Source organism: Heloderma suspectum, chromosome 6, assembly GCF_057233095.1.
Source record: "Heloderma suspectum isolate Gila_16-S chromosome 6, 16-S_ref, whole genome shotgun sequence".
NCBI classification, from domain to species: Eukaryota; Metazoa; Chordata; class Lepidosauria; order Squamata; family Helodermatidae; genus Heloderma; species Heloderma suspectum.
Window position 1 is genome coordinate 102,921,287 of NC_139463.1, and position 51,474 is coordinate 102,972,760.

The window sequence follows — 51,474 nt, forward strand, 5'->3', positions numbered from 1 at the left end:
CCAGCTATGTACTATGACAATATCCTTAGGGAAATGTGATATCCTCGCCACTGCCAGAGCAAAGGTCTGCAAATGCGTAACACACGTGTATTTATTGTGCAGCCTCCCCCACTCCAAAACAAGCGTATGGAAAACTGTAGTGGTAGTGGCAGGGTGGACCTCATCGAGCAAGTGGCATTCAGTCATTCGCCTCGACAGGCCCCTGGCAAGCAAGTGAGCAGGAGCTGTGGCCAGGGGCAGCAGCTGTCTCCGCTTGCTCCGCTGCCTTCTCCTTTTGGCAGTGCCCAGACGGCCGGCCGCCATCTGACCAGAGGGGAGGGGGAGGGGCGGCACACGTAGGGTGGCCCTGTGTCCTCTTTTGCAGAGAACCATCCCCTCTTTGAAGAGCTGTCCTGTCCGATTCCAGTTCAAAGATAAAGAACCATAAGGAATATTGCCCATCCACAGCTGGCATGGAACAGGCAGGCACACAGGTCACCTGGTCACAGGCTTCCACACTAGGGTGAGAGGGACACTATTTCTGTTTAAATTATAATTCATTCTAAATTTCCATTGGTACATATAAATGAGCACATGCAAATCGGTGACTCCTTTTGTCCTCTTTTTGGGTGATGCTTTTCCTCTTTTTTTGGCGATTCATAAGTTGCCACCCTAACTAAGGGATTTTCTACACGAGGCATTTATCGCACACTTGTCATTCCCTACTCACGGCTGCTTACGGGGTCTTTAGATGACATCAGGACAGTTTCGCTTCTGTGTCTAACCAGCAGTGCATTTTTTCAGTTAGTTTTTTTTTTAAAGCAGGAAAAATGTAGCATTTAATTGTGAAAGCAAAAGAAATTGCAAATTGTGAAAGAGCGTTGTCAAGGAAATGGGGATCCTGCCGCGATCGGCCCCAACCTCCTTGCGAGGGAGGACCACCCAGGACCTGATCCCGGGGTCCCCTTCCCAAAAACAGGACTGGCCAAACCTGGCCTTTCAGTCCCCCAAAATACCCAGTAGTCACCCTCGTAAGCCAAGAGGCACTGAAATTAGCACTGAGGTTATACAGAGAGACCACACCAACTAAAGGTTTATTAAGATCAAAATAAAGGGGTAAAGGGAAGAATGGAAGTAGCAGGTTACAGAGGGTACAAAACAAAATCACGTAACTATAAACAGAGACCTTCACGAACGCACACCCAAGTAAAATAATAAATCTACCTGGCCTATCCTTACATACCTAGGTATGGATTTCCCTGGATAGCAACCAGCCGTCTGCGGATCCAGGACCACCAGGATGAAGGGAGACCCCATGCCTCAGCCTCAGCCCACTTTTAAAGCTCGGCCCTGGCAACCCAGGGCAGATTTTGCTTCATCCAGTCACCGGCTCAGCCCCTGGGTGGCCTGCCCTGGCCTCCGAGAGACTGGAACCCCCCACCAACTCCATCTGTTAGCACTTTCTAGTTAGCAGGGGCTGCGCCTGGCCTTGGGCAAAGGGCCGAGGAGCCTCTAGATTACAAACAATCCCAGGTGGTTACCTCTGATGTGACAGCCTGATCTTATGGCGGAAAGCGGCCATTATCCTTGACAAGTGTATTTTGCTATGCTGCTATACCACAGTGCCACCTCGAGGTTTTGTAGCAGAAAATGACATGATCGTTAGGTAGTGCTTGGATCTCAGTTCTGCGATGAAACTGAAAGTAAATACAGTGGATTAACAGCCTATTAGCAACCTCGTGTAGAAAAACTCTAAGGGAAAGGTGGACAGCAAGTTGTGGAGCCCCCTCAAACCCTGAAACCAGTCCTGAGATAGAAGGTTGTACAGATTATGGCCCATTGCTGACCTACAGCAGAACCCCATGCGTGCCTGCTCAGAAGTAAGCCCCACTTAGCCCCAAAACAGCATACAGTCAGGGCCAGAAATATTGGGACAAGGATAACTATTTTGGCAGTTGGCCTCTGTACACCACCACATTGAAGTTGAAAGGAAACACACCCAGATGGGAGCGAAGTCAGGACTTTCAGCTGTAATTCAAGGGGTTTGACAAAAGTGGGGCACTAACCATTCAGGAAGTACAGTCAGTGGCATGCACACATCCCCATCGTTGGTGGCTCATAAGTAATGGAACGAATGGCTGAGAAGCAGCTGCACGGCCAGGTGTGGCCTGTTTCCTGGGTACCCCATGACCAATCAAGCAGATAAGAGGCCTGCAGGTGGTTCTGAGTCTTACATTTGCATTTGGTAGCTGTTCCCTGGAACCCCCAGCATGAGGTCCAAAGAGGTGTCCATGCGAGTGAAGAAGGCCATCATTAGGCTGAGGAAACGAAATAAACCCATCAGAGAGATAGCAAAAACAGTGGGAGTGGCCAATATAACAGTTTGGAACATCCTGAAAAAGAAGGAATTAACTGGCAAGCTCAGCAACTGCAAAAGGCCTGGAAGACCATGGAAGACAACTAAAGTGGATGACTGCAGAATTCTGCTCACGGTGAAGGGGAACCCTTTCACAACATCTAGCCAGGTCAAGAATGCTCTTGAGGAGGTAGGCATGTCACTGTCAACATCTACAGTCAAGAGACGGCTTTATGAATGTAAATACAGAGGCTTCACAACAAGGTGCAAACCACTGGTAACGCTCAAGAACAGACAGGCCAGATTAGCCTTTGCCAGCAAACACCTAAAAAAGCCTGCCCAGTTCTGGAATAAGATTCTTTGGACTGATGAAACCAAGATTAACTTGTACCAGAATGATGGGAAGAGAAAGGTATGGAGAAGGAAAGGAACAGCTCATGATCCAAAGCATACCACATCATCTGTCAAACATGGTGGAGGCAGTGTTATAGCATGGGCATGTATGTCTGCCAATGGAACTGGGTCACTGGTGTTTATTGATGACCTGACTGCTGATAAAAGCAGAAGGATGAATTCTGAAGTGTATAGGGCTATACTTTCTGCTCAGATTCGGACGAATGCTGCCAAACTGATAGGACGCCGCTTCATATTGCGGATGGATAATGACCCAAAACATACAGCAAAAGCTACCCAAGAGTTTCTCCAGGCAAAGAAGTGGGATGTTCTGCAATGGCCAAGTCAGTCACCTGATCTCAACCCAATAGAGCATGCTTTTCACTTCCTGAAGACAAGACTGAAGGCAGAAAGACCCACAAACAAGCAGCAGCTGAAGGCAGCTGCAGTAAAGGCCTGGCAAAGCATCTTGAGGGAGGAAACTCAGCATTTGGTCATGTCCATGGGTTCCAGACTTCAGGCAGTCATTGACTGCAAAGGATTTTCATCCAGGTATTAAAGGCGATCCTTAAGTTTGAAATGATGTTGGTTTGTTCCATTACTTAGGAGCCACCAACGATGGGTGTGTGTGCATGCCACTGGCTGTCCTTCCTGAATGGTTAGTGCCCCACTTTTGTCACACCCCTTGAATTACAGCTGAAAGTCCTGACTTTGCTCCCATCTGGGTGTGTTTCCTTTCAACTTCAATGTGGTGGTGTATGGAGGCCAACTGCCAAAACAGTTATCCTTGTTCCAATATTTCTGGCCCTGACTGTATGTAGCACTGAAGCATTAGACAGGGGAGAGCTAAACTATGGCTGTAACACCCTTGCGTTGGATCGTGGCCAGTTGGGCAGACTGAGGATGGCTGAAGAGGAGAGTGGCCTAACTCAGGCACTTTTCTCTCATTCCAGCCTTCAGGTCCGTTATGGCCAGCAGTGGAGTGGCTACGTGGGCGGCTCATCTGGAGAACTGGAGGAAATCGTCCTGCAGCCAGGCGAGTCCATCATCCAAGTCGCTGGGGAGTATGACAACTTGCTCCGCAAACTCGTGTTCTTCACTGACCAGGGACGCCACTTTTCCTTTGGGAAGCTTCAACAATTCAACAATGTTCCGCTCTATCCAGATGCTGTCCTGGGTTACTTCAGCGGCCACACCGGCAATCTCGTTGACGCCCTCCGTTTCCACTGGAAAAACAATCCCAGTGCTGCCCTCAAGTGTGAACAGTGAGGGAGACCAGCTGCTCGATGAGATGGGGAGGGGAGCCACGGGGGCAGGGGTGGGCTGTCTTTCCCCCCATCGCTTTGGGCTTCCCCACCCCCTTGCTAATGGGCACGATGGTTCTTTTAGCCACTTCTGTATAGCCAAGAATTCTTCCCCAGGACAGACCATCTTTCGCGTCTTTCACCATTTCTGCTCTGTCCCCCACTGGTCTACCCCTTCTCCCCTCAGTCTCCCCTGAGCAATCTTCTTCAGAGCTTGCTCTCCTGCCACATGGTAAGCAATGTGGGCAAGAAGTTCCAATTAATAAAAAGCACGTCCAAAACAAAGAATCAAAGTATCTCCTTATTCATTGTCAATGTTGCAGAAATGTACCCCACTGTGAACAGAGGTCTGTCCATAACAATGGCCCCAGTTTGGACTTTGGTGTCTTAAGAATATCCGTTGCTTAACATTTCTTTCAGGGTCAGTTGCATGCCAGGATCTGGCGTTACAGCTAAACCATAAAATAGGTCCATGTACTTCAGGGGTGGGCATGCAGCCCCCCATGGCTGTTTTTGCAGGCCCCCGACCCCTGCAAAAAGAGCCATGGAGGGCTGTATCCCCACCAGTGATGTACTTGGTATGGTAAAGGCATGAATCCCTCTGCCTCCCCCTGCCCTCCCAAGTGGGGGAATGTTTATTCTGTGTTGGAATGTTGCTACAATTATTATGATATACAAATGAAATGAGAACTGCAACAAAATGTTACATTACAGGATTCCGAACATTCTGTTTCATTCCCCAAGCTACCCAGTTTTTCAGTTTTCTCCCCAACAGTCATTCAGTGGGGCTGTTTGGGAGGTTTCACACTCCCCCCCTCCGAGGGCTTTGTTTTGAAAAGATTTTTTTCATACTTCCCCCAAGCCTGGTGATGCTGTTTTGGCTACATAAAAATCAGTGCACAGAGAATTGAACAGATACAAGTGGGTTGCAGCATGGAGCACTCCCATTCATTGTCCCATCAGTCAGTCAAGTTCTCCTCCATGGTGCTCCATACTATTCCCCTTCCAACATATTTTTCTGTCCCCCCACCAACAGTTGGTCAGCATTCCGTGGCAGCTGAACTCACTCTGCCCTCAGTAGGCTGTTTGTTCCCTAAGAGGTTTTTTTTGTATGAATGCAAACCTCAGTTCTCCCCAAACCTGTTGATACCTCTCTCTTGTGCATGGGTGGTGCCATTTGGGCTACATAAGCAATGGCACGCACAGCCAGAACATTGGGAATAGAGGGAATGATGATAAAAAGAAGAAAATAATTACAAGTAGCCAATGTAAGGAGTAGAATATAAGCACAACAGACAAATAAATATTTGTAAGAGCTATTTTTTTGTTCACAATAACAATCTATTCACCTGATCTCTGACTGGCCTGCTCAGTTGCTGCGCTCATCTGGAGATACCCTCCTGCTGGTACCCATGTTTTTGGAGGTCCAGTCCACCACAAGTCAGATAAGGGCCTTTCGTGGCATAATGCTCACGCTCCGGAACTCCCGACCACTACAAATTCGGCAGGTGCCAAAACATACCTTTTCCAACAAGAATTCCCCCTGGTTAATGTAAGTGGTTCGTAAATATGGGTAAAAAATACCCGTTGTAGTAGCAGTAATGATAATAATAGCAACAACAACAACCTTGAATGTATTGTTAGAGTGATTGGGCTCCCTCCTTTCATCGGGAAAATTGCTAATCTTAATAGATCAGACGGACTGGTAGAGTTTCCATGGGAGCGAAATCTTAGGAAATAGCTCTATATATCTCTTGAATGTTTTGAATGCAGGAGACCCTCTGAGTTTGGAAGCTGATAACCACCATCCCTTTCAGCTAATGCACACATGGGCAGCCCACAACCTGTGGTCCAGATACACCCCTCGGAGGCCTTCAGTGCAGCCCACCACAGGTACCCAAGCGGTCGCTCCCCGAAGTCATTACCCTCTCGGCTAAATTTTTCCCGTTTTGCTGCAGCTGTGCTAGAGAGGATGGTGCACGTGGAGTGCCAAAGGTCAGTTGATGAAAACTATTGGAGAAGAAACCAAGAAGGCCAAGGAGTGAAGAAGTGCAGCTGAAGAGAAAGACAGCAGCAAGCGACAGCGTGGACGAGCCATGAGTGAAGAAGAAGAGAAAGAGGCAGATGGAGTCGCCCTCAGCCAGTGAGGAAGGGAGAACCCCCACAACAGAAAATGGCAACGGCAGACTAACAGAGCAATCTGACCAGTGTGGGTGGAGGGACCTGCCTCAGCCAAAGCCCTACTAGGCTCACACCACCAGGGGCGGAAGGGAAGGCAGAGTAGTGTCTTTCTCCCCTCCCTTTCAGTTTTTATCTTTTTTTCACAATTTCCGCTCGTTGGTTGCAATGGGTGGGAAATTATGTCCACCAGCTCCAGGGCTGGTGTCGTCCATTTGATTTCCCCCAGTTCCATGAGCGTGTTGGGGGAATTGGAAGGGGTATGGACGCTGCACCCCTGAACTTTCCCCAGATGTCTTCGACACACTCTCATAAAGCCAGATCTCCGAAGTCAGAGAGGCAAGGGCTACGGAGTTCCCCACAGTGGATGGGAGAGGAATTGCCCGGTTGCCTCTCCCCCTCCAAGGTCAGATATCTCTCTCTATCCTCAGAGGGAGAGATCTGAAACAGCCCATGATCCATAGGATGCTCTCCCAGGCCCCATTGGATTGCGGCCTCAAGGAACGGTGAAAGCAGCTATTTCTGGACTAACAGCATAAACACTGTGTGTTAACATTTATGGTGGTTTAGAGTTTTGAGTGATTTTCTATTTGCTGCTTGGCCACTGTGTGAACAGAATGCTGGATTATCTTTATTTACTACATTTCTATACAGCCCAACAGCCGAGGCTCCTTGGGCAGTTCACAACAATCAAAACCATAAAATACAACATGATAAAACATAATATAAAACTTTAAAGTTTAAAAGTAGCATGTCACACCAAAGTGAAACCCAGCAGCAGTTACAGCCCAGGGAAAGTCTGGGTGAAAAGGTGCGTTTTTAGGAGGCATTTGAAAGATGCCACATTTTCTGCCTCCTGAACTGCATGAGGGAGGGTTTTCCAGAGGGTGGGTGCTGCTACAGAGAAGGCCCGCCATCAGGGTTCTTCATGGCGACATTTCTTTTGTTTTGGAATGACTAGCAAGGATTAGATGGACCCTTGGTCTGATCCAGCATGGCTCTTCTTATGTTCTTTATTTGGTTTGCATGGTTACATCTGCTATTTAGCAAATGTTGCTGAAATCCAAGCATTAATTAAATATTGACACACACACACACACATCTGCCACCCAAGCGTTCATCAATCTGCCCCTCCGTGTCCTGTTCATAGAAGCCTCGTCCCTCCCCTTCTCATTTCTTCATCTTTCGGCATGTTCTTCCTTGAGGTTCTTGGTGTTCCTAAGAAAAGCTTATGCCACATCGTAACTGGTATAAAATCAGAGGCTTCCCTTCGGTTGTTGCATACGTGGGCACGGACCAACCTCACCACTGCTCTGGCTGCCACAAAGGAGGGACGTTTCTTCTTTCAAAACAGGCTGTGTCTGTGTGTGGGGCGGGAGGAGACTATTATCATCCAAAGTTGTGTATCTGTTTGAGGGGGTTCTTTCTGACTTTGGGATGGCTTCCAGTGGCCCCTGGGCAGTTTTATGAAGTTCTATTCTTGTAGGGTTTGGGGTGTCTCTTAAAAGCTGAGTGGTCATATATTCTAGGCAGGGGCGGGCAGAAGGTAGATCAAGATCTACTGGTAGATCTCTGGGTGATTTGAAGTAGATCTGCAAGGATTTCTGACTCCCAATTGTTTAACAATTAATGATGATTCTCTCTTCCTCTCCAAATTATACTGCTGAAATGAAGAAAATGTGTATGTGACCAGGAGTGGCTTTTTGTGTTAAAAGGACTGCAAACTCCTTCCCAGTTCTTGTATTCAGAACAAATTTGTGGGCTCAGGATTCTTGAATTCAAAGTTCCACATAAGTCAGGGATGGGATGGGATCTTTCTTTTGCCAGGTGGATCTCGGGGTTCTAGCAAAACACCAAGTGGATCCTGCAAGCCTGAAATCTGCCCACTCGTGTTTTAGGGAGCCCTAAGGAGGTTCCCCGATATCTTAAAGCAGGCTGTCTGTTATAGGGAGCTCGGAAGAGGTGGGAAGCAACTCTTCTGTGGCTGTGTAACAGTCTGACCCATTCAAAAATAATGATCCATGATCTCTGCCCAATCAAGAAATGATTTTAAAGTCCCTGTATCTTGATCTAGAAAGAGCCCAGATTCCCAAATTAGTTCCATCCAAAGCTGTGTATGAGTTTCATGGGCTTTCTCTGTGGCTTTGGGGTGGCTAGCATGCACTTTGGACCAGGACGGAGCCCCAGTTCAGATAATGGGGTTCATCACACAAGGCTGTTTATTTCGCAGTTTACCAGGGCTTCTGTTTCTGCATTCTAAGTGAGATAAAGATCAGCTCTTTACACAGACTGTTCTCCGCAGCCTCAGGGCAGAGAGCGAGCAGTGAATCAGTGGGGCTTCTGAGGGATTCAAGACTCTCTCTCTCTCTCTGTGTGTGTGTGTGTATGTGTGTGCAAAGCAGCATGCAGGTATGTGTGTGTGGCTTCGTTGCTGTCAGCCATTTACATGGGGGGCCGCCGTCGTCTTCTTCTTCTTCTTCTTCTTCTTCTTCTTCTTCTTCTTCTTCTTCTTCTTCTTCTTCTTCCTCCCCCCAGCCAGCTCCATTCTCGCTTTCAGCCTCTCCTAGACCAGCCAAGAAAACTCTCCTCCCAGTCCAGGTCAACAAGCAGACACTCTGGAGGAGGAGTGTGGTAGGAAGAGCAATTGTGATTTTCTTGCTCTTCTCAATGGCTTCTTCTTCACAGGCTGTGATTATAGCAGAACTGCACATTTACACACAGCCACTAAAGTGGATTTACATTTAAATAGTGGATAATCTCAGGGTTTTTTTTAGCAGGATAAAGGTGAAATATAGCTGGATGTGCCTGGAGGTTGACGGTGTCATGTAAATGACCGGTGATGAATCACGAGTGCACTATAAATGCCTCAAATGTTTTCAAAGCTGCATCTGGGACTTGAGATGTACACTACCGGCATGACCAGGATGGGACACAGTGTAATAATTGAAATAATAATAGTAATTATTACATTATTAAATTACATTAAATTAATTGGTTGAATTAAATCAGTCCATTTTTCTCAAAAACCTCTCTTTCAAGGACGTTCTGTTTCACCCTCCTTGCCTTATTCTGTTGAGGCATCACCTTCAACACAGGTAAATCCTGGCAACAAGTCATTGTTCCACAGGGCATGTGTTGTTGGGATCCAGGAGTAGGCCGCTGCACCCCAGCTCATCAATTCTTTGTTCTCTTTCTCTCTTTTTGTTCTCTAGATCTTGTTTGAGGAGGCTTTGAGCCACACTCTTCTTCATCCTCCTCCTCTCCTTCGTCTCGCGAGTACAGTGGGGAGGGAGGAGATTATTTCACACACTGTAGGAGCCAACTGGACGGACCTATAACCGCCGTGAGGATTTGGACTAATTGGAATTACGTTGTGGGGTGAGAGTATGAAGTCCCAGAGAGGGAGGGGAAATTCAATTTGTCGGCCCAGCATCGAAAAGGTTAAATAAACACCATTCGATGGATGGACTGGACGCAAAATGTGGTTTGCTGTTCCTCACTGTGTTCGTGACTGGATCCATAAAGTCAGTTTCCTTCAGAGGAGGAGGCAGCTCTGGAGACTTGCCATGCCTGGGTTAAAAAAAAAACTATTCATGTGCAAATTCAGGGAAAGAAATGGTCCAGCTCTATGGCCAAAGGGGCCCTGGCCTGCCCTGACTGGGACACCCTTGCCTTATTCCAGCCTCCAGGTCCGTTATGGCCAGCAGTGGAATATGTGGGCAGCCCGGACAGCAAACTGCAGGAAATCTCCCTGTTCCCAGGCAAGTCTATCATTGAGGTCACTGGGAATTACTACTACTTCATTCAGCCACTTCAGTTCATTACCAACCCGGGGTGTCAATTCCCCTTTGGACAGAAATGGGGCATCAGTTTCAACGCCGCTCCCCGCAATCCGGGCACCGTCTTGCACTACTTCAGCGGCCACTCTGATTATTACATCCAGGCCATCCATTTCCACTGGGCTGTCTCCCAACAAGCTGGGCTAGCTGAGGGTTGAAGAGAGCAAGGGATAAGCTGGCGTGTGTGTGTGTGTGTGGGGGGGACACAGTTCAGGTCACGTTTCATTCATCTCTTAGGGCTTCACCTACCACTCATTCGTCAGCCAGATGGCTCTTTCGAAGCTCTCAGAATCCAAGAATTGTTCTCCTAGAGCAGGGGTGGGCAACCTGTGCCCCTCCAGATGTTTTGGATTAGAACTCCCGTCAGCCGTAGCCAGCGTACCCAATGGTGAGGGATCATGGCAGTTGTATGCCAAAACATCTGGAGGGCCACAAGTTGCCCACCCCTGCTCTAGATGATTCCTCTTTCACCTGCTTAACCATTTCCAAAGTTTCTTTTTTCTTTCTTTCTTTCTTTCTTTCTTTCTTTCCTCCAGCCATCAACCCCTTTCTTTCTCCTTTCTTTCTTTCTTTCTTCCAGCCATCAACCCCTTCCTTCCTTCCTTCCTTCCTTCCTTCCTCCAGCCATCAACCCATTTCTTTCTTTTTTCTTTTTTTCTTTCTTTCTTTCTTTCTTTCTCTTTCTTTCTTTCTTTCTTTCCTCCAGCCATCGACCCCTTTCTTTCTTTCTTTCTTTCTTTTTTCTTTTCTTTTTTCTTTCTTTTTTCTTCTTTCTTTCCTCCAGCCATTGACCCCTTTCTTTCTTTCTTTCTTTCTTTCTTTCTTTCTTTTTTCTTTCTTTTTTTCTTTTTCTTCTTTCTTTCTTTCTTCCTTCCTTCCTTCCTTCCTTCTTTCTTTCCTCCAGCCATCGACCCCTTTCTTTCTTTCTTTCTTTCTTTCTTTCTTCCTTCTTTCTTCTTTCTTTCTCTTTCTTTCTTTCTTTCTTTCTTTCTTCTTTCTTTCCTCCAGCCATCTACCCCTTTCTTTTTTTCACAGTGGTGGTTTCACAGAAGGCACACATGGAGGTGGAGGGAAGTGTGCGTGTCATGGTGGGGTTGGGGAGCTGGGGACGGTGGAAGGTGAATATAAAAGCTTCTCGCTCTATTTCTTGCGGCCAAACATCACCATCCAGAGGCGACAGGCCTGAACTTCAACTTTTAAAAATAGCAGAACCTTTCATAGGCCTTACAAAAGAGGGGAAAGCTTTCAGGAGGTCTCTTTAGGAGCATGCATAAGCAGAGAACTTGTGTGAGCCGGAAGTTTCCAGAGTTGCCTTTCCCCACCCTTTGCTGTACCTACTTGTTCCGCAGGCCTAGAATAATCTTCCCTTTTCTACTAGAGTTGAATTTTCCTTCCCCAAACAGGCACCCTCCAGATATGCTGGAGCACAACTCCCATAATCCCCAGCTAGTATGGCTGATGGTCATGCTGGCTGGGAAAGATGGCAGCTCTAGTCCAACATATCTGGAGGGTGCCAGGTTGGGAAAGGGAGGATGCCTGGTGAGTTATTCTTCGTAATCCACCCTTCCTCCAAGGAACTGAAAGCAGTGTAGATGCCCCCCCCCACCCCCTTTTATCTTCCCAACAGCCTTGTCCGGTAGGCTAGGCTGAGAGATAGCACCTGGCCCAAGGTCACTCACTGAGCGTAAGGGCTGAGTGGGGATTTGAACCTGGATCACCCCAGGCCTCATCTGACACCCAAATCACTACACGGCCGCATTGGCTCTGGATTCCACAACAAGCCGTAATTCAGCAGCTGACCTCGGAGGGGTTTTGCAGCACTGAGAAGCAAAGACGGGGAAAACGTCATGCACTGAATTTCAGCTTGCCAGGCAATTGTTAAATGCTCCGAAGGCAGAGCCCTGCCAGAATAAAAAGTTGGTACCACTACCAGTTGGCAGTGATGGTGACCCAGCTTGTCCATCTGTCTTAAAATTAATTAAAAAATAAAATAAAATAAAGTGTTTTGTTTGGTTTCAAATAATGCATGCTTTTTATTGTTTTTGCTGTGGACATTTTTAACATGATTAAACTAGGTGTTTTTCTGAATCATGTCATCTCAGGATAGGGTTTCCTTCTGCAATGATTTGTCGGAGCTGGGAGTGGGATGCACTGCACTGCAGTGGTTTTGCTCCAGCAGGCAGTACTTGGGGAATATTGCTCGGTCCCATGGATTCTCCAGTACGGGGTTTTGCAGGGGTTGGTTTTGTCCCCCATGCTGTTCAACATCTACATGAGACCGTTGAGCGTGGTCAGCCAGACTTCTGGAGTGCGCTGTCATTAGTATGCTGATGACACACAGCTCTATTTCTCCTTTGCATCTTCTTCAGGTGAGGCTGTGGATGTGCTAAATCAGTGCCTGGCTGCAACTATGGGCTGGATGAGGGCTAATAAACTAAAACTAAATCCAGACCCGACTGAGATGCTGTTGGTGGGTGGTTCTGCTGACTGGATGGAGGGTGCTCAACCTGTTCTGGATGGGATTGCACTCCCCCTGAAGGAGCAGGTCCGTAGCTTGGGGGTCCTCCTGGCACCATCCTTGTCACTTGAGGCTCAGGTGGCCTCAGTGGCACGGAGTGCCTTCTACCAACTTCGGTTGGTGGCCCAGCTACGCCCCTATCTGGACAGGGATAACCTGGCTTCAGTTGTCCTATGCTCTGGTAATGCCCAAGTTAGATGACTGCAATGCGCTCTACATGGGGCTGCCTTTGAAGACAGTTCAGAAGCTGCAGCTTGTGCAAAATGCCACAGCCAGACTGCTAACAGGAACAAGAAGGTCCAAACATAAAACACCAATTCTGGCCTGTGTGCACCGGTTGCCTGTGTGTTTCCAATCCCAGTTCAAGGTGCTGGTTTTGACCAACAAAACCTTACATGGCTGGGGACCACAGTACCTGACAGAGCGCCTCTCCTGGCATGAACCAGCCCCTGTATTAAGTTTAGCATCCAAGGCTCGGAGGGCGGCAATAAAAGAGAGGCCTGCCTTGGTGGTGGTCCCCCAATTTGGAATGATCTCCCTGACAAGGCCTGCCTGGCACCAATATTGTTACGCTTTTGGTACCAGGTTAAAACTGCCCTCTTCTCTCAGGCATTTGGCAGCATATAATGGGTTTTTAATCAGATCCTCGATTGTCTTTGGCTGATGGTTTAAAAATCGTTTTTAGATATATGTTGCCTGTGTGTGTGCTATCTTTTTATATGTTTTTATGTAAATGGTTTTTTGTAGTTTATATAATGTAGTTTAATGGTTTTTAATTTTTGTGACCCACCCAGAGAGCTTCAGCTATAGGGCTGTATAGAAATATAAAAAATGAATGAATTAAAAAATATGTAGATTTATTCCAAGGAGTAGCCCTATGCATGCTGGCCCTGAATAATATATATGGGCCTTCTTCAGGGGTCAGTATTTCTAAACGTGCCTGCAGAGATCTCTGAAAAAGATGAATCCACTGGTGACTCCTTGGAATAAAGCTACATATTTTTTTCAACATCCTGTGACTTTGTCTCTTTATTCCATTGGGCATTTTGGATGTTCCCCTGTTTTGTTTGACCCTGAATCATGAAATCATCTGGCATGTATCCAGTATTTATACTAAAGGCACATATCCTTCACCTGAAAACACTATGGAAATATTTGTTCTGAGGCTGTGGAATGGACTCTACCACTTTAGACTACAGGTGGGAAATCACATTATTTAATGCTGGCTGGAACTGAAAACAAACCCTCCCTGGCTCCTGTAATTAGAAAACTAGAATTAATGAAAGCTGGGCTAGGTTTGAATGATTCTCCCTAACATGCTAGATATGCAGGGAGTTTTTATGCAAGGAAACATTCCAAAATGGCATTCCCATCCACAGTGGTACAGTCCATTCTACCACCTCTGGATTTTCCCACCTCATTACCCTTCCTAGGTTGGTCATATCAGAGCTGACACCTGTGGCTAGAACATTTGTGCTCTTCCTTGACCAGATAAATCTCCCCTCCTTGTTGCAGAACCCAGAGTCAGAGAGACCACGGAGTGAAGGAAAAAGAGATTCTTTATTTAACGCGCGGGCTTAAGGCTGGAATCATTTCCAAAGAGCCAGAAGCCCCGATTTACATTAGCACATTGGGTTTATAGACATTGTGACACATATGAAACGGCTCCTCCTCCCCCTCCCGCATGGGGTTGCAATCCTCAACATTTCTTCTCTTAGCACTATTGTTTATAATACAAGAACTGGGTTATAGGGTAGCCATGATAAGGAGAGAACAGAAGAGAACAGCAGAGAACAAGATATACAACTGTATGACCTTTGACAAGATAAGGAATTCTTGTGTCTCGTCAGCTTACAACAATATATTCAAGGGAGAAAGAGCTCAGCAAGAACATGAAGCATGAGACTGCATGAGGCTACTTAGTCTGACCCCCGATATGGCTGCTACACAGCACTAGCATGTTCAAAGTACTTAATGCATGCTAGCTCAATTATACCAGCAGCCCAGTATTATGGCAGCCCATGGGTAGGAAATGTGGTGTCCTCCAGATGTTTTGGACTATAACACCCACAACGTGGCCAATGGTCAGAGGTTCTGGGAGTTGTAGTACTAAACATTTGGAGGACACAAGGTTGCCAGCTTCTGTGGCAGACCATTGGAGATAGCCACTTGCCTAAAGCCACATGGTAAACTGATGGCTGAGGTAAGATTTGAACCTGGGACCACCCAGCTCATGTTTTTAACCACTGTGCCAGTTCTCCAGTCATGCTAGGCCAGTGTGCTGTACAACTCCAAGCATGCAGTTGACCCTTAAATCAATGTTAAAAAGTAGGTTGTAAAAGCTCTCATGACACTTAAACAACATCCCAGAATGGGGTCACTGGTATGGACTTCTGGTCACATCATAGCGATAATATCATCTTATAACTCAGCCATCCCAAACCTGGCCCTGTCCAGATGTTTTGGGCTTCAACTCCCATCAGCCCCAGCCAGCTTGGCTAATGGTCAGGAATGCTGGGAGTTGTAATCCAAAACAGCTGGAAGGCACCAGGTTGGGGGAAGACTATTCTAGGTTGGCAATGAACAAAGGGATACTTGATGCCTTGTTTGAAATTTGCTTTTTTTATTGGTTGACAAGGATTGCCAGCATGGCTCAAGGTGGCTGTTTGACAGGAGAAGAAGCTCTGAAGACATGGGGCACAGCTGAGGCAGATGTTAGTTGGCTTAATTGCGTTCCAAGAGAAAGATAGGAAATGGATGGTTGACTGGGTGTGGATGAGCAAAGCGGCCGGGGACACACCAGAGATGGTTACAGTGGTGAAAGGAGAACAATCCAGGGGAAGAATGATTGGAGATTGAGGTGGCTGAAAGGATTTTCTAGCCCATTAACAAGGAGGAGGTAAAGCCCGAAGAAACGGGCAAAAAGACACCCCGACCTTGCCCTGCGTCATCCCAACCCCACTGATCAGCTTATCTCTCACTGCTTTGCCCCCTCACTGTTTTTCCCACAGTTGGGACAATTACTGGGATAATAATCCCAGTGAAAGCCAATGGCATCGATGACGGAACCGGAGCGGCCGCTGAAGTAACGCAGGACGGTGCCCGGATAGAGGGGTGCCGCGTTGAAGCTGGTGCCCGTGTCCTTCCCGAAAGGGAAATAGCGCCCCTTGTCTGTGACAAGCACGAGTTTGCGGAGGTAGGTCTTGTATTTCCCAGAGGCTTGGATAAAGGACTCGCCTTGGTGTAGGAAGATCTCCTCCAGGTCGCCAGAACTGCCGCCCACATAGTTACTCCACTCCTTGCCGTAACGGACCTGGAGGCTGGAATGAGCGAAGGACATCATGAGAACGTAAGAAGAGCCAGGGAAACGGAAGCTGCATTTTTGTAATATAAATGGGCATTCTGGGCAGTGTAGGTTATTGCATTCGAATGACAAACTGATTCAAGCAAGAACCACTTTAAATCTCATGTGTGAAAACACCCACAGGCTTGAGTTGAACACACTCAAAGGACAGAGCAGGGCTGGGGCGGGGGGGATCTGCTTTGGGCTGCATTCCCCTGAGAGGCTAAACTTTTGCAGGCTACATGTTGGTGGTGAGAGGGGCCAGAGCCAAAAGGGGCCACTCTCTTTTCCTTCTGTTTCTGACACTCCATTCTTTCCCTCTCTCTGACACCCCCTTCTCTCTCTCTCTCTCTCTCTCTCACACACACACACACACACACACACACACACAAACACCTCCTTCTCACTTTCTCTATCCCTTTTCCTTCTCACCCAGCAGACTGCTGCGGAAGGGGCAGATTGCTCTTCCCAGAGGTCTGAACTGATTGCTCGCAGAGGGCTTTTGAAATTAGGGCTACCTGTGACGCTAGGGATGCAGGTTACACATCCCTGGTCTACAGAAGTGCTTTTCAGTTTCACCTGGTGCTAGTGCAAGAGAATGCCCAGTCTCCACCTCATTACTTTAAAATAAAGGAGAGATAAAGGAAACATAGAAAATGTCAGAACAAGACACTCAGCAGGGAGGAGGCAAGGACAGAGCTGCTCCCCTCATCCTCATTCATGGGGCAGACACTATGCAAAATGTGCTTGTTACAGTTACGCACTCCCATATTTGCATGCAACAAGCATGTTTGCACTAATTGCACTAGCTGGGGGAAAGCCACATTTTTCCACCCACAAAATATTGTGGTTCGAGTGCTGGGAAAATGTGCTATCCCAGCACAGAAAGCCAATTGCAGAGAAAGAGGTCAGGATCCCCTGTCCTAAAGGGAAACAAGCGTACTTCTCTTGCATAAAAAGTGATCGTTCTCTGGAAAGGAATGCCAGAGACCATTCGCTCCACCCCAACCAAAACTGGGGGAAATGAAACATTTTCCCAAGCTATATTCTCCCCCAACGAAGTCCCTGCCATCAATCAAATGTATTGGGTTATCACTTTTGAATTGGGACTTTCAGGACTATCTCAAGGAGGGTAAAATGCAGCTGGGACACACTTGTCTGGCTTAAGCCCTGAGTTTGTTGGGCTCTGGGATTGGCTGTTATTCTGCCCTGGGGACTAGTATTGGTTAGACTGGCTAACCAGCCTCACCATCCTTTCTTTGGGAAGGGACCCTTCCTTTCTCAGTCCTTAAATTCACATGTACTTGTGTGTGTGTGTTTGTTTGTTTGTTTTACAAAAGCATGATAAGCTTCCAGGGCTCTTGAAAATTGACTTGACGGAAGCTCTCCTAATTTTCCCCACAAACAGTGCAAAGGTTAACCTTATTTGAAGTTCATTCCTCCAATTGATCAGGGTCCCTGTTCCGCCGCCCCCCGCCAACGTGCAAAATAGTGGTGCAGCTGGGGTTGGACCTTGGGGCCAAAGTCCAGGGCCCTGCAGTGTAACTTCCCGGACAGCGGGCGGCGGTTGATGAGGGCATCACAAGCAAACCCTACTTTATGCCTGTAGTCATGATGGTGCTATGGCTTAAGTGAGTTTTAAATGCAAAACTGCACATGCTCGGGGTATTTTGTTTTTAAATTGGGATTAGCAAAAACATGGAACGGCAGTTGTGGGGGGAGAAGAGAAATGTTATCTGTGTGCTTCACAACTGAAGTAATACACATGGCCATCTAAAGCCCGCTCCCCCGCAATCAGATCATGAAGTCAAGGACTGAAATTACTTAGCTACACCTCTGCATACATGCCCCCAAGCCCCAAACCTCTTCCCTTTGCCTTCCAGGATGTCACACACTTACCCTACAATGTACCACTGGTTAACCCGCACCCTAATGGCAGTTATAGGTCCCTCCAGTTGGTTTCCAGAATGAGAGAAGCGTTTTCCTCCACCTCCACCATACTCGCCTGAATAGGAAGAAGCACGTGGCTGAACAGGCCCTGAAATAATTAATTATTTAATTAATATAGTTAATTAATGAGTTAATGAGCTATGGCACAACAGATCCCAACAACACGCTCCCCATGGAAGTCACCTCTCCCATCAGGATTTATTTACCTGCATTGATGGTGATGGTGCAACAGAGTAAAGCGAGGATGGTGAAACAAAACATCCTAGAAAGAGAGTTTTGCAGGACAGATCTGTTATTTTTCTTACTTTTATGATTAAATATTATTACATTATCATGTATTTATTAAGGTATTTCCAACAAAAATGGCAATTAAACATAAAAAACAAATCAACTAAAAGCACAGCAAGAAAAAGAAATAGACACATCCATCATTACATGGGCTTACACATTTGTGCAAAGTTGTGGCACCGCTTGAGAATCAGACCAGAGCATAATTTGTGCCATGTTCCCCAAGGCTTAGCCCCAGAACCTCTTCTTCAGTATCACCATCCAGCTGTGCAATATGTGAAGTAATAATAAAGAAGAGAGTGCCTCCTCTTTTACTCTCATTGTCATTGGTTCTCAGGCAGAGATTATGTTGGAGAGGAACCATTAACTCAGACACGGGCGATCCAGTAGGTGACCTTACAAGCAAGTTTATTTTCTGCTGCAGCAGACAGGACTTCTCAGAGGATGCACCTCTATATCAAAAGGAGAAGTGCCCCTGTGTCGCAGCACATAAGCTTTTATAGTCGGTGTAAAAACGAGCCTGGCACATGTGTAGCACTGCATATTAATTAGCTCTGATGCACACAACCTTTTTCTTTTGTGCACATGCCCCCTTCACCTTTGCACTCCTTACTCCTCCGTCCTGTACAAGTAACACTAGTGGTTTGGTCTTCTAACCACAATCAACTGTCGTGAACTTTTTTCTTGTAACACACTGAATACCTACAACAGACCTTTTGGTGAATGCTGACGGCTTTGGAGACAGAGGGCTGAACTTCACTGCAGAACTGAATTCTTGCAACATGTGGTTGAGATATGGAGAACTGTGGCACCACCATTCTATTGGCCTGAAAGCACTGGCAGGCAGGTTGATTCTGGTGGAGCCAGTGGACTTGCTCTCTCGGTCTGCTCAGAGGCACTCTGCTCTTCATTATTACTTCTTAGCTAAGGGTGTTTCTACATTAAGCACCCCCCCCTGCAAAAATCCACATCCTTTCCAGAGTTTCCTGCTTTCTGTTTCTTTGCGGGATTAGGAAGCGCTCCTTTACATGGCAGACACATGGTTTGAACTGAAGGAGTGCCTCCCTCCCTCCTTGGCATGTGTGGAAAGGGGCGGGGTGTGTGTGTGTGTGTGTGTGTGTGTGTGTGTCTGTCTTGTTTTTGTAGCTTAACTTCTGCTGTACTCTTTTCTCGCAGCCCCCAGGAATCTGCTGACTTACTTCTGAGTAGACATAAAATGTAAGATTGTGCCGGAAGTCTGCAACCCTTGGTACACTTACGTGGGAGCAAGCCCCACTGAACTTAATGGGGTGCCCTGAATCAACACAGGTCATTGCTTCTGAGCTTGGGGGGGTGAGGGATCAGATGTGTCTCCCTTTGTTGCAGGGAGACATTTTACCCTCTTCTCCCTCCAACTGAGAAATGTGCTCAAGCATTTACATGGCAGACATCTGGGAATCGAGGAAAGTCCTTCCTCAGCAAGACTTCAGCAGAGGCAGGAGTTGCAATTGGTGGGCAATTCTTGCCCTCACGCCTGTCAAATCTCCTGCACATCCTGCTCTCACCCTCAATGTCTTCGTCATCCTGACTGCGTGCGCCCCCAGCAACTGAAAACAAATGCCCACAGCAGGCAGACACAGCGCCTGCTGTGTCCCCCTATTGGAGAATTTCATGGGGAGGTCATGGCGCTCCTGTTCTGTGGGATGGAAAAAATACTACATTTATTGCGTTTGGGGAAAACACAGGATAGGCTGGGGGAAATTGCGGGAGACACCCTAGAGGGTAATGGCGTCATCTAAAGAGCCCACAAACTTCCGTGACAGCGCCATAGGATAAAAGGTCCGTGTGGTGAACCCCTAAGAGCGTTTCCAGACTAGGCTTTTACTGTGCAATCGCCCTGCCTCATTCACGGCATTTTACAGGGGTGGGGGGTCCAGACAAAGTTGTCTTCCATTAAGTTTATAGCATGTCTTTCCACCAAAAAAGACCTCCCATGTTTTTCTACCTCTTCGTCCATCTTTTTTCTTACAAAAAAAAAACACCATTAAAAGGCAGAAGAGCTGCACAATGTCTTTTGATTGGCAATGCTAGAAGCCCTCCATCCAGAAGCGCCTTAAGTTCCCCAGCTGAGGTGCAGCTCAGAGAATATTTTGCAGGGTTCAATGTCTGGAGAGTCCCGGCTCAGACCCAGACTGGGGACCTTATGAGCTAGGTTGAAAATTTCGACTCTCAGTCCAGAATTGGGGTCTTTAAAATAATTTTTGGATTAAGAGGAGGATCAAGGATTATGATTACTCCCTTACCAACCCATAGAACAAAGGCGTCCCACTACTTCAAATCTCCCTTTAGCGGATAGCTATCTTGAAGATATCTGAACCTCTCTACGACAGAAATCTCCATAGAAACAATCTCATAGGACAGCTGAGGGCTGTCTTTCCCAACCTGGTGCCCTCCAAATGTGTTGGACTATAATTCCCAGAATCTAGGAGTTGTAGTCCAACTTCTGGGAGTTGTAGTCCAACACATCTGGAGGGCACCAGATTGGAGAAGACTGCTTTAGGGTACCTCTAAAACTCAGAGCCCTCTAGACGCCACCCGAAGGCCCCATAAAAGAGATACCCTACTTAGGACAGGGACAGTTCTCCCCCTCACATCTAGGGCAGGGAGAAAAAGAACATGCGTTCCTTGTCGTTAGATTGTCGCGAGAGGTCCCACACTCACACTTACATTGCACCCTATACAGTCCTGGAGCAGGGGGGAGGATCTGCGGCCGTGTTGTGCAGACCAGCAGAAGGGGAACATCGCCTTTTATACCATCCATGGGATACTGCGTGGCGTCACCTTATCTTGGGAACCTGCCTGCTGGGCAAACACCCTTAATCTCTTATAAAACTCTTTGAATTGTCACTTTCCTGGGAGTCATCCAGACAAACAGACCCGCCCTTTGCTGACCCACGGCAGCCACCTGCTGCACTGGGGGCTGGCTTGGCTTTGGGCAGATCCTAGAATGACAGTGGCCACATGTCCTACTTTACAGAGGACAGTCCTCTGTTTGAAGGGCTGCTCAGCCCAGTGGTGTAATAGTGAATTTCGAAGAGCCATGATCATCGTGACAGTCCCCACAGAAGAGTCCAACAGGAGCAGATCTTTTTGGAAAGCCAATGGGTCTTAATTGACCATTCAAGACCAAGCCACCAAATTATGTCGCATCACAGCAGGGAACAAAGTATTGGCTGGGCTCACACAACATGCTAACCCAAACTCAGTGGCTGAGTGTGGATTGTTTGTTGAACCGTGGGTTAGCATGTTGTCCACACCCAGGACATTTTCCACAGTGTGGCTTGTTAATTACCTTGAACAACCAAACAACAAAGCATGGGTTCTCAAGGTGGCTTGTTCAAGAAAAATAAGCCACACTGCGTGGTTAACAAACCACCCTGCGGGAAATGTCCTGGGTTTGTATAATGTGCTAACCATGGTTCAACAAACAATCCACAGTTCACCCAGATACAACCACGGGGGCTGTTCACAGAAAATGCTAACCCACACTCAGTAGTTGAGTGTGGGTTGTTCTGAACCATGGGTTGTTTGTTGAGCCGTGGGTTAACATGTTGTCTGAACACAGCACATCTTCCGCAGGGTGGGTTAGTGTGTTGTCCGAATGCAGCCAGGGTGGCTTGTTAACAGTGTGGCTTGTTAATCACCCTGAACAACCCAACAAACTATGGTTTCTCGAGGTGGCTTGTTCAAGAAAATAAGCCCACTGCATGGTTAACAAGCCACCCTGGCTACATTCAGACAACACACTAACCCACTCTTAAAAAAAAAATCCATGGTTCAAAACAACCCACACTCAACTACTGAGTGTGGGTTAGTGTGTTGTGTGAACCCAGCCAAAGTTGTTGGGATAATTAATTCTCCCACCCCACTCCAGGTATTGTGAACATTACAGAGGCAACAGGGCATTCTGAAGGGGTTGGCAGATGACATCAGCATCCCTGCTAATAAAAAAAGGGCCAGGGCTGTGTCCCCATGAGCCCTGGCCCCACTACACCACTGGCCCAGTCCAGGTCTGGTTTAAAGAGCAAGAACCATAATGAGAAAGGAGGCCAGATGCCTTGAAGTCAGCCATCAACAGTTAGTACCTGGACAGCTGACCAAGCTGTCACCTGGTCACAGTCTTCCCAGCTGAACATAAGAACTTAAGAAGAGCCATGCTGGATCAGACCAAGGGTCTGTCTAGTCCAGCATTCTGTTCACACAGTGGCCAACCAGCTGTCGACCGGGAACCCATAAGCAGAGCATGAGTGCAACAGATCCCTTCCACCCATGTTCCCCAGAAACTAGTGTACATAGGTTCACTGCCTCTGGTACTGGAGGTAGCACATAGCCATCAGGACTAGGAGCCATTCATAGCCTTCTCCTGCAGGAATTTGTCCAACTCTCTTTTAAAGCCATCCAACTTGGTGGCCATCACTACATCCTGTGGTAGCGAATTCCATAGTTTAACTCTGCGCTGTGTGAAGAAGTCCTTCCTTGTATCTCTCCTGAATCTCCCACCAGTCAACTTCATAGGATGACCCCAGGTTCTAGTATTTTGAGAGAGGGAGAAAAACGTCTCCTATCCACATTCTCCACACCATGCATAATTTTGTAGCATCTCTATCATATCTCCCCTTACCTTCCTTTTTTGCAAGCTAAACAATCCCAGCTGTTGTAACCTTTCCTCATAGGGGAGATGCTCCAGGCCCTTGATCATTTTAGTTGCCCTTTTCTGAACTTTTTCCAGCTCTACATTATCTTTTTTTAGGTGTGGTGACCAGAACTGGACACATTATTCCAAGTGTGGCTGCACCATAGATTTGTATAGGGGCAGTATGATATTGGCAGTTTTATTCTCAGTTCCTTTTCTAATTAAGCCTGACATGCAGTTTGCCTTTTTTACAGCAGCCGCACACTGGGTTGACATCTGCATTGAGCTGTCCACCACAACCCCAAGATCTCTTTCCTGGTTGGTCACTGCTAGCTCAGATCCCATCAGGATATACTTGAAGTTGGGATTTTTGGCCCCAACGTGCATCACTTTACACTTGCTTACATTGAACCACATTTGCCATTTAGATGACCATTCTCCCAGTTTGGAAAGAGTGAAGAGCTCCTTTTGAAGCTTTTCACAATCCCTTTTTGTTTTAACCACCCTAAATAATTTGGTGTCATCCGCAAACTTGACCACTTCACTACTCATTCCTAATTCCAGATCATTTATAAACAGGTTGAAAAGCATTGGTCCTACAGATCCCCATGGAGTTTCTGGACTCCACTATTTACTTCCCTCCATTGGGAGAATTTTCCATTTATTCCTCCTCTCTGCTTTCTGTTTTTTAACCAGTTACTGATCCATAAGAGGACCTGTCCTCTCATTCCATGACTGCTAAGTTTGCTCCGGAGTCTTTGGTGAGGGCCTTTGTCAAAAGCCTTTTGGTCCAAGTAAACAATGTCTACTGGATCACCTCTGTCTACCTCTTTATTGACACTCTCAAAGTACTCTAAAAGGTTAGTGAGACAGGACTTACCTTTGCAGAAGCCGTATTTTATTCTTTTTCAGCAGGGCTTGTCCTTCTATATGCTTACTAATTTTATCTTTAATAATGCCTTCAACCAATTTACCCAGAACAGATGTTAAGCTAATTTCCCAGATCTCCCCTGGATCCCTTTTTGAAAATTGGTGTTACATGGGCCATCTTCCAGTCCTCTGGTATAGAGGCCGATCTTAGGGACATGTTGCATATTTTGGTTAGAAGATCAGCAACTTCATATCCAAGTTCTTTGAGAACTCTAGGATGGATACCATCTGGGCCTGGCAATTTATTTGCTTTCAATTTATCAATAAGCTTGAGAACTTCATCTTTTGTCACCAGTATTTGCCTCAGTTCCTCAGACTCCCTTCCTGAAAACATCAGTTCAGCTACAGGCATCTTCTGCAGTTAAGATGGATGAAAATAATTCATTCAGCTTCTCTGCTGAAGTGAGATGTATCAGATTTCTATTTAAATTATAGCAATTATTTCTAAATTTGCATCTATACCTGTAAATTAGCCTATGTACATTTTAGGCAAAACAGTGTCCTCTTCTTTTTTGTGGGGGTGATGCATTTCCTTTGGGGGGGGCGACAAGCAAGTCGCCACCCTACCTAGAATCGCTGAAGATGCCAGAGAAATGGACCACCGCCATTTCTAACTCTAATGAATCCCAGCCAGCTTTGGAAAAAGCAGGGGAAAGTGATTTCCATCCAAATCCTAAGCATGTTTATTCAGCAGTAAGCCCCTCTTAGTTCAGTGAGCTGGAAGATGGATCTGCCATTGCAGCAGAATGATGTGGTAGAGTCCTGCTGTGATAGAACAGACTGTGCCACTTCAAACCACAGGTGGTAGTGGGCTGGGAGCTACATGTTCAGAAACCTCCGCTGGTGCAGAATGCTGCGGCCAGACCATTGACGAGGCCTGGTTTCAAAGAGCATGCAACTCCCTTGATACAACAGCTTCCCTGGCTACTGGTCTATTTCTGGGCACAATTCAGAGTGCTGGTTATGACTTATACAGCCAAATAAGACTTGGGACCAGGCTATCTGATGGACTGCCTTCTCCCATACAAGCCTGCCCAGGTTTTAAGATCTTTGGGAGAGGCCCTTCTTTCTGCACCATCGCCTTCAGAGGCGTGTTGGTGGCAACACAAGAGAGCGCCTTCTCGGCGGCTGCTCCCAGGTTGTGGAACTCCCTAATGAGGGAGGCTAGATTGGCTTCCTCTCTGCTGTCCTTCTGCTGGCAGGCACTGGGCTTTTCTTCATGAGGCTTTTAGCCCACACCTTTATGGAGGCTTCTGCTTCCGGATTCTTTGCAAGATTAAGATTAGCTCCTTTACATGTTTTTTTCTGGGGATTTTCTCTCGCTGCCTTTACATATGTTTCATTACACAACCACTAGATGGTGCTGTGGTATAGTAGTATTGAGCAATTAGAGTCCCATTCTGCCATTTCTAAATAATACCACATTTTCCTTGATCTAAACGAAGACGGGAAATTGTTGCAAAGAGCATCATGTAAAGGACCTGCAAACTATCATGAATGACCAATCATGAGCACACAGTAAAAGCTTAGTGAAGAAAGGCTCAAAGGCATTTTTATGCAAGCAGGCCTTAGGGTTGTAATCTGGTCTGTTGGTTTGGATGCTGTATTTATTTTGTTGTGTTTTTAATTGTGTTTCTGTTGTATCTCTTTTATTATTATTTTCATCAAGTTTTATTTTAAAAATGTTTGAGTTCCTATGATTGTTAGTCGCCTTGCCATTTTCTTGATAGAAAGGCAGGGTACAAATCAAGTAAATAAATAAATACTGATTTATATACTACCGGCCTGGTGTAGAGGTTACATTGGCAGGCTTGGACTGGGGAGGCCTGGGTTCAAATCCCTCCCTCCTGAGCAATGAAACCCACTGGATGACTTTCAGCTAGTCACCATCTCACCAAATTGTTGTGTGAGTAATTCAAGGGGGGGTGTGTGGAAAGGCAGAATTGTTGTAAGGATAAAAGGCTAGGTAATGCTACCCAATTTGGCTTCAATTGACCTTTATTACCTAGAAAAGCATCTAAAATTATATCCTGCTTTAATATAAATACTGCCTAATTTCTTTCTGTGATCCACTGGCAAAAGGAGCCTGTGTGCTTCGACCAGGATGGAAAACACTCCTGAGAATAGTTTATATTTATATTCCCCCATATGTAGGATCCAACATTCCTGCTCCCTTCTTTCCAGCATCACCCCAGATGGCGGGACCCTTCTGTGACCAACTCACTTGCAGGCTCCTCCTCCCACACTACAGCTTGGCATTAGTCTGAACTTGTAGGCAAGGTGACCTCACTATCGAGTTACCCTTCCCCCCTTCCTCCCTTTTATAATATCTTGCCTGAAGAAGAGATCTGGGGATCTCGGAAGCTTGCACAATTTTACGGGGTGATCTTTTTGGTTGTCCTAATAAAGGTATTACAGCAACATGGAGTTTGGGAATGTTCTTATGGTCAACACAGCTACCTTTGCTTTTTTGAATAAGTACTTGAGCCCCTTGGAGGAAGGCTGAGACATACATGAAATCTGTAAATCGTATTTTTTTAAAAGGGCTGGGTCAGAACATTTATCCTTGTAACGGTCACTTTCTGCTTGAAGGGACTGTTTATCCACATGAGAGTGGTCTTACTCCCAATTAAGGGAGCGATCCTATGCATGTTTAGACAGAAATAAGTCCTACAACTCCCAGCATGCTGAGAGGAATGCACTCTAAGTGAGCATTGGATTGCAGCCTCAAGATCCTATTCACCTGTCTTTGAAGAATGCCCTCCCTTTCTGTGCCCCCTCCCCCAAGCTATTGATCCATGAAGAAATTGAAAACCTCAGAAAAAACAACATGGGGCATGTATTTAGCATTTACATCCAGTTAGAAATCAGATCACATTTTTCAATGCACATCAAAAAAGTTATGATGAGACTGGAGGTTCTGAAGGCAAGCTGTCGATATGGAACAATCTGGATTTTTTATTTCATTTTTAGGGGGACTAGAATTTTCAGTTTCTCCCATATGTCCTTTCTGTTCCAGGTCATGTCCTTCCTTAGCCATGAAGCTCCGGGGCAATCTCCCCTGTCTCTTTGCCTCTGGGTTTGAGAATGGCCCGGCCTCCTTGTGACAGTACATGCAAAGACTGCAGTGGAGAAGGGCTGTGGAGATGGCATGCCAGGAGCAATGGCTATCAGCGACCCTGGGGTTGTGCCCAATATGAGGATTATTGGAAGCATCTGGAGATAACAGAGGCCTTTCTCCCACAATTAAGGCACACCTCATCCAAGACTGGGTGTGGTCCCAGTCAGACCCAGCCCAGCCAGCTGGTATTCAAGAGCCATATAGGTGGACTATCTAGGTAAAACTATATATTTATTTAATACAATTTATAGGCCACCCTGTAACCAAAGTTCTCTGGGCAGTATACAGGGATCAAAACAAATAAAACTACAGTAAAACAAATAACAGGAGTCACTTTAAAACGGAGAACCGAGGGGAAAAAACTCTGGGGCAATTAAATCCATTTAAAACTGAGGGAAGAGGAATGCAATCCACAGAGCTAAAACAGTATAAAACCTTAACATAATTTCACCGGCCTGGGTGCCAGGTGTTAATCTAGCACTGAAAGGGTTCAATAATTTTGTTAACTGAAGAAGCTGCTTCTAACTCCAGATGGCTAATTTGCTCTGGGATGGCTGGACTGCCTATTGATGGTTTTGGAGAGACCCCAGAAGGGTTTGGGGGTGGGGGCTTTCCACAGACAAGGGGCCACTACTGAAAAAGGCTCTGTCTCTCTTAGCCACCCGCTGTACCACACTAGGCAAGGACACTTGGAGTGGGGACCCATAGGATGATCTCGAGGTTTGGGTAGGTACATGTGGAAACCACCAAAGGCCTGCTTTCACACATTACAGGGAAGCAAACACATCTTTAACACTGCGTGTGCACAGAGCAGGGAAATGCGGCCAATCACAGTCCCCTGTCAAGTGTACCTGTCTGATACACTTGGTTGAAAGCACAGGTTGGTCGCACACACACATCATGTTTTTCTGGTGTTTGAGTAAAACTAGGGCCAGCCCTACCATCAGCCACAGTAAAGCAGTTGCCTCAGGCGGCAGATGCTGGGAGGTGACAACAAGGTGTTGGAGAGAGCTGTGGGCCATGTGGCCTGCTCTGCACCCCCTAAATTAGCCTGCAGCCTTTAGGGGCAGTGGAGGATAGTGTCCCATCATCAGTGTTGAAGACAGATCCATCTACCAGGCCAGTTGGTTTTTTACGTGGGAGGGGGCGCCATCTTGTCCTTCGCCTCAGGCAGCAGAAGCTCTTGGGCCACCACTGAGTAAAATATTTTATGGATGTGAAATGTTTCAGGTGTCCCTAGGAGAAGGGAATGGAGACAAAATTTTGGAGCCCAATGCCTTCCACATTCTGCTGGCTTCTGTCTTCCACCTCCCTGCCCCCCCCCCCGCCATTAGTTCTCCCAGTGTTGGTGACAAGACAGATGGGTGCCCCTTCATCCCTTTCACGGCCCACCTATTCCACCATCACATTTCTCCTACCAAGGGAAACGCCCGTGTGCAAAGGCTGGAGCCAGGATGTAATGTCCAGCAGAAATCTAAAAGCAGATGTAAAGCACTTTGCTGCCTAGTCCCTGCTCATAGGATCTTGGCTGCAAATCCACATAGGTTCTGCGTTAGGGTGCACCATTTCTGAATCACTCCTCTCTTCCCTTCTTTTCCAGAATTAATAGCTCCATACACTAAAGCAGCCTTCCTCAAGTTGGTGCTCTCCAGATGTGTTGGACTATAACTCCTAGCATCCCACACCCAGCATGGGGATGCTGGGAGTTGTAGTCCAACACATCTAGGGGGGCACCAGGTTGGGGAAGGCTGCTATAGAGTCTATTCATTTATGCTCAGACTTCTTTTCTTCATCTATTAGGGGCTGCTAGAGTGAGCAGAAATCTCATGAGCCGTGAAGATCTCAAATGGTGTTCAAGGAGATGGGAAAACTTTTAAGTATAGCGTGGGATCCTCTACAATTACAAAAGGGAGGCTTGAAAGAGATCCACGGGCCTAAGAAAGGGACTGAGCAGGGATCACTTTTGGGGAAAGTTTCTCAAGAACATACGGAGGGGGCCCCCACCTCTCTCATTCTTCCTTTCATCCACCCACTTATTTTTTCCTTTTCTTTATCATCTCACTCCTTTCCCTTCTATTCCCATCTCCCCTTTCATTTCTTCTTTTCCCTCTATTTCCTTTTTCCTTTCCTTCATCTCCACTCAATTTTCATCTATCCTGTCCTTTCTATTTCCCCTTCTTTTCTTCATCCCTCTTTCTAAATTTTCTCTCACTCTATCCATCTATCCATCCATCCTTTCCCCCTTTTCTTCATTTCCCCCCACACATTTATGAAATGTACGCGTCATTTACGCTGCCAGCTCTGAACTTCACTGGGCCAGTTACTATCTCCCTGCCTAGCCCAACCTCACCGGGCCGGCCTGCCTGCCTGTCCGTCCGTCCGTCCTTCCTCCCTCCCCTCTTTCCGCCCTCCCTGCGTCCGTGCCTCCCCCCCCCACCTGCCCTCTTTCTTTTTCTTTCTTTCTTTCTTTCTTTCTTTCTTTCTCTCTCTCTCTCTCTCTCTCTCTCTCTCTCTTTCCTTCTCTCTCTCTCTCTCTCTCCCTCCCTCCCCCTCTTTCCTCCCTCCCTCCCCACCTGCCTGCCTGCCTGCCTGCCTCTCCCCCGGCAGCCGGTAGATGGGGTCCGCCGGCGCTCCTCTCGCTCGCCCTCGCCCGCCGCTGCCTGCCTTTTCCTGCCCGCCCGCCGTCGCCTTCCTGCCTGCCTGCCTGCCTGCCTGCCTGCCTCCCTCCTGCCCGGAAAGATGGACCCGCAGCGCCGCTAACAAAGACCCCGGCCAGGCGCCCGCCCAGACGCCGCCGCCAGCAGCCCTCGCTCGGGTTCGCCCTTCTGCCGCGGACGGGGGCGCGGGCGGGGGGGGCGGGGGTCCCTTTCTCTCTCCTTCCCGGGGAGCCCTTCCGCCTCCGGCCGCAGCAGCCCCCTCCCCCGCGCCCCATGCCTTGCTGAGACGCTGCGAAGCCCACCCGGGTGGGGGGCGGGTGGGGGAGGAAGGAGGGACTCCCTTCCGCACGATGGGCGCCCCCACCTTGCCCCCCGCCGCTGGAGAGGGGCTTCCGCGTCGGTAGGGTCACCTTTCACGTGGATCGAGGACTGGTGCAGATAAGACAGCGTGGCGTCCCGTTCCCGACAATAGTCATCATTTCTAACCACATTCAGATTTACCTTGCTGTAGTTCTAACAATATCTTCCCGACCTCTTTTCCACTGGAAGGAATCCCTCCCCGCAAAAAGCCCTGCACCCGAATCTTTTCCTCTGCAGACGCCCCCCCCCCACGCTCCCAATTAATAGCCACCCTTGGGGGGGATTTCTCAGACACCCCTAGATTTGATTACAACTTCCCCAAACCTGATAGGTCTTATTCCAGAGCGATAACTGCCCCTCCCCCTTTGCTATACCATTACAAGGGAGACTGGACCCTCTCCGTATGTTCTTGAGAAACTTTCCCCAAAAGTGATCCCTGCTCAGTCCCTTTCTTAGGCCCGTGGATCTCTTTCAAGCCTCCCTTTTGTAATTGTAGAGGATCCCACGCGATACTTAAAAGTTTTCCCATCTCCTTGAACACCGTTTGAGATCTTCACGGCTCTTGAGATTTCTGCTCGCTCTAGCAGCCCCTAAGAATTTTTGTGGTGCACCCCTGAATTTCCCTGTCTTGTTAGAAAGACTCCCCTAATATTTTGAAGTGCAATTCTGAAATTGACTTCCCCAGTTCTAGAGGGGTGCCTTGCTTAAATTTGGACCTCCCATAAGTTAGAGCGCCTTTCGTCCTTTATATCCACAGGGTTCCCCCCAAATTTCAGCCCTCTAGCAGGGGGAAGGCTGAACTCCCCTCAACATTTCTGTACAGCTCAGAATTTGCATTAGCTTGTAAAATAATAATAACAAAAATAATTATTGCTTCCCTAAATCTCAATTATATGGCGAGATAATAGTTGTGTGCTTGTCTACTCTGTATTAAACATTTCTAAAGTAATTCTAATCCCATGACGTCCTTGATTTAAAAGCCAATAATTCTTCCAGCCTCCCATATTAACAGAGTGACTCTATCCAGTGTTTTCACTCTCTGTAAACCTTCATACACCCCCCAAAATCTATTTTGATCTTTTACTACTTATCCTTTTTTGTTTGATTCAAGCATTTGGAACCTCAGAGAGCATCCTAAAGAAAAAACCCAAGCCTCCCTAGATATATTCCTCAGTGTCCCCCCAAATCAGACAGAGGTGGGTTAGATAGCTATGGTTTTCAGCCGCTGAAAAATCCCAATTTCACCTAGAGTGTACCCAAAGTAGGCACGGGAGACCTTCCAAACTACCCCTATAGTGGCCCAGAATCTCAGCCCCCGCCCCCATTTCCAGCAACTGTACAGATTCTTCTACATTCAAAGTATCCCAAAATATTTCATTTCTTTCTAAAACACTAGAACCTTACAGAAGCCTTCCTGCTGAATCCGTGCCACTATCAAGGACACTCCTTGATAGATTCTAGGACACCCCTAAACCTTTGAGTCCCCAAGTTTGCAACCATTTCTTTGGCCCTCTATACCTGCACTCAGCCAGTCCTTCTCTGCTAGACACCCACAAAGATTCCCACGGCTCAGAGCTCCCTCCCCGTCTAAAGGATACCTTGAGCTCCCCATTTGAACCCAAGAGCCCATCACATGTCTGATCCCTGAAGCAGCCTGTCCGTAGTCCAATCAACCCCCTCCAAAATCTGTGCTCCATTCACACGCACAGCCCAACCTGTCCAATGGCTTTCCAGGACCCTAATCACCCCCTGCAAGCTCAGCTCTGTAGCAATGTTTTTGGGGCACTGACAGGGTTAATACAGCCCCCTTTAGCAGCTGGGCTAGGTGGGGGGCAGAAGTATTTTTGCAATAATGGGGTACAGATAGCCTCCCCCCAGCAACAGCAGACGGCACCCAGCAGTGCGGTGATGGTGGAACCGGAACCGGACCGGCCAATCGGTTATGGTGCTTTTGGCGTAGTTTGGTGAGTGGGGAAGTGTTTTCTTTGAGAGAGGATGAAATCGGAAGCAGGGAAGGAGGAGGCTAGAGGGTCAGTGGGATGCAGGGAGCAGTGAATTGTAATTTGGTGCCATATTTTTGTCCACAGGTCGGTGACAGATCCCCGGGACGGCTCGCGAGTTGCACTCAAAAAGATGCCCAATGTTTTCCAGAACTTGGTCTCTTGCAAACGGGTCTTCAGAGAGTTGAGAATGCTCTGTTACTTCAAGCATGACAACGTGGGTATATATGGGGTGCAAGGTTTTGTGGGGGGCCTATCACCACAGCATCCCCTGGTCGGGCTCCCAGCAATGTGCAGGCCTAGTTGATCAGTGGAGGTAGGGCATGAATCTGTGCACTTAGGGCAGGATGGGCCATTGAGGTTTAACCACATTTAATGCTCCCTTGGCCAAGTCCTGAAGAGGATTTCCTCACGTTGTCGCTGGTATTTGTGTGTGGTCACAGGGCTGGCCCTGGTGTTAGGCAGAGTGAGGTAGCTGCCTCAATCGTCTGATTTTTGGTATCATTAATAGCCAGCAAATTGTTAGTTATTTAATTTATTATTATTGTTGTTGTTGATGGGAGCTGGGGGGAGTGGCGCTTTGGGTTTTTTTCCCTCAGGTGCCAGTATAAATGGGCCAGCCTGGTGGATGTGGAGGTGGATATTGGGGACCTATAACTTCTAAACCGGTTTAGGTTGCAATCTTATGCACATGTACTTGGGAGGAGTCCCATTGAACTCAATTGGGTTTACTTTTGAGAAGACATGTGTAGCATTGCGCTGTCAGTGTTGCAGTGCAAATATGTAGATATCTCATGCCATCTATCTGTGACTGGAGATGAGGAAAGTGTTTTCCTTGTGAGCGCTCTTCCTTTCTCCCCGCAGGTCCTCTCAGCGCTGGACATTCTCCAGCCTCCACAAATTGACTGTTTTGAGGAGATGTATCCTTCATCCCACATACTGCTCAGTGGGGCCTGTAGCTGATGTATTTTCCATTATTCCTTTGCTTATCATTTCTCCCTCTCTATACTTTGCTAGCATTTCTTTTCAATTATTTTTCCCCTATTACTTTTTCGCTCATTTATTTTTTCTTACTGCTTGTTTAATTTTCTGGTGTTTTGTTTGTTATGGGATTTCCCCCCCACTTCTACAGTTGTTTTGTGTTTCTTTTTATTTCCCATCTGCGTTTAGTTTCTTTCATTTACTGTTTCTGACAAGCTTTCTTCAGTTTTTTCTGCCTTCTCACACAATTCTTTCACAGCTTCTTGTGTGTTCTCCTCGGCTAAATCTCCATTCCATTCCCTGCATCATCTTTTATGTGTTGTTTTCCCATTACTCCTCATCTCCCGTTTTCTATCTTTTCTTTGATTTTTATCATGAAAATATATGCTATTCCTTTACCAGCTCTGTCTTCTTCTTTTACTTCCTTCTGCCGTTAATGCGGTCTATTTGTCCCCTGCAATTAAAACTTCCTTTAATTCTTCTTTCTTTCTCCCCTTTTTCTCAGTTTTTATTCTTGGTCTCTTCTTACCCACACTAGCCTCTTTTGCTGTCCCAGTTGTCTTAACAAATTATTTCATTTTGCAAATTCTTTTCCCGTCCTCTGTCTCTGTTTGATCTACACCATGGTCCATCTATGGTTTCACATTCTCTTTATTTTGTCTCCATGCTTTTACGTGTTCTCTGTTTCTGCCTTTTCTGATTTTGCTGGAAGCAGTTGGTTCAACTACTAAACAGTGGAGAACCAATGTTTCGTTTTGCTTACACTGGGACGGGCTGGGCGCTCAGATACCTACATTCTCTGCTTCATCTCCCTTCATCCTCCTTGACGATGCCCATCAGTTACGTCATCACTGAGTTGATGCAAAGTGACCTTCACAAAGTCATCGTGTCTCCACAACCACTCAGCGCTGATCACATCAAGGTCTTTCTGTATCAGATCCTCAGGGGTAAGTGTAACTTGGAAATGCCGTGACCTTTCCTTATAGGAGAGTTGCTCCGAATTAAGTCAAAGTTCTGCATGGTAGCTGGGGGTGGGTGGGAATCAAATGCACAGTTATAGGATGGGGAATACCTGGCTTGGCAGCAGTACATGTGAAAAGGATGCTGGGATTGCAACATGAATCTGCAGTGTGAGGCAGCTGCAAAAAGGGCTAACACAGCCTTCTCCACCCTGGTGTCCTCCAGATGTGTTGGACTGCAACTCCCATCATTCCCAGCCAGCATGGCCATTTTGGGGATGATGGGATTGCAGTCCAACACATCTGGGGGGCACGAAGTTAGCAAAGGCTCAGCTAATGCGCTTTTAGGCTGCATTAACAGCAACATAATTTTGGTGTCATGGAAAGTAATAATTCCACTTTATTCTGTGCTGGTCTGACCTCCTATGGAGTCCTGTGTCCAGGTCTGGGCGCTGCACTTCAAGAAGGATATAGAGAAATTGGAACAGGTTCAGAGGCGTGCAACGAAAGTGGTCAGAGGAATGGAAAACATGTCCTGTGAGGAAAGGTTGGAGGCACTGGGTATGTTTAGCCTGGAGAAGGGAAGAGTGAGTAGCAGCATGATAGCGCTCTTCAGATACCTGAAGGGCTGTCACATAGAAGAGGGCAAAGATTTGCTTTCTGCTGCTCCAGAAGGCAGCACTAGACCTAATGGGCTTAAGTTATAGGAGAGTAGATTTTGGTTGAACATTAGGAGAAACTTCTTGACAGTAAGCGTGATTGGCAGATTACCTAGAGGGGTATTGGGCTCTTCCCCCTTGGTGAAGATCTTCAAGCAGGGACTAGACAGACATCTGTTGGGGGTTTTCTACCTCTGGATTTCCGGCAAGGAGAGGTGTGGACTTGATGGCCTCGTAGAACCCCTCTAATTCTATAATGGCATGCTCTCCAATCCTTCTTTGAGTTTCCCATCCTTGGAATGTTTTTTTCCATCTTCTTACATGTTCTCCTCTCCTTCATGATTCTCTCTTCTTTTAACTTGTTTTCCTATTTTCCCCTGTCCCTCCACTATGTTTCCTTGTTCCTCTCTTCTTTCTCAAGCTTGTTCTATCATGCCTCATTCATTTCCCTTGTCTTCCCATCCCTTTCTCCCTGCTCTGAATTGTTTTCCGCAGAGCTGCAACCCGATAAAAGAATTGTAGTTGATTAATGGTATGAGTTTTAGTTGATTAATCTATTGGTTAAATTGACTCCTGTGAGAGGGAGTGAGAGAAGGAGGGGGGATGCCTCTTTTAAGAAGGGGCTGGCCATCTGTAGTTTTTTTTAAGTCCCTGCGTTAAAAATATATCTTTTTAAAAGACCAGACTGATTAATCTATTACACATTGCAGCCCTAGGTGTTTGTTCCATCCATTTCTTCCAATTGAGTTTTGAGACGTCTTTAACTTTCCTTCTCCTCTCTTCACCAGGGCTGAAATATTTGCACTCTGCCGGTGTTCTCCACCGGGACATCAAACCTGGGAATTTGCTGGTAAACAGCAACTGTGTCCTGAAGGTAATTCAGCCTCAGAGCCAGTGGCGGACCCTCTAGGGTGCAGTTTGTCTCCATCACCACCAAATGGCCATGCTGGCTGGGAATGATGGGCGTTGTTGTCCAGTGCATCTGGAGGGTACCAGGTTGGGAGAAGGCCGCTATAAGACATTGAGTGACTTCTTTTCTTTTTTATTAAAACATTTGAGCCATCCAGGTAGAGTGACTATAGGCTCATGTTTAGACAGAAAAAAAGTCCATGGCTGGCTGGGGGATGCTGAGAGTTGTAGGGCTTTTTTCTGTCTAAACATACATAGGATTGCATCTTAAATTGCTTGGTATGTTTGTTCTCTTCACTCCTGTTTTTCTTCTTCGTGTGGTTGATAATTTCTGTAAGACTTTTGCTCGAGTTCCTCCTCTGCAGGGGATTCATTGGGCAGCTTCCAACGAGTCGCTGATTTCGTCTCCGCCCCCCCCCCCCCCCCGCGCAAAATAACAGTAATAATCAACCTGTCTCATAAGCTGATTGTCCTGAGGACAAGGGAGGTAAAGATTATGATGTGCTTTGCTCTGCATAAACCATAAATCATGCTGCAGGGATAAACTGTTCAAATGAAGCACCGCTATACACATTGGCACACATCCAGGCAGGGGGCAGCATTTCACTGGGAGATACTGCTCTCGTTTTGGTGCAAAATAAGGCAAGCAGGACGATCTGGGCCAGAGCCCACTGGAACTTGGCCCTTGAAAGAGTATCCAGTGTCAGAGCTCAGGTGTGGAACATATAAAGCAGGGGTGGGGGACTTCAGGCTTGAGTTCCCAATCCGACCCTCCTGGGTTCCCCAGATGGCCACACCCCTTTCCCCCAACCACCAATCATTTGGTGGTTTCCCAGCTTATGTGCCATTTTCCCCCCATTCTTAAAGGTTGCAATGCCTCTCCTAAGGCTCAGTGACTGGCAGTAAGAGCTTTAAGCTAAAATAGGCTGGTATTTTTGGCCCTGCCCCCTTTGCCTTTGGCCCTGCCCACCATTGGAACGTGGCCCCCCAGAGCTTCTCCAAAACTGAATTCGGCCCCCAGTTCCCCACCCCTGATATAAAGCATTGCTGAAGAGGGGTTATGGCGTACCCAGAAATTACCTTTCTGTACCTTACTGATCAGTGAATGACAAAACCTACCTCCCCTCTGCCCCACAGCTGGGATCAGGAAGACAATTCTTCCAGGTCAAAGGGTGTGACTTCCTGCTTGGCTTGAACCCCAATGTCTCCCATTTAAAAAACGAAACCGAGATAACATGTGGCATCAAGGGAACATTTTCATTCCAGCGGGGGGCAGCGCATAGCAGAGTGTGGTCGGAGGAGAATTGGGGGCAGATCTCTATGACTTTACTCGTTCTAGATACCTCCCGTGTTTTACACATCCCTCATCTTTCCTTCAGATCTGTGACTTTGGTTTGGCCCGGGTAGAGGAGCCAGATGAGTCCCAGCACATGACTCAAGAGGTGGTAACTCAGTATTACCGGGCCCCCGAGATCCTGATGGGTACCAGGCACTACGGACGTCCAATTGATATCTGGTCCGTTGGGTGTATCTTTGCTGAACTCCTCGGCAGGCGTATCCTTTTCCAGGCCCAGAGTCCTATTCAGCAGGTATCTGTAGTGAGAGAACCAATTGTGTGTGTATGTGTGTCCACCAGATGATACCAAAGAGCATTTGACCATTATCATTGGTTGTAATTCTGCAACAGGGGTGGGGAATCTTTTCCAGCCCGAGGAGCAAATTACAAAACGGGAAAGGCCTGGGGGAGGGGGGATTCCATCTGTGCGTGGGGCCAACAGCAGAGTGGGTGGGGAGCAACTATGACCTGTAAGCGCCTCCCCCACTTGCTGTTTCCTTGACGTACACACCCTGCCTCAAGTCAAATAACAGCCGTGTGGTGGAGGCGTGTGTAATAATAAAAAAAAAAGATCTGCCTCTCGGTTGTGTTTTTATCGCTGTAAGGTGCCTTGGGAGGGCTTCTGCCCTGAAAGGTGGCCAAGAAATATTTCAAATAAATAAAATAAATAAAGGCAGGCCTCAGAAGAGGCCTTGAGCTCTGGGAAGAGGCCGGAGTGGGCAGTGAATGTCTTTCTTTCCTATATTCCTGCTCCTTCCATCGCTCCCCTGCCCTCTGGGTTGTTGCTTCACCCTGACGGGGGGATGGCAGCTGGACCTGATCACGGATCTCCTGGGGACTCCGCCTGTGGCCGCCCTCCATTCGGCCTGTGAGGGGGCTCGGGCCCACATCCTGCGTGGCAACCACAAGCCGGTGAGTACAGTTGGAGCTGCAGAAGGTGAAAGAGGGGGAGAATGGCGCCTCCTGCTCCCCCACCTCCCGCTCAACCATTCCCGCCTGTCTTTCTCCAGCCGTCGCTGTCGGTCCTCTACATGCTCTCAGGAGAAGCCACCCACGAGGCCGTCCACTTGCTCTGCCGGATGTTGGTCTTTGACCCAGTGAGTTGACAATGTCTCTTGGGAAGGCCTTAGGCTTGTCGTTGTCTCTTGGGAAGGCACATCTCACAAGGTTGTTCTGAGGAGAAAATAGAGGGGGACGTCTGTGTACTGCGGGGTGGAGAACTGCTTTCATCCCGAGGGCCAAATTCAGTTTCAGAAAAGTTCTCAGGGGCCACTTTCGGGGGGGGGGGGCAAAGGCCAAGGGGGGCAGGTCCCAAAATACCAGCATATTTTAGCTTGAAGCTCTCACTGCCAGTAAGGGGGCCCGGGCCCACATCCTGCGTGGCAACTACAAGCCGGTAAACTCTGCCTTAGCAGAGGCATCTCAGCCTTTTAGAATGTGGAAAAAACTGCGCAAAACACGTCAAACCATCAAACGATTGGTGATTGAGGGAAAGGTGGTGGGGTTAGAGGAAGGTGGCGTGGCCATCTGGAGAACCCTGGAGGGCCAAACTGGGATCTTGGGAGGGCCGGATTTGGCTCCCTGGGCCTGAGTTTCTGCACCGCTGTGTATTGCTACCTTGAGCGCCTTGCAGGAAAGGTGGATTATAAAAGTAATAAAATAATTGAAAATGTCTTAAAAAAATTAATTACACAATGTCTGGCCACTGCTCTGCCTCTGCTGAAGGTGGCCTAACAGACAGTTTTAGAGATAATGGAGCCCCCCACCCACCCTCACCTTGAGGATAGAGCTGTGTGTATTCTGCCATTCCATAATTGCACAGTGTACCACAAGGTACATGCATAGCCTTTGTGTTCTAACTCCCATTTGCACATAATGAGAAGCTGCCGTGGGTGAATTTCCTGAGGGGCTTCTCATTGTGGTGGCCACCATCATTTTAAGTATTTGGGGTGCAGTGGGGTGCACCGTAGCTTCTCATTGCGTGCGAACCCAGCGAGGGTGGGTTGCTGGAGTGGTTGGAAAGCTACCTGCAACCCTAAAACAGCCCATGGGTTCTGGGTGACTTGTCAACCGCCCCAAGAATCCACCTAACGAGAAACCGCAGTGGCAGGGGCTTGGATTGCCAATATGGCACCCATGGGCACCACAACCCTCTGTGGCTAACAGCCAGGCCGTCACTCAGGCAGACCTGAGCCTCAGAAACTCAACTTCAGTACAGGCTTCTTTAGTATGACTTTAACTCAAGTCTTCCCCAAAATGCTCCCCCAATGTGTTGGACTACAGTGCCCATCAGCCCCAGCCAGCATGGTCAGTGGTCATGCTGGCTAGGGGTAATGGGTATTGCAGGAGGACACCAGTTTGGGGAAGGCTTTGTTAACTAATTGAGATTTAATCCTCAAGAAAAGTACCATTTTAAGATGGCTGTTAGTATAATTTTGTAATATGGTATAATTTTAGAACAAGACGCTTTGCATTTGAATCGAGAGCAGAGCTTAGATGAGTATTGGTGAACCAAGTTTGCTTTTCAAGTCTCAGGTTTGCATGTGAATTCAAGTTTCAGATCTTTGAACCCTCACCTGAATGCTTTTGTGCTTTTGTGGTGCATTTCTTCAAATTCTGGTGACAGGAGTCAACTTTTTATTTGAACCAAACAGGTGTCTTTTGCAAATATCCATTCTCCCATTTCTGTTCTCTCCTCGTTGTTGAAATATCAGACCAACCTTCCCCAACCTGGTGTCCTTCAGATATGTTGGACTAGAACTCCCATCATTCCTACAGTCTAACACATCTGGAGGGCATTAGGCTGGGAAAAGCTGCTGGAAATAAATGCCTCCTCTAAGGCTGTTCTGACTTTCCTTCTAAAAACAAGGAAAGTTTGCTTTTTTCCCCTTCCAGAAGTACTGCTGTATTCATTTGCATACGTATGTAGATTTAATGAATCAACTAAAGCTGCAACTGTAAACACACTTACGAGGAAGCCAGCCTTGTCTTTAACAGCTTGCCTTGTCAGTGTAGGTGACCAGGGATTTCATGCAGGGGAGTGAGTGCACTGAGAGAGGAGAGGTGGATCTTTCTTCATTCCTCCTCAGCCATTCTGCTTGATTTCTGTGCTGGTTCTGGAGGAAGAGAAACCCATGCCTCAGCTCCATCCCCCCTCCCCCAGCTCTGTCTGTGTGGAAACACAGACTGCTAGCCTCTTAGGTTAACTGAAGGCAATTAACATTTGTGAGTTTGTTTAGTAGGCTGGGAATCCCCTTTGAACACACACACTTGGTCCCACTGAGTTCAGTGGCACTTGGTCATGAGCCTTCAGTGTGGTGGCCCCATTCCTATGGAACTCCTTGCCTTTGGAGGTCAGGCAGACACCAACATTGTGCTGTTTCCGGCACCGCCTGAATAAGTATTTATTTCAGAAAACCTTCCTTGATTGACCAGCCATGGTTTTATCAGAATTCAGTTTCTTTTTAAAAATAGTAATTATTTTAACATGGTGGTTTATCCTTTTACCCTATTTTGTATTGTTCACCCTATTTTAACATGGTGGTTTATCCTTTTACCCTATTTTGTATTGCTCTGGAATCTGTCCAGATGTGGAGTGGTATACAGAAGTTGTAAATAAATATAGGATTATGGCCTAAAACCTATTGACTGAGGTTCCTTTAACTGGGTGACCAATGGAGGCTGGTGGCTCTGATGTCAGTGGGGCGGTGAACCTCGGCTGGCTCCTTTAGAGATCTGACTACAACCTGGAGCAGATTCACCACTCCACTGACATTGGAGCCACCAGCCTCTGCTGTGGATGACAGCCCTACGGTGTCCATGTACGCTGAGCCAGAGCACTTGTTTCTCACCTGGTGTGAGTCTGAACCTCCTCCTCTTGCCTGCAGGCCAAACGGATCTCCGCCAAGGACGCGCTGTCTCACCCCTACTTGGACGAGGGCCGGCTGCGATACCACACCTGCATGTGCACCTGTTGCTTTTCCGTCTCCTCGGGCCGTGTCTACACCAGTGACTTTGAGCCCCGGGCTGATCCCAAGTTTGATGGCTCTTATGAGAAGAACCTCACCTCCGTCTGGCAGGTCAAAGGTAGCCGACCTTGTCCTAACCGGAGCTCCTTGCAGGGACCTCTGGGAGCTCAAATGGCTCCACTCTCAATTTACTTCTTGATTTATTAATTGACATGTCTGTCCCGCCTTCCTGCGCCAAGCACCTGATGCAGTTGATGATGAGAAAACATGCAGTTGCAATGCAAGGAAAGACATGCAACTACAACATAAGAAAATGCAATAAAAATAAAATACACATAATTTATTAAAAAAAACAGAAAACACACACAGATAAAATGAGCAGGTTGAAAGCAAGAGCAGTGACAAATTTCAGCCTACAAATTCAGGTTAAAGTAACCCCATGGGGGATTGTCTTAGATCTTCTTAGCAGCTTCCTGTTTAGTGCGTCCTACCAGTATATACTATAGTGATGGATACTCAATGGATGCTGCAGTCCTAAACACACTTCCTAGGGGGTAAACCCCCACTGGAGACAGTAGGACTTACTTCCAAGGAAATACGCACAGGATTATTATTTAGTACTGGCAAAGGTGGTGGTACTTTATTTTTTATTAATTTTATCATGCATCCACCCTTATAATACAATAAAATCTCTAAGAGAGCAATCCTGTGGTCCCTGGGCGAGCGTCCCAGAGACCACAGAATGGCTCAGGTTATGCCCTCCAAGGCTGGAGACAGCACTCCGACCTTGGAAGGGAGAGTTGGAGATCCGACTCCCCCAACCCCTTGGAGTCAGCACAGAGAGAACCGCACGTCTGGTCTTCTATTATGTGTGCTCTTGTTTTATCATGTGTGCCTTTTTGTTGCCTTTATTTTTTAACTTTATTTAAAAATAAAATAAACTTTTCATAGAATTAAAACTACAAGAACAAATAACAGGGTTAAAACAGCAGAGGCAATAAAACAGCATCACAGGGGCAGAGTAAAACTGAATTCAGTTACTGTTTTAAAAGGCCTGAGAAAATACAAAAAAGGCTTTTGTCTGGAAGAACACATGAGTAGGCACCAGGTGAACTTTCCTGGGGAGAGAGTGTTCCGGAGACAAGGCACTAGAGCCAAATAGGCTCTCTCACCAGCTGCCGTCCGCCGCCCGCGTCCCTTCAGAAGTCACCTGAGGAGAAAGGCCTCTGACATAGGAACACAGGAAGCTGACTTATACTGAGTCACACGTCCATCTAACCCAGTATTGTCGATACTGACTGGCAGTGGTTCTCCAGGGTTTGAGGCAGGATTCTTCCCTCACCCTACCTGGAGATGCCAGAGATTGAACCTGGGACCTTCTGCCTGCAAAGCAGGTGCTGTACCACTGAGCTACGGAAGGTACGTGTGGGAAAAGGCGGCCTTTTGGGTGCCCAGGTGCCTAGGCTTGTGGGGCTCAAAAGGTAAGCACCACAGCTCAGAAACAGACCAAATGGCTGCAAAGCCATTTCAAAACTGGCACGGTGTGTTCTCTTCAGTTGGCCCCAGTTAGGAGCCTAAGCAGCTGCATTCCAGAAATTTCCAAGATGTCTTCAAAGGGTAGGAAGGGGTAAAATCTCCCTCTCCCACTTCATGTAGGTCTAAGATTGTCCAAACCAGCCTATTAAACAGCCCTCCCAAATAGGAATAAAAGCTGAAGATGAGGGAAGAAAATACCATGGGATGGAGGTGGGCAGGGTGAGAAGGATAGAAAAATGGGGGAACTGTGTAACCGAAGAGTGGAAGGATTGAAAGGCCCCCTTCTTTTTCAGAACTGGTGCACAGATTTATCTTGGACCAGCAGCGGGGGAAACGGGTCCCACTTTGTATCAACCCCCAGTCGGCTGCCTTCAAAACCTTCATCCGGTGAGTGCGAGATGCTGCTCCCTGGTTGCGCAGCTGGAATTCCTCACAGCCTGAAAATTTCTGCCATTTTATCAGTGGCTTTCTCGCTATGTCTGTGGAGGCGTGGTTTTAAAACTGTTTTCCCGCTCTCTCCTCCTTGACAGTTCCACAGCGTGGCACTCCTCCAAAGTCTCCAAAAAGGAAGAGAGATGAAGGTACCCGTTGGACTGATGGGGGGAAAACGGAAGGAGGAGGGAAAGAGGGAAGAGCACATGAGGCGGCCTCCTTGATGGGAGACGGAGAAAAAGGCGAAAAGAAGAAAAAGAGAGCCACTCTTCTTAATCCTGCACTCTTGAATATTTTGACTCATGGACAGACATTTGGGGTGGGGAAATGTCTGTGTCTTTTTTATTGTTAATATTTGTGGGGGGGAGGGTTGGGAAGGGATTGTTTTTGCATTGATGGATGTCTTTTCCCCTCCACCTTTACTGGTCTGCACTGGAAAACCCTTTAGGTTGTAGGTATCCTTCTTGTGCTACTCTTCTCATTCACATTACCCCCCCCCCCCAATCTGCACTGTTTCCTGTCACGGCTGTATTTTCCCTCATTTCCCTGAGATATCCTTTCCTCCATAATCCTGTGTGTGGGGTTGCGTCTTGCCATCCACAAAGGGTAGCAACTTTGGAGTGAAGAGAGTTTGCTTTCATGAAAATTCATTCCGACCATTTCTTTCTGGTCCATCCAACACAACCTCCCATCTCCCCACTTTAAGTCTTAGAATCAATTAATGCCCCTCTTCCTCCCTTGGCTCTGTGTGTCTCCTCTCCACAAGACACCCTCACCCAAATGAATGGTAGCTTTTCCTAGTTCCCCTAGATGCTGCAAAAGGAGACTTGTGAGGGTGGGGGAGGAGCCCAATTTCTGGGCCTATATGCATTCAGCCTCAGTGACCAGACACGTTAGGAACATAGGAAGCTGCCTTAAACTGAAACAGACCACTGGTCCACCTAGCTCAGTATTGTCGACGTTGACTGGCAGCAGCTCTCCAGCATTTCAGGCAGGAGGTTTTCCAGCCGTACCTGGAGATGCCAGGGATCGAACCTGGGACTTCCTGCATGCCAAGCGCGGGTTCTGCCACTGAGCCACGGCCCCTCCCAGCTAAATGTTTGTTCCCTCCTCCACAATTGCTCAGGTTGTATTTTCTGCCAGTCCTTACAACCGTAAAAGAGAACTAAATTGAATAGCAACAGCGAAAACCACTGTGGGAGGTGGCAATCTGAACTTTGTGTGGTGGGGTGTGTAACACTTTCCTTGACCACTGCTTTTGTGCTCCGAAATACCTCCCCCTTCCGTAGAACTGCAGGGAGAAAACTGGCTGAGGAGGGCAAACCCATCGCCACTTTTCTGCTCAAATTTGCCATCTCCCAAGGTGGCCCTTAAAAAAAAGCACTGTTGGGTTTTCATTCAGTTAAGGTGCAATCCTGTGCATGTTTAGACAGAAAAAAGGCCTACCATTCCCAGCATGCCCCAGCCTGGAACATGCTGGGAATGGTAGGTCTTTTTTCTGTATAAACATGGATAGGATTGACACTTAGGCCTTTATTCTGCCAGTGGAATACCTGAAAGCATTCTCTCCCCACCACCCTGTCTTCAGACACCCCTCACCCCACAGCCAGACAAATTTCCCCATTCTTCTTAGCATTCCCTTATTAAATGTTTATCCCTCTATTATTTTCATGCCCCTTCAAAAGAAATCTACCTCTTTTCTCCTAATGGTTATTTTTTGTTATTATACACTAATTTTTTGTTATTAATTTGTTTGAATGTTTTCCTGGTGTGTGTTTTTTATTCATATTTTTGCTGGTGGGTGTTTCATTTTTGTGTTTGTTTTGTTGTCAGTTTCCTTTATTAATTTATGTTCACAGCAGTTTTTATATACTCGTTTGAATCCTGAGCGTGCGCACGTGTGTGTGTGTGTGTAAATATTTCCCCCCTCCCTGAAAAAGAAAAAAACAAAAACACCCCCCCCCCCCAATCAACAACCTGAAAACTTGAACTGTCTTGGCTGTAATAATTCCCCCCCTAATTTAATTGTGCTCCATGGTAGCTGAAATAAATTTATGCTGTGTATTTTTCTCCTGTGAAGTTCTTTTTTCCCCATTCTTTCTCTGGGACGTGAGGCGCATGGGCAGCATATTGTACAGCCACAATCTCTCTTTCGGCACTGAAGTGGCAGCTGCCTCTCTAGATGGCTGTGTACCTGTATAGATGAGACCGATCGCAGGAAGTGCCCTTCCGTGAGCTCCCAGCCTCTAGGGCGTGCTCAGGAAGTGATGTGTCGGGGCTGCGTCTTCACCACATCCTTTTTTCCACTGTTGTTAGCGATGACCCAACCTTCCCTTTGTTGTGGAGCTCCCCTGAGGCAGTGCCACACAATGCATTTTGGGATGCAAAACCCAAGGAATCCAGCGCTGACTAAGATACCTGAGGTGAGATTTTTTTTTCACTCCCTCCCCTTTCCCTCCACCACCACAGTCAGTCTTTACTAGGAGCCAGGTTGCTGCCATGGGCCTGCCTTCTGTCTCGAACTAGCCTGCCTCTGCTCAGAAATGGCACTCTCTAGACCAGGGGTGCCAAACCTCAGGGTGAGGGTCACATCCGACCCTCCTGGGATTCCAGTCTGGTGCTCTAGGGTCCTATAGCCACACCTCCTTCCTCTGATCCCACCCCCTTTCTCCCAACCACCGATTGTTTGGTGGTATCTTGCCTTCTCTTCAGTGCTCCCCGGTTCTAAAAGGTTGAAATGCCTCTCCTAGGGCTTAGTTACTGGCAGGAAGAGCTTTATGCTCAAATATGCTGGTATGTTTGGCCCCAACGGTTTTGCCTTTGGCCATGCGCTCCATGGATTTCAGCCCCCTGAGAGCTTCTCTGAAATGGAATTCAGCCCTTGGGCTGAAAGAGATTCAGCACTCCAGCACAGTGCAGAGCAGTCGACTTCAGGACTTCATTTTTGTCCGTCACCCGAGGCCACAGTCTGCGGGGTACCCCAGAAAAAGAAATATTTTTATAAGGGAAAAAATGGTGCCCATAGCCCTACAGAGCAGCAAAAGTGTCAACGTTCACTTGCAAACAAGCTAAACTTGACACTTTTGGTGCCCCATAGTGCTACGGATGCCATTTTAAAATACATGTTTTTCACGGTGCCCCACAATTTGGGGAATGTGGCCCATGGGGCATGTGTCATCCACCCTTGCTGTAGTGTTCTGTAGTGTGTGTGTGTGTGTGTATGTGGTGGCCCCACTCACCAGCTCTGCCGACTTGTGCAGCCCCTTAAGGGTTCCATTGGGCCAGTGCCCCAGCTCCAACCAACACTAAGCTCAATCGTGTAGGGGCTGCAGGTGTACCACCATTCTGGGGGAGTGCAGAGAAACAGTATAAGAGCCTTCCCCAGTTTAATGCCCTCCCATTGCATTGGACTACAACTCTCATAATTCCCAGGGCCAGAGATGATGGCGGTTGTAGTCCCAACACATATAGATGGCACCAGGGCTGAATTTACACACAGCAGTTACACCGTTATCATAACTGTTGGTACACATGACACGAATGGGCACCAATAGTTATGACAATGGTATCACTGCTATGTGTAGATTCTGCCCAGGTTGGGAAAAGATGGTGCTGGGTGAAAACTCGGCTTCCTTAGAATCTCTCAGCTTCCTTTTAAAAAAACAAACAAAACACATGCACATTTCTGGTCCTGATGACCACAAAGCTGAACAGGAAGAAAAATGTGGGCACTGCTTGGCAAGGTCTCAGAAGGCAGGAGTGGGGTTGAACTTTGGGATTCTCGTAGCTCCTTGCTCCACCCCGTGGCTAGCACAAAGGAAAGTTATGCAGATATAAGGCAATGTATGCAAATTTGCATGGTTTATTGGGACTGCAGAATATAGGCTATTTAAATTTTTTTATGCTTAGTTTACACAGCTCCAGCCCAGTGCTGGCTTCAGGTTTTTGCAGGCCCTTAGGCAAGACACCCTCAATGGGCCCCCTCCCTCAGTGAGTTCACCTCACCACCATTGTCACCAGCTGCTATTCCCTTCTCATTGCTACTGCCTGCTTGCTTGCTTGCCAGACAGAGAACCAAGGAGCAAGCAGGAAGTGCTATCTATAGCTCCTCTTATCTGGGCCAGAGCAAGAGGTAGGTGAACAAGCAGGTTGCAGTGGTGAGGAGGAGAAGGAACTCCAGGAGGCCCCTGCTGGGGTGTGGGCCCTTGGCAGGTGCCTGACCATGCCTACCCTTAATGCTGGTCCTGGAAATACGATTCCTTTCCCTGAGCTCAGCTGGCATTTCTGTGCCTTCCTTTCAAGATCCTGGGAGGGGGGCAACTCCCCCACCCCTGAAACTGCCATGTTTCCCAGTAGAGAGGCACTGCAGCCATGAAGTTAGGGGTGGGCAACTTGTGGCCTCCAGATGTTTTGGCCTATATCCCCCATCAGCCCTAGCCATCATAGTCAATGGTGAGGGCTCATGGGAGCTGTAGGCCAAAACATCTGAAGGGTCACAAATTGCCCACCCCTGCCCTAGATCAGGGGTGGCCAGAAGGTAGATCCCCAGATGTTTTGGACTTAACTCCCAGAAGCCCCTGCCAGCATGGGCAATGGTCAGAATGCTAGGAGTTGTAGTCCAAAACATCTGAGTGCAGAGCAGGTAACAACTGCCCACCCCTTCTGCCCATCCCTATTCTAGATGTTTCCACTGAATTTCTAAAAAGCAGCTTGGAAGGCTATGATTTGGAGAGGAGGGGAGCAGGGACTGATGCTTAACCCTCCATCCACTGCTTCTCCCCTGTACTTTGCTCACACAGGCTGAGAGACCTGCCCTAGTAGCCTCCAGCTGTTTAGAAAGTGCTGTAATGTCTTCCCATTGGGGAACCCATTTGGAAGGCCAAAGCTTCAGGCTCCTGAATTTGAAGTAGTGAGTTTACATCAGCCGTGTTGCATCCTGTGTAGTACTGCAGCATGAAACTCACATCAGCATATGGTTTTATGTGCACCTTAGATTGTGCATATACAATGAGTTGGACACCCGGCCTAAGCATTTTATGGGATGGCAGCAGGATATCAATCGGAGAGAGGAATCTGTAGACACCGTGGACGGTTCCCAGTGTTCTCTCTCTTTCTGCCACACTATAGTAGCTCCTGCTGCTAACCTGGCTAAGCAGGGGCTCCCAAGGCGGTGCTATGCAAATGGGGGGTGGGGCCGGGCAGGCAGGGGCTGGCTTGGCCCTCAGTGGCGCCCCGATTCTATGGAGCGAAGTAAAGACTGCAAGAGGCGAGCGGGGAAAGAGGGTGGTTGGGAGGAGCCCCTGCTGTTCTCCCAAGAAGCCAGGGCCACAAAGGGCAAGAGGCAGACTTGCCTCCCTCCCCAGCGGTGCCCTGCAGTGCCCTTGCTTTCCCCTCCCCTGAGACTGACCCCTTGGAGAGGCCCAGTGCATCTCAGCACAAGGGCTCCTTGCCAAGGGCAAGCCCTCTGCCAGCACCATCGGCCACACTAGCAGGAATTTGCTGACCCATAATTGTGCAGACCTGGGCTGTGCTCGTGGCAAAGCGACTCCAGGAGTTTGGAGGGCCTTTGGGCAAGACACCCTCCATGGGCCCCCTCCCACAGCGAGTCCACCTTGCCCTTGCTCCTCCTCCTCTTTCTCATCATTGCTACTGCTTGTTTGCTTGACAGGCAGTGACCAAATAGGCGGTGGCATCTGCTGCTCCTCCTTCCCACCGTCGCTGTTGTCTGGGCCAGAGCGAAAGGCAGCAAACAAGCAGGTTGCAACGGTGCAGAGGAGGAGCAACTCCAGCGGGCTCTTGCCAGTGCGGCCCTGCTGAGGTGCAGACCCTCGGCAGGTGCCCCACCATGCCTACCTTTGATGCTGGCTCCACCCACATCCCTTGATTATATCAGGAAGAAATCCAGCTCCTTAAATACAAAGCACTGATCTGCCTCCTCCCACTTTCTCACAGCCCAGATTCTTTCCAAGGAACCTGTTTAGGCTCTGGACACAGCTTTGATCTGGCTCTGCCCCTGTGGTCCGTCTGCTGCAGCCTCAGTGCTGGTGCCCCCTACAGGTGCCACGATGCCTCCACCCTCTGCTGCCTCCCCGCTCAGTGAGTGCGGCGAGTGCTTGCTGATCATGATTGGTCTCGCCATCGTTGCAGGCGTGTTCATGGTGATCTCAGCCATCCTCTGCGACCGGCTCTTCCGTAGGTCCCTCCCCTCAGAGACATGGAGAGTGCCGTCAGTCTGGAGGCAGGGTGGGACGTTATGGATCGAGCCTGCCCACAACCACAGAGAGCCAGATGTCCTCTCCAGGCCATCAGAAACAGTCCCACTTTGGATCCAGCGCTCTAACAACTGGTTTCTGGACGATCCCCCAGCAGAACCAGGCAGCTGTAATTCCATTGAGAGCCTCCGGAGGGAGACATACAGCCCAAACTGCTCTTCCCCTCTCTGGGGCCATGATGAACCACCGTGGGGGGTCCAGCCACGTGTAACCCTGCAGGATCTACAGGGGTTTTTTCGGCACAGTACCTGGCGTACCTAGAGTGTTCCATGACTGGCTACATTGAAGATGCCCAAGACCTGTCACCCTCACCCCTCCTCTCAGGGCCAGACCACGACATTTTGCTGCCTGAGGTGAAGAACAAGATGGCACCCCTCACCCATCCATGTACAGAAGCTAATTGGACTGACAAGTTGAACTTTACTTTGATTTTGGTCCTCCACCATCCCTGAGGCAGCAAGCTACTTTAGGGGGCCTAGGACAGTTTGTGTGGCATACACAGCTCTGTCCTCCCATGAGTAGGGATGTACGAAAGTCACTTACCTTTTCGAAGGGTGACATTTGCGGTGGGGGGGAGGCGCTCCGTCCCTCCCCTGAAATTCTCCCCGGCCGGCTCAGCTCCGCGGCGACTCCACGGAGCCGCTGGCCAGGGCCACCCGCAGCCACCCGCAGCCACCCGCAGTTCTAAAATTTTTAGAACTGGCAAGGCAAGAATTCAAAAACTGAGATGAAAGGGCACCAGAAACGGGATTTTTTTGGAGTCAAGAGGTATGTTATGTTATCAGGTAATTGTTCTGGAGAAGGGGGTAACTGGAATGTCAATAAAAAACTCAGAGAAATAAGAAACCCACAGGCTTTGCTTCGTTGTATCAAACATCTTTTTAAAAAAGACTTTCCAAACCACCTTGTTCCATATATCTCCTGCAAATGGACATCCTTTGACCACAGGGGACTGGGTCCTAGCTATCTTTACAGAGAACAGCCGCAAAGGACCCCGTTTTCTCCCGCATGAACCTGCCTGCGCATTAAAATTGTTCTTGGAAAGTCTGTGGAATCTCCCTGCTTCCAATGGGGAAGGAATTTACTACATCAGCTCTTTGGGTGGAGTAGTTTTCAGCTTTATTTGGGGGCATGTTGAGGAAATGACGTCTCTCAAGGAAGGCCTTAAGCCAGTCACTGTCTCTTGGCCTGACCTACCTCACAGGTTGTTTTGAGGATAAAATGGAGGGGAACTGTATTGCAGGGGTGCGAAACCTCTTTCAATACGAGGGAGAAACTCTCAGGGGCTGCATTCCAGGGAGCGGGGAGGCAAAAGGGAAGGGGCCAAATATACCAGCATATTGTAGTGTAAAGCTCCTACTGCCAGTAACTTGAACTTTAGGAGAGGTATTTCAACCTTTTAGAACAGGGAAAAAACTGTGTAAGAGCCAGGAAACCTCCAAACGATTGGTGGTTGGGGGGAAGGGGGTGAGCCTGAGAAATGGGGTGTCTGCTCTCAACTTACCCCTCCCCGCCCTGTTTTTGATCCCACCACTGATGGAGTACTACTGCTAGGGCAGCCAGGGTGGTAGAAAAGTCTACCACCATCCAGAGCCTCCCTCCATGGGTGGACCCTGCTTTCCTGCCACAGAGGGGGAGGTCCATAGCAGCCAACATCCCCTGGGATGCCCTCTGAGGGACCGTAGCGTTTCAGCTTTAATGCCAAGTTTGGGGATATTTTAATCCTAGAATCTTTTCTTTGTTACGTTGCTGAGGCCTTTCGAATATTTACTATTTTTTTGTGTGTGTTTTTTAATGTTGTACTCTTTTAGAATGATTTGAATATGGTTAGCTGCTCTAAAACTCTTGCGCTAATAGAATGGAGTACAGATCGTTGCCTGTAATAATAAAAAATCATAATAAATTCACAGTATTGCCTCCAGAAAGCACAGTTTTTTATTCTGCTTGGGGGCTGAAGAAACACCAAGTAGCTCCAAGTGGCAGAAAGGTAGGGAAGGTGCCAGGATCTAGAGACTGACCTTGGATCTATTGCAGAGATCTGAGGGAGCCACTGCATAAAACCTGAGTCTGAACTCAGCTTATTCTACCCCTCAATCGAAAGAAACAGCTGCCAACATTGCAGTGTTCCCCAACCTGGTGCCCTCCAGCTACGTTGGACTGCAACTCCCATCATCCCCAGCCAGCACTGAGGTTACTAGGTTAGGGAATGCTGGTACAGAACCTTCTAGAACTATAATGAATTGGGCATTCATCTTGGCTCACTTGTACAACCGAGTTATCTGGGCAGAAAACTCTGGGGTTACTCCCTCAGGTTCCATATCCCTTCCACCCTTGCTGGCTAAACTGGCCCCACTGGCTTTCTCTTGTCTGGGGAGAAACTGAGGCCCCAAATCCTGAAGCCAGCTCTGTGAGATTTGTCCTAGAGTTGCCTCATTTGCTTGGAAATGTGCCCTGGAACAGATCTTCCACCTCCCTATTCAGAAACCCCACCAGGGAAACGGGGGGTGTTGCAAGAGTGTCTGTTATTTCTTGCT

General features: G+C 47.8%; 2 protein-coding genes across 5 annotated transcripts; one reads left to right on the plus strand and one right to left on the minus strand.

The window, feature by feature from the left end:
* Nucleotides 1–14,107: 14,107 nt before the first annotated feature.
* On the minus strand, nucleotides 14,108–30,117 carry ZG16 (zymogen granule protein 16). 3 transcript variants are annotated; one of them, XM_084805840.1, is made up of 4 exons: nucleotides 20,855–20,908; nucleotides 18,067–18,122; nucleotides 17,810–17,948; nucleotides 14,108–15,887 (listed from the first exon to the last, which is right to left on the minus strand). In XM_084805840.1, coding segments are annotated over exons 1-4 (540 nt in total). In that variant the 5' UTR covers nucleotides 20,857–20,908; the 3' UTR covers nucleotides 14,108–15,544. The 3 variants fall into 3 exon arrangements, with proteins under 3 accessions (XP_084661966.1, XP_084661967.1, XP_084661968.1); XM_084805841.1 differs by lacking the exon at nucleotides 20,855–20,908 and adding an exon at nucleotides 30,030–30,117 and having other exon boundaries at nucleotides 14,110–15,887; XM_084805842.1 differs by lacking the exon at nucleotides 20,855–20,908 and adding an exon at nucleotides 29,939–29,987 and having other exon boundaries at nucleotides 14,116–15,887.
* Nucleotides 29,561–44,737, plus strand: LOC146342188 (serine/threonine-protein kinase NLK2-like). 2 transcript variants are annotated; one of them, XR_014783921.1, is made up of 12 exons: nucleotides 29,561–31,852; nucleotides 31,976–32,105; nucleotides 32,753–32,808; nucleotides 33,710–33,816; nucleotides 35,276–35,361; nucleotides 36,776–36,985; nucleotides 37,543–37,644; nucleotides 37,743–37,829; nucleotides 40,620–40,818; nucleotides 42,530–42,623; nucleotides 42,767–43,458; nucleotides 44,158–44,737. XR_014783921.1 is itself a non-coding variant. In XM_084805837.1 (11 exons), the coding sequence occupies exons 1-11, from the start codon at nucleotides 31,611–31,613 to the stop codon at nucleotides 42,813–42,815; spliced, it is 1,362 nt and encodes a 453-aa protein (XP_084661963.1). In that variant the 5' UTR covers nucleotides 30,787–31,610; the 3' UTR covers nucleotides 42,816–44,731. The 2 variants fall into 2 exon arrangements, 1 of the variants encoding a protein (XP_084661963.1); XM_084805837.1 differs by having other exon boundaries at nucleotides 30,787–31,852; nucleotides 42,767–44,731.
* The last annotated feature ends 6,737 nt before the right edge of the window (nucleotides 44,738–51,474 follow it).

Coding starts and splice junctions, on each gene's coding strand:
- ZG16 (XM_084805840.1), bottom strand. Junction 17,949..18,066: donor CACCATCACCATCAATGCAG/GTAAATAAATCC, acceptor TAATTATTTCAG/GGCCTGTTCAGCCACGTGCT. Junction 15,888..17,809: donor AACCAGTGGTACATTGTAGG/GTAAGTGTGTGA, acceptor CGCTCATTCCAG/CCTCCAGGTCCGTTACGGCA.
- LOC146342188 (XM_084805837.1), top strand. CDS start 31,611: ATGGCTTTCCAGGACCCTAATCACCCCCTGCAAGCTCAGCTCTGTAGC. Junction 35,362..36,775: donor ACAGCAACTGTGTCCTGAAG/GTAATTCAGCCT, acceptor TCTTTCCTTCAG/ATCTGTGACTTTGGTTTGGC. Junction 36,986..37,542: donor CCCAGAGTCCTATTCAGCAG/GTATCTGTAGTG, acceptor GGGGGATGGCAG/CTGGACCTGATCACGGATCT.